This window comes from Coregonus lavaretus, assembly GCF_964263955.1.
Source record: "Coregonus lavaretus genome assembly, contig: HAP1_SCAFFOLD_243, whole genome shotgun sequence".
In the NCBI taxonomy this organism is placed as follows: domain Eukaryota; kingdom Metazoa; phylum Chordata; class Actinopteri; order Salmoniformes; family Salmonidae; genus Coregonus; species Coregonus lavaretus.
In genome coordinates, this window is record NW_028156709.1 from 606,960 (window position 1) to 678,679 (window position 71,720).

The following is a 71,720-nucleotide window of genomic DNA, read 5'->3' on the forward strand; positions in this document are numbered from 1 at the left end:
ATTTTGTACAGATCCTTGCGACATGTGGCCGTGTATTATCATGCTGAAACATGAGGTTATGGTTGCGATGAATGGCATGACAATGGGCCTCAGGATTTCATCACGGTATCTCTGCATTCAAATTGCCATCGATAAAATGTAATTGTGTTCGTTGTCCATAGCTTATGCCTGCCCATACCATAACCCCACCGCCACCATAGGGCACTCTGTTCACAACGTTGACATCAGCAAACCGCTCACTCAACCGAAGCCATCTGCCTCGTACAGTTGAAACCGCGATTCATCCGTGAAGAGCACGTGTCAACATGTTTGAGGTGTTGGCAGCTGCATAGACTATTCTCGTTGAGCAGTGGCGACATACTCTCTCTATCCATCGCAGTTGTAATCTGCTGGGAAACCAAAATGTGACCATTTGCCGACTGAAGTCGGTGACGACGGCGAACTGCAGTCAGGTCAAGACCCTGGTGAGGACGACGAGCATGCATATGAGCTTTAATGAGACGCTTTCTGACAGTTTGTGCAGAAATTATTTGGTTGTGCAAACCCAGAGTTTCATCAGCTCTCCGGATTGCTGGTCTCAGACGATCCCACAGGTGAAGAGGTCTGGTGTGGAGGTCCTGGGCTGGCGTGTTTAGTTACATGTGGTCTGCGATTGTGAGGCTGGTTGGACGTACTGCCAAATTCTCTAAAACGACATTGTGGTAGAGAAATTAACATTAAATTCTCTAGCAACAGCTCTGGTGGACATTCCTGCAGTCAGCATGCCAATTGCACGCTCCCTCAAAACTTGAGATATCTGTGCCATTGTGTTGTGTGACAAAACTGCACATTTTAGAGTGGCCTTTTATTGTCCCCAGCACAAGGTGCACCTGTGTAATGATCATGCTGTTAAATCAGCTTCTTGATATGCCACACCTGTCTTGTGGATGGATTATCTTGGCAAAGGAGAAATGCTCACTAACAGAGATGTAAACAGATTTGTGCACCAAATTTGAGAGAAATATGCTCTTTGTGCGTATGGAAAATTGGTGGGATCTTTTAATTCACCTCATGAAACATGGGACAAACACTTTACATGTTGCATGTTTTTGTTCAGTATATTTTTCTGGTGTTCCTTAAATTCTGTTTGGTGCCTAATTCTTTAGCACTGTGTGTGTGTGAGGGAGGGAGGGAGGGAGATAGAGAAAGATTATGGGTCACGTTTGTTGAGTACAGGATTGGACCAAGGTGCAGCGTGGAATGCATACATATTTATTAACTAAGTAAACACACAACAAAACAACAAAAGCAACGTAACGTGAAGCTCACAATGGCTACACACAAACAAGCCAAACAAGAGTCAAGATCCCACAACATAGGTAGGCAAAATGGCTACCTACAGTGGGGGAAAAAAGTATTTAGTCAGCCACCAATTGTGCAAGTTCTCCCACTTAAAAAGATGAGAGAGGCCTGTAATTTTCATCATAGGTACACGTCAACTATGACAGACAAATTGAGGAGAAAAAAAATCAAGAAAATCACATTGTAGGATTTTTAATGAATTTATTTGCAAATTATGGTGGAAAATAAGTATTTGGTCACCTACAAACAAGCAAGATTTCTGGCTCTCACAGACCTGTAACTTCTTCTTTAAGAGGCTCCTCTGTCCTCCACTCGTTACCTGTATTAATGGCACCTGTTTGAACTTGTTATCAGTATAAAAGACACCTGTCCACAACCTCAAACAGTCACACTCCAAACTCCACTATGGCCAAGACCAAAGAGCTGTCAAAGGACACCAGAAACAAAATTGTAGACCTGCACCAGGCTGGGAAGACTGAATCTGCAATAGGTAAGCAGCTTGGTTTGAAGAAATCAACTGTGGGAGCAATTATTAGGAAATGGAAGACATATAATGATAATCTCCCTCGATCTGGGGCTCCACGCAAGATCTCACCCCGTGGGGTCAAAATGATCACAAGAACGGTGAGCAAAAATCCCAGAACCACACGGGGGGACCTAGTGAATGACCTGCAGAGAGCTGGGACCAAAGTAACAAAGCCTACCATCAGTAACACACTACGCCGCCAGGGACTCAAATCCTGCAGTGCAAGACGTGTCCCCCTGCTTAAGCCAGTACATGTCCAGGCCCGTCTGAAGTTTGCTAGAGTGCATTTGGATGATCCAGAAGAGGATTGGGAGAATGTCATATGGTCAGATGAAACCAAAATAGAACTTTTTGGTAAAAACTCAACTCGTCGTGTTTGGAGGACAAAGAATGCTGAGTTGCATCCAAAGAACACCATACCTTCTGTGAAGCATGGGGGTGGAAACATCATGCTTTGGGCTGTTTTTCTGCAAAGGGACCAGGACGACTGATCCGTGTAAAGGAAAGAATGAATGGGGCCATGTATCGTGAGATTTTGAGTGAAAACCTCCTTCCATCAGCAAGGGCATTGAAGATGAAAGGTGGCTGGGTCTTTCAGCATGACAATGATCCCAAACACACCGCCCGGGCAACGAAGGAGTGGCTTCGTAAGAAGCATTTCAAGGTCCTGGAGTGGCCTAGCCAGTCTCCAGATCTCAACCCCATAGAAAATCTTTGGAGGGAGTTGAAAGTCCGTGTTGCCCAGCGACAGCCCCAAAACATCACTGCTCTAGAGGAGATCTGCATGGAGGAATGGGCCAAAATACCAGCAACAGTGTGTGAAAACCTTGTGAAGACTTACAGAAAACGTTTGACCTGTGTCATTGCCAACAAAGGGTATATAACAAAGTATTGAGAAACTTTTGTTATTGACCAAATACTTATTTTCCACCATAATTTGCAGATAAATTCATTAAAAATCCTACAATGTGATTTTCTGGATTTTTTTCCTCATTTTGTCTGTCATAGTTGACATGTACCTATGATGAAAACTACAGGCCTCTCTCATCTTTTTAAGTGGGAGAACTTGCACAATTGGTGGCTGACTAAATACTTTTTTCCCCCACTGTATGTATTAGGGCACATTCACAGGAATCATTTTCTCTAACTTTAAGTCACATGATTTCATTTAAAAAACAATCTGCAGTGAGGGTGTGTAATGTAAGTCAAGGTGTCCTTGGATGAATGTGATTAAGATGCATAACCGGCATTGTTAAAATAACTGTTTTAATGAAATCTGACCATACCAGTTCACACTCTAAAAGAAGACAATGTTCAAATGTAGTCCATGAAGAGGTATTAGGATTATGTGGACAGCTATTCTGCTGTAAAATTGCGGACTGCTGTAACAACACATTTGGTCAAAATTGAGTTAAGACCGAAATCTGGCTTTATAGTATCAATTTAATCTTGTGACAAAGTGTCCTGGTTCAATTTCTGAAAGGATATTTTCTCCAAACGATTTGAGGGAGTGCACACATTTGATTATTCTGTGTTGAGCGGTTAACAAAGAAACAGGTACAGTGCATTCGGAAAGTATTCATTTGATGTTTTCCACATTTTGGTACGTTACAGCCTTATTCTAAAATGGATTCAATAGTTTTTTCCCCACATCAATCTACACACAATACCCCATAAAGCAATAACATTTTTTTGTGCATTTTTTTGCAAATGTATAAAAATAAACATAAATATTACATTTACATAAGTATTCAGACCTTTACTCAGTACTTTGTTGAAGCACCTTTGGCAGCGATTACAGCCTCGAGTCTTCTTGGGTATGACGCTACAAGCTTGGCACACCTGTATTTGGGGAGTTTTTCCCATTCTTCTCTGCAGATCCTCTCAAGCTCTGTCAGGTTGGATGGGGAGCGTCGCTGCACAACTATGTTCTATCGGGTTCAAGTCCGAGCTCTGGCTGGGCCACTCAAGGATATTCAGAGACTTGTCCCAAAGCCACTCCTGCATTGTCTTGGCTGTGTGCTTAGGGTCGTTGTCCTGTTGGAAGGTGAACCTTTGCCCCAGTCTGAGGTCCTGAGCGCTCTGGAGCAGGTTTTAATCAAGGATCTCTCTGTACTTTGCTCTGTTCATCTTTCCCACGATCCTGACTAGTCTCCCAGTGGAAGCAATGTCAGCACAATAACTGTTTGTCGGGAGCTTCATGAAATGGGTTTCCATGGCCGAGCAGCCGCACAAAAATGCAATTTCTGAATGTGGGGGGACATGTCCCCAGTGAAAGTTGCGCCCCTGGGTAAAGATATGAGGTCCTGACCTGTCTCTCCTTTCTCCTCCTCAGTCTAACTTTACTTTGTTATCACTACCGCCCTCTACTGTCAGTTCCTGGAAAATGAGTGACCCCTCCTCTGACTACCACTATAATGTATGATGACATGTCTGGCTCAGCTCTCTCTATCATGTCTGGTTCAGCTCTCTCTATCATGTATGACTCAGCTCTCTCTATCATGTATGACCCAGCTCTCTCTATCATGTATGACTCAGCTCTCTCTATCATGTATGAACCAGCTCTATCTATTATGTCTGATTGAGTCCTTGTCTGAGTGTGGGTAAAGCTATGATGTCCTGACCTGTCTCTCCATCTCACCTTTCTCCTCCTCAGTCTAACTTTACTTTGGTGTCTCTACTGCCCTCTAGTGTCAGTTCCTGGAAAATGACCAGCGCATTGATACAGCATAATGGGTGAGCTAACTTACATACCCAGGGTCTATGTCCCATTTGGCACCCTATTCCCTACACAGTACACTACTTCTGACCAGAGCCCCATGGGACCATACTGTGGATATTTAATTATACCCATTATTATTAAAACTCACTACTGACCAGGGGCATTTTGTCATCCCTGGGAAGATTTAAATTCCATACTCCGTGCGTTTGCTCTCATCTCCTTCTCAAAATCCATTGGAGGAGAAGGTTAGTGGGGTGGGTCTTCTGGCTTTCTCATCCAATGGGTTTTGGCAAGGAGACAAGGAGAGAGGTATTGAGGAGTATGCAACTGAGATCCCTGTCTTTCCTTCAACTGAGGCTGTCCTCTGGTGGTAAGATGTATGTCAACTGTCCCATCAGATTATGACTCCATGCCACTATACATTTATCTAGTCTTCTTTTCATTTATGAGAACATCGTATAACATTTAACAAACAAACTGCAAGAAAATACAGTACAGTAATAAACAATAAAACCAACAAGAATCTCAAAGCAACTCAAACCAATGTCCTACTACTTCTAAAACAGTTAAAGAACATACATTATAAAACAATCACAATCTGATTAAAGGCCTCATATATATATATATATATATACACACACTGAGTGTACAAAACATTAAGAACACCTTCCTAATATAGTGATACGCCCCCCCTATTTTACCCTCAATTCGTCAGGGCATGGACTCTACAAGGTGTCAAAGTCGTTCCACAGGGATGCTGGCCCATGTTGACTACAATGCTTCAGACAGTTGTGTCAAGTTGGTGGACCATTCTTGATACACACAGGAAACGGTTGAGCGTGAAAAACCCAGCAGCGGTGCTGTTCTTGACACCATCAGTGCGCCTGGCACCTACTACCATACCCTGTTCAAAGGCACTTCAATCTTTTAACATGCCCATTCACCCTCTGAAAGGCACCCATACACAATCCATGTCTCAGTTGTCTCAAGGCTTAAATATTATTCTTTAACCTGTCTCCTCCCCTTCATCTACACTGATTGAAGTGGATTTAACAAGTGACATCAATAAGGCATCATAGCTTTCACCTGGTCAGTCTATGTCATGGAAGGAGTGTTCATAATGTTTTGTAAACTCAGTGTATATACTTCATTTCATTAAAACAAAGACATTTAAAAAAGTACTGACTGTATTTGTCAACACAAGCTGTAGTGATATAAAACCCAAACTACATCGATCTGACAACCTGTAAAAAACATTTCAGCCTGAGCTAAGTACATGAAAGTGAGTAAATATACTTCATTCTAGAACTCCAGAGAAAGTAGAGAGATGTCAATAAGCTGTATTGTCACTTTGCCTAATGTTTGGCCCAGGCATGAGTTCAGAGAGTTTGTCTGATTGATAGAATGCAATCTAGAATGCAATAACCTGAGTTCCGGTCTGTTACTGCTCTCTTGTCAACTACTTTTTTTACATGACAATGAACGACAAGGGAAAGTTCTCAATTGCATACTCCTCGCGTCCTCTCTCCTCGTCTCCTTCTCAAAATCCATTGGAGGAGAAGGTCAGAGGGAAGAGAAGGAGACGAGGAGAGAGGATGCGAGGAGTATACGATTGAGAATGCAACTCTTCCAGTTTACATGTGAGGTTTAGAATGAGAATGTTTTTTGGCGGGAAATGATTATTATGGGTAAAAAATCCATGAACGTCTAAAACTAGATAGAAAGTATGTAGATATTATAATGGACCTATATATTTTAAAATAACTGCCCTTTTTCTGGCCCTTAAATAGATTTTGACAAAACAAATCAGTCCCCAAAAAATATGTTCGGCCCTCAAGCCAAATGGTTTGCCCATCCCTGCTTTAGAACACATTCTAGAGTTTAGAATGGATCTCTGTGACTGTAGAAGACATTCTAGAGTTTAGAATGGATCTCTGTGACTTTAGAAGACATTCTAGAGTTTAGAATGTATTTCTGTGAATGAGGTCCTGTTCCATCTGAGACTTGGCCTTCTTCTTCAGCAGCAGGATGTGTTCAGCAAACTCCCTCACAGCCCCCAGCCCTGCAGCATTGTGGCAGGAGTATTTAGCAGCGTTGATCGCCACCACTGGGGCGTCCCGGGGTACTGCACTCAACCCAGCCAGGTTCAGACAGTCAACATCTGGTGCATCATTACCTGTAGGAGGGAGATATGGAGGGATGAAATGGAGGGGTGAGATTCGTTTTTATTTTCTTTAAAATCTATTTAAGTGTTCATAAGGTGGTTCTGGAAGTATTCTAAGGATGATTAGTATGTTGCAAAAACATATATACTTGAATAGGTTTGGGCTTAGGGGAATCATAGAAATTGAATTACGGAAATCATAGAAATTGAATTAAATTGAAATTGAATCCCACATTCTGGAGGATTTAACTGCTGGCACCTCCCTTCTCACCTTAACCATAAATAGTCAGTGACTGGCAGTGGCATGCAAAATTAACTCAGAACAATCTGTCTCCCCTTACTAATAGAGGAGCTATTTAATCAGGCAGTTTCCCCCTGTCTCCCCTTACTAATAGAGGAGCTATTTAATCAGGCAGTTTCCCCCTGTCTCCCCTTACTAATAAAGGAGCTATTTAATCAGGCAGTTTCCCCCTGTCTCCCCTTACTAATAGAGGAGCTATTTAATCAGGCAGTTTCCCCCTGTCTCCCCTTACTAATAGAGGAGCTATTTAATCAGGCAGTTTCCCCCTGTCTCCCCTTACTAATAGAGGAGCTATTTAATCAGGCAGTTTCCCCCTGTCTCCCCTTACTAATAGAGGAGCTATTTAATCAGACAGTTTCCCCCTGTCTCCCCTTACTAATAGAGGAGCTATTTAATCAGACAGTTTCCCCCTGTCTCCCCTTACTAATAGAGGAGCTATTTAATCAGACAGTTTCCCCCTGTCTCCCCTTACTAATAAAGGAGCTATTTAATCAGACAGTTTCCCCCTGTCTCCCCTTACTAATAGAGGAGCTATTTAATCAGGCAGTTTCCCCCTGTCTCCCCTTACTAATAAAGGAGCTATTTAATCAGACAGTTTCCCCCTGTCTCCCCTTACTAATAGAGGAGCTATTTAATCAGGCAGTTTCCCCCTGTCTCCCCTTACTAATAGAGGAGCTATTTAAATCAGGCAGTTTCCCCCTGTCTCCCCTTACTAATAGAGGAGCTATTTAATCAGACAGTTTTCCCCCTGTCTTCCCTTACTAATAGAGGAGCTATTTAAATCAGACAGTTTTCCCCCTGTCTTCCCTTACTAATAGAGGAGCTATTTAATCAGGCAGTTTCCCCCTGTCTCCCCTTACTAATAGAGGAGCTATTTAATCAGACAGTTTCCCCCTGTCTCCCCTTACTAATAGAGGAGCTATTTAATCAGGCAGTTTCCCCCTGTCTCCCCTTACTAATAGAGGAGCTATTTAATCAGGCAGTTTCCCCCTGTCTCCCCTTACTAATAAAGGAGCTATTTAATCAGACAGTTTTCCCCTGTCTCCCCTTACTAATAGAGGAGCTATTTAATCAGACAGTTTCCCCCTGTCTCCCCTTACTAATAGAGGAGCTATTTAATCAGACAGTTTCCCCCTGTCTCCCCTTACTAATAAAGGAGCTATTTAATCAGACAGTTTCCCCCTGTCTCCCCTTACTAATAGAGGAGCTATTTAATCAGACAGTTTCCCCCTGTCTCCCCTTACTAATAGAGGAGCTATTTAATCAGGCAGTTTCCCCCTGTCTCCCCTTACTAATAGAGGAGCTATTTAAATCAGGCAGTTTCCCCCTGTCTCCCCTTACTAATAGAGGAGCTATTTAATCAGACAGTTTTCCCCCTGTCTTCCCTTACTAATAGAGGAGCTATTTAAATCAGACAGTTTTCCCCCTGTCTTCCCTTACTAATAGAGGAGCTATTTAATCAGGCAGTTTCCCCCTGTCTCCCCTTACTAATAGAGGAGCTATTTAATCAGACAGACAGTTTCCCCCTGTCTCCCCTTACTAATAGAGGAGCTATTTAATCAGACAGTTTCCCCCTGTCTCCCCTTACTAATAGAGGAGCTATTTAATCAGACAGTTTCCCCCTGTCTCCCCTTACTAATAGAGGAGCTATTTAATCAGGCAGTTTCCCCCTGTCTCCCCTTACTAATAAAGGAGCTATTTAATCAGACAGTTTCCCCCTGTCTCCCCTTACTAATAGAGGAGCTATTTAATCAGACAGTTTCCCCCTGTCTCCCCTTACTAATAGAGGAGCTATTTAATCAGGCAGTTTCCCCCTGTCTCCCCTTACTAATAGAGGAGCTATTTAATCAGACAGTTTCCCCCTGTCTCCCCTTACTAATAGAGGAGCTATTTAATCAGACAGTTTCCCCCTGTCTCCCCTTACTAATAGAGGAGCTATTTAATCAGACAGTTTCCCCCTGTCTCCCCTTACTAATAAAGGAGCTATTTAATCAGGCAGTTTCCCCCTGTCTCCCCTTACTAATAGAGGAGCTATTTAATCAGGCAGTTTCCCCCTGTCTCCCCTTACTAATAAAGGAGCTATTTAATCAGGCAGTTTCCCCCTGTCTTCCCTTACTAATAGAGGAGCTATTTAATCAGGCAGTTTCCCCCTGTCTCCCCTTACTAATAAAGGAGCTATTTAAATCAGACAATTTCCCCCTGTCTCCCCTTACTAATAGAAGAGCTATTTAATCAGACAGTTTCCCCCTGTCTCCCCTTACTAATAAAGGAGCTATTTAATCAGACAGTTTCCCCCTGTCTCCCCTTACTAATAGAGGAGCTATTTAATCAGACAGTTTCCCCCTGTCTCCCCTTACTAATAGAGGAGCTATTTAATCAGGCAGTTTCCCCCTGTCTCCCCTTACTAATAGAGGAGCTATTTAATCAGACAGTTTCCCCCTGTCTCCCCTTACTAATAAAGGAGCTATTTAATCAGACAGTTTCCCCCTGTCTCCCCTTACTAATAAAGGAGCTATTTAATCAGACAGTTTCCCCCTGTCTCCCCTTACTAATAGAGGAGCTATTTAATCAGGCAGTTTCCCCCTGTCTCCCCTTACTAATAGAGGAGCTATTTAATCAGACAGTTTCCCCCTGTCTCCCCTTACTAATAAAGGAGCTATTTAATCAGACAGTTTCCCCCTGTCTCCCCTTACTAATAAAGGAGCTATTTAATCAGACAGTTTCCCCCTGTCTCCCCTTACTAATAGAGGAGCTATTTAATCAGACAGTTTCCCCCTGTCTCCCCTTACTAATAGAGGAGCTATTTAATCAGGCAGTTTCCCCCTGTCTCCCCTTACTAATAGAGGAGCTATTTAATCAGGCAGTTTCCCCCTGTCTCCCCTTACTAATAGAGGAGCTATTTAATCAGGCAGTTTCCCCCTGTCTTCCCTTACTAATAGAGGAGCTATTTAATCAGACAGTTTCCCCCTGTCTCCCCTTACTAATAGAGGAGCTATTTAATCAGACAGTTTCCCCCTGTCTCCCCTTACTAATAGAGGAGCTATTTAATCAGACAGACAGTTTCCCCCTGTCTCCCCTTACTAATAGAGGAGCTATTTAATCAGACAGTTTCCCCCTGTCTCCCCTTACTAATAAAGGAGCTATTTAATCAGGCAGTTTCCCCCTGTCTCCCCTTACTAATAAAGGAGCTATTTAATCAGACAGTTTCCCCCTGTCTCCCCTTACTAATAGAGGAGCTATTTAATCAGACAGTTTCCCCCTGTCTCCCCTTACTAATAGAGGAGCTATTTAATCAGGCAGTTTCCCCCTGTCTCCCCTTACTAATAGAGGAGCTATTTAATCAGGCAGTTTCCCCCTGTCTCCCCTTACTAATAGAGGAGCTATTTAATCAGACAGTTTCCCCCTGTCTCCCCTTACTAATAGAGGAGCTATTTAATCAGGCAGTTTCCCCCTGTCTCCCCTTACTAATAGAGGAGCTATTTAATCAGGCAGTTTCCCCCTGTCTCCCCTTACTAATAGAGGAGCTATTTAATCAGGCAGTTTCCCCCTGTCTTCCCTTACTAATAGAGGAGCTATTTAATCAGACAGTTTCCCCCTGTCTCCCCTTACTAATAGAGGAGCTATTTAATCAGACAGTTTCCCCCTGTCTCCCCTTACTAATAGAGGAGCTATTTAATCAGGCAGTTTCCCCCTGTCTCCCCTTACTAATAGAGGAGCTATTTAATCAGGCAGTTTCCCCCTGTCTCCCCTTACTAATAGAGGAGCTATTTAATCAGGCAGTTTCCCCCTGTCTTCCCTTACTAATAGAGGAGCTATTTAATCAGACAGTTTCCCCCTGTCTCCCCTTACTAATAGAGGAGCTATTTAATCAGACAGTTTCCCCCTGTCTCCCCTTACTAATAGAGGAGCTATTTAATCAGACAGACAGTTTTCCCCTGTCTCCCCTTACTAATAAAGGAGCTATTTAATCAGGCAGTTTCCCCCTGTCTTCCCTTACTAATAGAGGAGCTATTTAATCAGACAGTTTCCCCCTGTCTCCCCTTACTAATAGAGGAGCTATTTAATCAGGCAGTTTCCCCCTGTCTCCCCTTACTAATAAAGGAGCTATTTAATCAGGCAGTTTCCCCCTGTCTCCCCTTACTAATAGAGGAGCTATTTAATCAGGCAGTTTCCCCCTGTCTCCCCTTACTAATAAAGGAGCTATTTAATCAGGCAGTTTCCCCCTGTCTCCCCTTACTAATAGAGGAGCTATTTAATCAGACAGTTTCCCCCTGTCTCCCCTTACTAATAGAGGAGCTATTTAATCAGACAGTTTCCCCCTGTCTCCCCTTACTAATAAAGGAGCTATTTAATCAGACAGACAGTTTCCCCCTGTCTCCCCTTACTAATAGAGGAGCTATTTAATCAGACAATTTCCCCCTGTCTCCCCTTACTAATAGAGGAGCTATTTAATCAGGCAGTTTCCCCCTGTCTCCCCTTACTAATAGAGGAGCTATTTAATCAGGCAGTTTCCCCCTGTCTCCCCTTACTAATAGAGGAGCTATTTAATCAGGCAGTTTCCCCCTGTCTCCCCTTACTAATAGAGGAGCTATTTAATCATGCAAGTTATTTCATCAGTGAATAACTTACAATCACTTCCTGGCAAGAAATAACAGAGGGATGAGAGGAGATAGATGGAGGGGTGGTTGGAGAGAGAGATGAAGGGGTGAGAAGAGAGAGAAATGGTGATATCTAGCTTATTCTAACTTTCCATCTCAGAAGGGGTTCAAATAAAGATCTTCATACGTTTTGATTGACATGAATGCACAAGTATTACTCAAAATAGATTCTAAGGTTAAGAACCTTCAGATTCCATTATATTTCAAACTGTGCTATATAAATAAAATGCTTTAGTAATAATAGTAATAGTAGCAGTAATTATTATTATTATTATTATTAGTAATAGTAGTTAGTAATAGTAGTAGTAGTAATAGTAGTAGTAATAGTAGTAGTAGTGTCACGCCCTGGCTCTGGGGACACTTGTATGTTGAGCCAGGGTGTGAGTTTCCTTTGTGTATTCTAGTTGTTGTATTTCTATGTTGGCCAGAGTGGTTCTCAATCAGAGGCAACGAGTGTCAGCTGTTGCTGGTTGTCTCTGATTGGGAACCATATTTAGACAGGCTGTTTTCCCACAGTGGTTGTGGGATCTTGTTCCTGTATAGGTTTGTGTTTTGCACCTTTGGGCGTCACGTTATCGTTTGTTGTTTTTGTTCGTGTTATCATTCAAATTAATAAAATATGTTCACCTTCCACGCTGCGCCTTGGTCCTCTGTACCCGACGATCGTGACAAGTAGTTAGTAGTCAGTAGTAAATTGTTAAATGAAAAGAATAGTGAGTTTACCCATATAGGCGACCTCCTTCCAGTCCAGATCCCTGTCGTCAATCATGGCTTTGACCTCACCTTGGATGTCCTTGCCCAGCTGCCTGACCTCGCAGCCTGTCCTCTGGGACAGCTTGTCAGCCAGGGCCTTGGTCTGGGGGTCCTCACTGGAGGAGATCAAGATCACCTGGAGGAGAGACAAAATACAGTTTTCATACTGAGACGGCCTGGTTACGCATCCACCATAGTTTCTGGAACCGACAGTGGGAGAAGAAAATAGCCTAGCCAGCACAGTACGGTTCGGGTCAATAATGTGAATAAGGATGTCATTTGAGATGTGTCCTTAGAGGGTATGAGGAAACTCAAACAAATAATGTCATATGACAGTTAAAGTCAATAGTAGCCTATGTGTGTGTGTTTAATGGGCGGTGGTTTCAGTGATAAGGTACGGCCTAAATCTAAATATACCAGGAGCAGACGGTGTGAAACATCCTGTTCTGTTAAGAGCTTAGCCAAGCAAACCTAACTGGTTTTACCTAACTTCATGTATCCTTAATACTGCCACAAAGCCAAAACAAGGGAAGCCAGGTAGCCTAGCAGCTAAGAGCGTTGAGCCAGTAACCAAAAGGTCGCTGGTCCGAATCCCCGAGCGGACTAGGTGAAAAATCTGTCAATGTGCCCTTGACCAAGGCACTTAACCCTAATTGCTCCTGTAAATCGCTCTGGCTAAATGACAAATGTAAAATGATTGGATTACTGCTTTTCTTTTGAGATTTTATAGTAGCTTAATGCTGCTTCAAGTTGAACATGTTATGTGAGGTTAACTGTCACTGCCCAGAAAGAATGGTGTGTCAGCTATGACATGACACCCTGAGTTTGATTTTTTATTTGATTTTGGTTATTAAACTGCAGTTGGTGGAGTGGATTTACAGTGCATTCAGACCCCTTCCCTTTTTCCACATTTTGTTACGTTGCAGCCTTATTCTAAAATTGATTAAATTAAACATTTTCCTCATCAATCTACACACAATACCCCATAATGACAAAACAAAAAAAGGTTTTTCAAAATTTTAGCAAATGTATTACAAATAAAAAAGAGACCTTATTTATGTAAGTATTCAGACCCTTTGCTATGAGACTCATTGAGCTCAGGTGCATCCTGTTTCCATTGATCATCCTTGAGATGTTTCTACAACTTGATTGGAGTCCACCTGTGGTCAATTCAATTGATTGGACATGATTTGGAAAGAGACACACCTGTCTATATAAGGTCCCACAGTTGACAGTGCATGTCAAAAACCAAGCCATGAGGTCAAAGGAATTGTCCGTAGAGCTCCCGAGACAGGATTGTGTCGAGGTACAGATCTGGGCAGGGTGCCAAAAAATGTCTGCAGCATTGAAGGTCCCCAGGAACATAGTGGCCTCCATCATTGTTAAATGGAAGAAGTTTGGAACCACCAAGACTCTTCCTAGAGCTGTCCGCCCGGCCAAACTGAGCAATCTGGGTGGAAGGGCCTTGGTCAGGGAGGTGACCAAGAACCAGATGGTTATTCTGACAGAGCTCCGAAGTTCTTCTGTGGAGATGGGAGAACCTTCCAGAAGGACAACCATCTCTGCAGCACTCCACCAATCAGGCCTTTATTGTAGAGTGGCCAGACGGAAGACACTCTTCAGTAAAAGGCACATGACAGCCAACTTGGAGTTTTCCAAAAGGCACCTAAAGGACTCTCAGACCATGAGAAACAAGATTCTCTGGTCTGATGAAACCAAGATTGAACTCTTTGGCCTGAATGCCAAGCGTCACGTCTGGAGGAAACCTGGCACCATCCCTACAGTGAAGCATGGTGGTGGCAGCATCATGCTGTGGGGATGTTTTTCAATGACAGGGAGATTAGTCAGGATGGAGGGAAATATGAACGGAGCAAAGTGCAGAGAGATCCTTGATGAAAACCTGCTCCAGAGCGCTCAGAACTTCAGACTGGGGCGAATGTTCACCTTCCAACAGGACAACGGCCCTAAGCACACAGCCAAGACAATGCAGGAGTGGCTTCGGGACAAGTCTCTGAATGTCCTTGAGTGGCCCAGCCAGAGCCCGGACTTCAACCCAATCTAACATCTCTGGAGAGACCTGAAGATAGCTGTGCAGCGACGCTCCCCATCCAACCTGACAGAGCTTGAGAGGATCTGCAGAGATGAATGGGAGAAACTCCCCAAATACAGGTGTGCCAAGCTTGTAGTGTCATACCCAAGAAGACTCAAGGCTGTAATCGCTGCCAAAGGTGCTTCAACAAAGTACTGAGTACATGGTCTGAATACTTATGTAAATGTAATATTTATGTTTTTATTTTGTATATATCTGCTAAAAATTCTAAAAACCTGTTTTTGCTTTGTCATTATGGGGTACTGAGTGTAGATTGAAGGGAAATCAACTATTTAATCCATTTTAGAATAAGTCTAACCTAACAAAATGTGGAAAAAGTCAAGGGGTCTGAATACAATGTACATGACTAGGCTGCTTAACCAGAATCATAGATGACTAGGCTGCTTAACCAGTGAGCTAGGGACTACCACTTCTGTCTTACCCTTAGAACTGACGATTTTCCAAAATATATTTATTTTGAAGTTGTCGTTTTTTATTGTGTTGATGATTTTCTTGTGCATAGTGTATTTATGTGAATTGTGTCATACTTCAGCATCGGTTGCCATTGATACTTTGTAATGTCGAATTTGTGAAAGAAACCATTGAAATGTTCTGTATTGTACCTCCACCCCCTCTCTCTGCAGCATGCGGATACCCATGGTATCTCTGGTGTTGACTGAGACCATCTCCTCTCCAGAGACAGAGATGAGGACGCGGCCGTCAGTCAGACAGCCTGAGATGTTACACAGCAGCAGACGCACCACCTCAGGCTTGTCCAGGCCAAAGTAACCAAACCTGGAGAGGAACAACACAACACACAGGGAAATACATTTGGAGAATCACTCCTCTGTGTTACAGCATTGTGTTGCTTTACCACTAAATCGAATTTAAAGTGCATTCAAATAGCATTCAAGTAAACATTTTTAGAGAGAGAACTTGAAGCTCTAGGTCAGTGATTTCAGACTACCTCAGTACTCTCTGTTCTGCCACGGGCCAGTCGATATCAACATCAATATCCACACTGTACTCTGGCAGCATCTCATAGTAAGCCCACTTTCCCCCCTGAGAAAGACAACACAAGAGAAAGGGCATTTCTATTAGCATTCAAATCAACACCAGTTGACAACAGAATATCTAGTAGTATCACAGATCAGTCCATCTCTCAGTGTGTATTTTGTTTCTAGACAAGCTCACGTCCTCTGAATGAATAAACTTTATTGATCCCCTGAGGGAAATAGGGTTCACCACGAGCATCAGACAAACACATCAGGGCCTGTGTCTCAGAGTAGGAGTTCTGATCTAGGATCAGGTCCTCCATGTCCATATAGACGTATTCATAATGACTGAAAAGGGAAAACTGATCCTAGACCAACACTCCTATCCTGAAACACTTTGTGAATATGGGCCCTGATGGGGTATAGTGTCAGTTACCTGCAGGCCTTTCTCTATCGTTACTCTGGTATAAATGTAGAAAGATCCGTTCTCACACAGCTCTCCATCCCAGTCCTGTCTCCGGGGCCTGTTAGACGGGTCTAGGTTCAGAGGCTGGGTGGCTACACTACCTGAAGAGGAGAGAGAACACATAATAAATGTTATAGGTCATAACTAGAAACCAGACTACTATAATTCATTATCATTGAGCAATAGCATCTTACAAAAAGATATGATGGGTAGGTATTTTCAAACACAAAATATCTAGGGCACTAGAGTTTTTCCTGGCTCTGGTCTCGTAGTCAGGAAAAACTCCTGACCCTACTTATTAAATGAGGGACAGTTTTTCCTCAGGCACAGTGTAGTGGAAAATGTTATATGTGGACACATTGTGTTCTTTCTCAAGTTTTGCATGTTCTGTAAACTGTCTGACAATGAGAATTGTTGTTTTCTGTTATTAAGTTGCGATGTGCTTGTGGTTCGTTCACAGGGTGCCGGTCAAGCAGAAGAGGAACTAGATACAAGATAATAGCCTCACTCGTTCTCCCACCCTGATACTAATTCCTTGTATCTGTGTCTGCTTAGTCATGCTTAGGAAACTTGTTTGTGCAGCGGTATAAAGGACAACTGTAGGGACTGACCCTTCAGAGCTCCTGACAGACCTGTACATTATACATTAGGTTTGTTGGAACCTCTCCAGTTAACTGATAATACAGTGGCTTGCGAAAGTATTCAACCCCCTTGGCATTTTTCCTATTTTGTTGCCTTACAACCTGGAATTAAAATGGCAAATCCCGAGACATTTAAATGTTTCCCCTTAAACCACTCAAGTGTTGCTTTAGCAGTATGCTTAGGGTCATTGTCCTGCTGGAAGGTGAACCTCCGTCCCAGTCTCAAATCTCTTGAAGACTGAAACAGGTTTCCCTCAAGTATTTCCCTGTATTTAGCGCCATCCATCGTTCCTTCAATTCTGACCAGTTTCCCTGTCCATGCCGATGAAAAACATCCCTACAGCATGATGATGCCACCACCATGCTTCACTGTGGGGATGGTGTTCTCGGGGTGATGAGAGGTGTTGGGTTTGCGCCAGACATAGCATTTTCCTTGATGGCCAAAAAGCTCAATTTTAGTCTCATCTGACCAGAGTACCTTCTTCCATATGTTTGGGGAGTCTCCCACATGCCTTTTGGCGAACACCAAACTTTTTTTCTTTAAGCAATGGCTTTTTTCTGGCCACTATTCCGTAAAAGCCCAGCTCTGTGGAGTGTACGGCTTAAAGTGGTCCTATGGACAGATACTCCAATCTCCACTGTGTTGCTTTGCAGCTCCTTCAGGGTTATCTTTGGTCTCTTTGTTGCCTCTCTGATTAATGCCCTCCTTGCCTGGTCCATGAGTTTTGGTGGGCGGCCCTCTCTTGGCAGGTTTGTTGTGGTGCCATATTCTTTCCATTTTTTAATAATGGATTTAAAATGGTGCTCCGTGGGATGTTCAAAGTTTCGGATAGAACAGGTGTATATATACTGAGATCATGTGACAGATCATGTGACACTTAGATTGCACACAGGTGGACTTTATTTAACTAATTATGTGACTTCTGAAAGTAATTGGTTGCACCAGATCTTATTTAGGGGAACTTTTCAGTTATTTATTTTGTATAATTTATTGAAACAAGTTATTTTTTTCATTTCACTTCACCAATTTCGACTATTTTGTCCATTACATGAAATCCAAATAAAAATCCATTTAAATTACAGGTTGTAATGCAACAAAATAGGAAAAACGCCAAGGGGGATGAATACTTTTGCAAGGCACTGTATGTGTAAGGCCCTAAGCACAACACAAGGCTATCCCGTACCTCCTTTCTTGACCTCCTGCCAGCGGAAGTGGTGTTGTCGGGCCACGGCGAAGACGGACGTGAAGCCCTGATTGGTGATCATCTCCAGGGCCTCCTTCAGGTGGAAGGGGTGCAGGCAGGGAGACGTGGCCTGGATGTGACAGATCACATCCACCTCTGGAGGAGGACAACACAACACAACAGATATTTGAATTATCCATTATTTAAATCAGGTAGTCACATATGATGACATATGAATAAATCTATAAGGTTCTGTTGACATCTGTAGCTATGGAGTAGGTCCCACTTTATTTGGATAGCCCCCTATTCATGGTTCGTCTACAGCCGCTCTCACACTATCAACAAACTATCACCTGAAACTCTGTTTATACTTGACGTGCTTCTATATCTGCATCGCTTGCTCTTTGGGGTTTTAGGCTGGGTTTCTGTATAGCACTTTGTGACATCTGCTAATGTAAAAAGGGCTTTATAAATAAATGTGATTGATTGATATGCATCAATTTACTAAGGGTTGGGATTAGGGTTATGGTATTAGAAATTGAATTAAAAGAAAACAACATGTGAGCATTATCATGTGATCATGTGATCAAGATCAGGGGTGTACAACTCAGGGTCTCCAGATCCACACTCCTGCTGGTTTTGATTCTACCTCCTAGACAATAACTATCACTGATTGGCTGGAGAGTGGTGAGTCAGACCACACAACTGGTTTCCCAGCCAGGTGTTCTCAGGCTCTGATTAAAAGGCAGGAAGGGAAATCGGCAGCAGGCACTGCGGCCCTGGAGGTCGTATGTATCAAGTGTCTCGGAGTTGGAGTGCTGATTTAGGATCAGTTTTGCCTCATAGATCACAATGAATAAGACTACATGGACAGGGGGGACCTGATCCTAGATCAGTATTCCTACTCTGAGATGCTTGATACATACCGCCCCAGATCCTTAGTCTAGCTAGTGGATAAACATGTTCTGCATATATTCCATTAACGGCTGACATCTATAACAAAGCGCTGCCAAACAGTCATTACAAAAGAGGGTGTGGTTCTGTCACAATAAACTATAACCAACGTTGACACTTCCCTGTTGCTATGTCATAGAGTGAATCTCAATTGTATTTCCTTGATTCCTCACGGCTCCCTCCTTGTCTCCTTGTCTCCTTGTCACAGCACAATGGAGCAGAATATCAGATTCCTCCACTCAGATATCCTCCACTAATGCATTTTGAGAAGGAGGCAAGGAGAGAGGACATGAGGAATCAAGGAAATACAATTGAGATTCACCCCTCCTACCTGGGTTTAATCTGGCGAATTCCTGGATGGTGTCGAGAGAGCTGGATGAGTCTTTGGACACCTCTGGGCTCCTGCGGTGAACCTGAGCTCCCCATGCCTTGGCCACCTTCTCAATGTCATCATGGTCAGTTGATACCCACACACTGGGAGAAAGAACAGAAGAAGTTGATTCCTCAGGCTTTGTAACAAGTAGGCTACATCAGTGAAATCAGTCTTGTGTGGCCAAGCCCAAGCCAGGGGGTTCATTCAGAGACAGTACACTAACTTTCAAACATCCTCGCTCTTGACAAACTCTCTCAATAAGAATCTGACATTGGTTTATATATTTACACAACAACAGTTAATAATATATTTAATTTCTTCCCGGTATGGAACGTCCTATGTGTGCACGTGCGTGTACAAAAACAATGTATGGGCCTAACAGGACCAGCTCTGGACGTTCTGCTGCCCAAGGCAAGTAAATAAAACAAATTGCCACCCCCCCCCCTAAACTAGAATAGTGTACTGCAGGGGTTGGCAATCGGTTTGGCCTTGGGACAGTTTTTTTCTCAGCTAATAGTCGGTAGAACAGAACATAATAGCAGACCAATTCATAGGCCTATGCTACAAATTATTTTCTTTTTTTTAACACATCTGGTTGCTAGGCTATATAAATCAGTACAATGTCAATAACATATCCTCATATTTTCAATCTGATTACACTGATAAAATCACCAATGTCTTTTTTTATTTTTTTTATTTTTTATTTGTGCGTTGATTGGGAAAAAACAGCTTGCAATCAAGACAAAATGTCACTCTGAAAAAGTTTCAAAAGAAAGGTGGATAATGAAAATAGAAGTTTCAGGGAAGAATGGACAGAGAAATGGGTATTCTTACCATATTTCTCCAATGTCAAACCAGAGTGTCTTGTTTGCAACGAAGGCGGTTACTGTTTGCAACTAATTAAATATTAGACATCCCTATGAATCTAAGCATGGCACTTTCAAAAGTTACCTTTCCATCCAGACAGAGGCTAGACCGAAGTAGAAAAATGTAAGCTTCAACTGCTGGCTACTCATCTGTTGCTTAACTCAACAACAGAATTGCTTCCCTAAAAGCTGCCTGGGTTTAAACATCTTCTCTTTTCAGAAAGTGAAAAGATCAATTAATAGAGACAGAACAGCAAAGTCCATTTTTGTCTCCTCCAATATTGAAGGCCGCAGCTCAGCTTCAGAATGTCATAGAGACTATTCAATATATCCCCCTATGCATCAGTCATGTCTTTTGAGGTAATTTTAAAACTTGTTTCTAGCATAAGGCATCACGGAGTTAAGCATTGCTATAGAACGCTTTATATTATCTGAATACTTTGTATTTATTTATTACAGATATAAAGCAAACTTTTTCCCCTTTTCTTTACAAAGGGTACGGCATACCCTCACTTATTGTGAGCCCTGGTTTTAACCAAACCCACCAAGCCCTTCCCAGACACAGAGGTATTTAAGGAGTGCATGGTGACAGTATTGGGGGATTTGGCTGTACGGATAAATCTATGGATAGCATAACTGAGTCTGTCAAACAGGTAGGCCTACCTCTTGTTTTTTTTTAAATAGGAAAATAGTCTCCAACAAAGCCCTCTTGTTGTTAGTGAAGTCAAATTAAAATGAAGACAATTGTTGAAATGAATTACTTTCAGCTTCATTTGCTGTCCACCACTGTTTGATCAGCTCCAAAGCTGATGTCTGCCCGCTTGCCTTTTTAGTTGACTTTCTCCTGAACTCTCTCTCCTCATGAATAAGTTAATGATTTAAAAAGTGTCTGTCTCATGACATTGTAATACATTTGGTCTCCAGTGTATGGGCTACACATAGGCTACTACTCTTTCTACTGTAGGCTACATCATTTCTGTTAAATACATTTGATGGAGCGCTGGCAGAGGGCGGCAGCACTGCATCTCTCTAACAGCACTATGGTGAGGCACGCTGGGCATGGAAAGCTAAATATTTATTGCGCCCCTGCCTTTGGCAAAGTGGGCACTACTTATCATGGGGCGGCATCAGCGCTCACCTAAATAACCCTCATGCCACTGGGTGAGAGAAGTTGTAATTATTGTTAGGCAGAATAATGTGAGATGTTATGTGTTGTTGGAGGTGCGTCATGGTCAGTTTAGCTCAGAAAATGTCGCCCTCGTCAAACTGCCTCTATAGGTGGCTGCCTAATCCTGGCTAATGGTGGTGCCGGCCGTGAGGTCTAATCATAGAATTATATTTAGAATCCCTATTATTTTATAGAATCGTTGTGGGCCTAGACATAAAGATGTGTCATTTGACTTTTAAAATGTATTACCATTTATTGTGGCATAAACACAACCAGTCATGATATTTTCATCTGATTGCCCAACAATCATATTCAAAGGGCTCCTCTACAAGGCTACCTACACACGTTCATCCACTCACAACATATTTCCAACCTCCAAACAGTTGTGATGGAAATATTATTGTGTGTATGTGATCATATGTTTAGCACAATGCTGCTTTGTAATAACCTGTCTTGGTTGGGTTCATGTGAGTGACCGATTGACTACACACAGGAGTAAACCCCTATCACTCACAAGCAACTTGGCAGTATACCCAGAACATTGCTCTGGGAACTAGAAGGAGTGATACAATATCTCAGTTTCAAGGTAAGAAGCCTGGTGTGGTATCAGTCAGTCACAATGCAGGAAGCAACCATGCTTATATGACTTGTTTGTGTAGCAGTATAACCGGACTGAAAGGGAACGCCCCTTTTCAGAGTTTCATCAGGCTTGTATTGAGTTTGTGAACCTCTCCAGACTTGAAAATAAAGATTGCTTCACTTACTTTGAGTTTGAGTCCTTAGTGTTGAATTTCTACAACATAGTGGTGAATGGAAAGAGAGACATCTGTTACACAAAGCACCAAAAAGTGTAATGACATTTGGCGATTGTCTGTAGGGTAGAATTAATTGCTCCATTGCTGTCCGCGCTCGTCTTGGTGTCCGCCACTCATCTCTGTCTTGACAAAATGTCAGTGTTCTTCTCGAACCATTTTGGAGCATTTTGGAGTGTAGGCTATAACACCCGTTTTCAGGTCCATTCACTCATTTTTCATGCCTCTTAACGTACGGTAATGATAAATAATGGTGTAATAGCCTACCGTTTTCTTGACATTTTAATTCATTATTGTGATAGGCTCATGTTTTGCCTGTACGGCCTACCCCCCCCACCCCCTATATATTTTACCGGGTCATACTGTCTTACTGTACTTTCTCCCCTGGTTTTGACTAGTAGATGCATCATCATAGGCAGCATTGACTGTCACTAGGATACACAATATTATCAGTGCACCCAAAACAAGAATGTAACATGTATTTGGTGTGGCTAGCTACTATTAACAAAAGCCTCAGAGCAAGTCCATACACACATTGTGATATTGTTGCATGGTGGTATTAAAAAAGAAAAGGAGAGTCACACTCTAGGAGCTCAGATGCAATAATGTAATAACCTAATAACCAACGTTTCGACAGACAAGCTGTCTTCATCAAGGTATAATGACAAACACTGCGGGTCACTAGTTTATATAGTGTCAAAGGACACACGCAGGTGTCTGTAACCATGGGCGGGTGTGGCCTGATAGCAGTGGTTAATTCACAGATAAACAGAACATACAAAAAACATGAATAGATAGCTTACGATCATAGATACAATTTGGCTACATAGGCCCACAAACATTTACAATGAATAGCAAAATCACAAGAATGGCTTCAAATGAAAGTCTACGTTGAGACCGAAGGGAGCAAGGGTCTTGGTCGAGGTCACCCCTTCTCCTAGGGAGGGTGACATGTTCGATGCCGATATAACGTAGGGACGAATTCGAGTGGTTCGCTTCCAATGGTGGTATTAAACATTTAGTATTGTGGATATGTAGTTGTGTAATAATGTTATATGATGTACTGTTTTATCTTTTGTTTTATATGTAATGTAAGTGCTTTAATATGTTTGGACACCAGGAAGAGTAGCTGCTGCCAATGGGAATCCCTAATAAATGCAAATATACTGTAGCTAGATTAGAAACACATTTAATCATAGATTGAACTGAATTACCTGTCAAACTTTTTGGAGTCCACTGCAGCTCTCAGAACCCATCCAATGAGGGGGACACCGGCCAGAACTTTTATATTCTTCAGGGGAATCCCCTTACTACCTCCCCTCGCGAGGATCAGGGCTGCAATGTGTCTCTTCTCACCGTTGTCTTTGATAACTTTTGCTTTTTCATCTCTCACATTTTCGAAGCCCGATAGCGTACGTTTTTTTGCAGCAGCCATTGAAATGGTCAGTAGCCGGCTGGGCAGACAAGACGTGGCGGTAGTCTCAATGTGTAGCTAGTAGCGGTAGCGATGGATAGCAGTAGTCTGAAGTATCTAGCTACTTCTTGCGTTCTAACTCACTGTAACTCGCTACTAGTAGCTAGGTATTTAGCTTACGTAACCTACTACGGCTTACACTGTGTGAAGGAAATCCTACAAATGTTACATTTATACAGTAAAAAAGAGGCGTAGACCTGCTAGCTCTCTGAGGTAATTTCAACTAGGCTTCCTTTTGTTGCCATAGTAACCATTTCAGGTGTACTATTTACTGAAATTACTCTGTCAAGAAAACGATACGCGCGCTTCAATGAGGGGACTCGATTTTCTGACCCGGGTTACCCCGGTGGGAGGAGTTTACCCCGGGTGAAAAGTGATTGCATTAATTTTGGAACCGGGCTGCCTCCCGGGTGTGAGCCAGGTTCAAATGCCGTGTTCATGTGCTAATCGGAACTTTGACATTTCTGACTTGCTAAATGGTTTAACGTGGCACGTGTATAACTACAACCAGTAAGCAAGTCGGAAATGTCAGAGTTTCCTAGTTCCGACTAGCACGTGAACGCGGCAAAACCCCACGGCGAAATCGACTCAAAATAAGAGTGACGTAGCCTAGGCTAGATTAAGCACGTGGAGGAATGAGTAGGATTCTGTGTTTTCACATGCAAAAGTGATTGCGTTTGATTTTTTTTTTTTTAAACGCTTTATCTGCCTTCCCAATGAAAAGTAGTTCGAAAATTCGAACATATATTTTATGGAAAAGAGATGTATGTTTCTGGACGGTGCACCATGCTGCCTTGTTGACATGCTGTTAATCCCAAACCATGCCCTCTCCCCTACCAACTCACTCAGAGGGCCCTAGGTTGTCACGTGTTGCTGACTAAACTCCTAGAGAGTGATTAGGGCCCTCAAACTCAACTCTGGACCTCGAAGCCAGTGCCACTACATTTTTTCATTGCTCCCCTGGGACACCAGGTGTGTGCAATTAATTATCAGGTAGAACAGAAAACCAGCAGGCTCCTGACCTGTGGTCCGTAGCTCAATTAGTAGAGCACGGCGCTTGTAACGCCAGAGTAGTGGGTTCGATCCCCGGGACCACCCATACGTAAAAATGTATGCGCACATATGCGCACATGACTGTAAGTCGCTTTGGATAAAAGCGTCTGCTAAATGGCATATTATTAATATTATTATTATTATTATTATTACCTAGTAGGGTAAGAGTTAAGTACCTCTGGACTAGGGGATCAATAGAGTACCACAGTATGAGTCATAATACCCATAAAACCTAGCGGTCAAACAAGGAAATGGTTCCAATAGTTTTACCCCATTCATTTTTCCCATAGGGATTTTAGAAACACTTCAAATAAACGCTGTGTTTCATGTAGGCTTACACTGGCGTGACGTTTTGATAACTGTGTAAATCTTTCTAGGACAAGGTTACTTTGATCAATATATTCGCCTGTATTTACCCCCATGCTAATTAGCTGCTAATGTGGCTATCATAAAGAACTACAAATGCCATGATGATCTGGACGAGACTGCCAAATCGAGGCAATGGTAAGTATCACTGGATTAACTATCTAATGTTAGCTAAATTTAGCAATAAATAAATTGGCTACATTTCTTTAAATTGACAATTCTGTGAACTGTCTTGTGCAATTTTTAAATTGGCACAATACCTGTTAGCAAAGGTGTCTGCTAGAGATGATGTGCAGGAGCTTGCAGGGATTTGTAGTCTTGCATGATGTCTACTTTTATGCTAATTAGCATTTTTGAATCTGAGCGTAAATAGAGCCGAATATATTGATAAAAGTCACCTTGTCCGAGAGAGATTTACATGGTTATCAAAACATCACGCCAGGGTAAGCCTACACGAAACACAGCCCTTATTTTAAGTGTACCTGATTGACGCACACTGTTTTGCAATGAAGGTCTACAGTAGTCTCAACAGCACCCTCTAGGGTAGCACCACAGTGTAGCCAGAGGACAGTTATTTTGCGTCCTCCTCTGGCTCCATTGACTTCAATACAAAACCTAGTAGGCTGGTGCTCCTCACCCACTTCCATAGACCTACATGGTAATTATGAAGACTTCCAGAGGTCTTCATAACGACAACATTAACCTCATACAACCAATCAAGAAGTCTCATATGCTTTCCTTTTCAGGCTTTCACTCAGTTGGCTGACATGTTGTCCATCCAATCAAAAGATTAGAGAATGAACATAGTACTAGCATGTTTCACTTAGAAGCTTGGTGGCATTGTTGGATAGATTGTGAATAGTGATAGCGCATTTTTTGGATATTCAATTCAAATTCTTTTTTTCAAACTACAGGAGATGGAGGAAGTAGATGATATATTGTTTACTTGGTTTTAAAACATCATTTTTGTGTTGAGTTAGTGCCATTTATTTAAATTTTCCTAGTTAACTTTAGTAGCAAGTAGCTAGCTACCTACCAGAGCGCCGTTTTCTCCGCCAGAATGGCTAGCTAACACTAACGACAATGTAGTGGAATTTTTGTTAAAGAACCCCTTTCAAGCTTCTGGGAAAAAGCCGCATCGATCATGTAATGGGCGAAGGTCGGCATATTCAAACTGCTTAACACAACGAGAAGGTAACAAAAACCGGGGATACTGCATTTTTGGGCAAGTAAGAGTTGGTTTGTCTTGAGCCGGCTCATTGCGGAACGAAGCAAGAGGGATGATGAGAGGGAGAGTTCCGCTGACAATGGCAACTTCAAGGAGTTTGCAGAGGTAATTGCACTTTACGATGCTTTACTTGCTGAGCATATTGACGTTTCTACTGTCTTCTCGGGGATGTCGAAATCAATTCAGAATGATTTGATAGCTTCCATCGCATCATCCATTAAAAGTGAGATTAAAAGAGAGGTTGACAGCGCATTGTTTTACATGGCAAATGGATGAAACCACAGACAAACTGTTGCTCGTAGTTGTTAGTTATCGTCAGGTACAGTGGGGAGAACAAGTATTTGATACACTGCCGATTTTGCAGGTTTTCCTACTGACAAAGCATGTAAAGGTCTGTAATTTTTATCATAGGTACACTTCAACTGTGAGAGACGGAATCTAAAACAAAAATCCAGAAAATCACATTGTATGATTTTTAAGTAATTAATTTGCATTTTATTGCATGACATAAGTATTTGATACATCAGAAAAGCAGAACTTAATATTTGGTACAGAAACCTTTGTTTGCAATTACAGAGATCATACCTTTCCTGTAGGTCTTGACCAGGTTTGCACACACTGCAGCAGGGATTTTGGCCCACTCCTCCATACAGACCTTCTCCAGATCCTTCAGGTTTCGGGGCTGTCGCTGGGCAATACGGACTTTCAGCTCCCTCCAAAGATATTCTATTGGGTTCAGGTCTGGAGACTGGCTAGGCCACTCCAGGACCTTGAGATGCTTCTTACGGAGCCACTCCTTAGTTGCCCTGGCTGTGTGTTTCGGGTCGTTGTCATGCTGGAAGACCCAGCCACGACCCATCTTCAATGCTCTTACTGAGGGAAGGAGGTTGTTGGCCAAGATCTTGCGATACATGGCCCCATCCATCCTCCCCTCAATACGGTGCAGTCGTCCTGTCCCCTTTGCAGAAAAGCATCCCCAAAGAATGATGTTTCCACCTCCATGCTTCACGGTTGGGATGGTATTCTTGGGGTTGTACTCATCCTTCTTCTTCCTCCAAACACGGCGAGTGGAGTTTAGACCAAAAAGCTATATTTTTGTCTCATCAGACCACATGACCTTCTCCCATTCTTCCTCTGGATCATCCAGATGGTCATTGGCAAACATCAGACGGGCCTGGACATGCGCTGGCTTGAGCAGGGGGACCTTGCGTGCGCTGCAGGATTTTAATCCATGACGGCGTAGTGTGTTACTAATGGTTTTCTTTGAGACTGTGGTCCCAACTCTCTTCAGGTCATTGACCAGGTCCTGCCATGTAGTTCTGGGCTGATCCCTCACCTTCCTCATGATCATTGATGCCCCACGAGGTGAGATCTTGCATGGAGCCCCAGACCGAGGCTGATTGACTGTCATCTTGAACTTCTTTCATTTTCTAATAATTGCGCCAACAGTTGTTGCCTTCTCACCAAGCTGCTTGCCTATTGTCCTGTAGCCCATCCCAGCATTGTGCAGGTCTACAATTTTATCCATGATGTCCTTACACAGCTCTCTGGTCTTGGCCATTGTGGAGAGGTTGGAGTCTGTTTGATTGAGTGTGTGGACAGGTGTCTTTTATACAGGTAACGAGTTCAAACAGGTGCAGTTAATACAGGTAATGAGTGGAGAACAGGAGGGCTTCTTAAAGAAAAACTAACAGGTCTGTGAGAGCCGGAATTCTTATTGGTTGGTAGGTGATCAAATACTTATGTCATGCAATAAAATGCAAATTAATTACTTAAAAATCATACAATGTGATTTTCTGGATTTTTGTTTTAGATTCCGTCTCTCACAGTTGAAGTGTACCTATGATAAAAATTACAGACCTCTACATGCTTTGTCAGTAGGAAAACCTGCAAAATCGGCAGTGTATCAAATACTTGTTCTCCCCACTGTATGTGGATGGTCAGGGCTTTATTTAGGAATGTTTATTGGCTTAATTTGATGTCAAATTGGCGAGATGTGCAGTCTGTGTTTGACTTTGTGAATTCTGAGATGTCTGAGTTTAACTTCATGGAGAAACTTGTTTCCCAAACCTATGATGGAGCTGCTGTAATGGAATGTATCTGCTATTTGTATTTACAGCCAAGTCCCCTCCTGTTCCCTGATTTAAGAGGTGATGACCACTCCACTCCCCTACCAGTGTCAACTCTCCTGATATGAACTGAAGCCATGTTTTATGTGCCCTCTCATCCACTGGCGCATTCAATGTTTCCTCTCCAAGCACTGTGAGTAGCCCTGTCAATTTTCTCTCATTACTATATGTAAAGTCAATCACTTACACAATCACATTATTACACAATGTAATTGTAATCTTTGCTTGGTTTAACTCATTTTTAGCTAGCTCTTTTGCCTAACTGTGTTGTAATATTGTTTGTTGTCTTCCCACCCAGTCAAATCCTGTCCTGCCCTCAGTGGAAGAGTTTAGCTGTTCTCCAACTCCATCCATCATAAGCCTGTCCTGCACTGAAGCCTAGCATCTGAAGACCTCAACCCCTGTCCTGCACTGAAGTCAAGCCTCTGAACACTTCATTCATGCCCGATACCCTCATTCAATCACTGCTGTGATCTCCCAACACTGTAAGTAGCCCTCTCGTTCCCATTCTCCATAATATTTTACTATAAATGTCAAATGTTTTAGGGTAAAATAATTTGCCTTTGACGATTTTTGAAACATGCTTTGTCGTCTCCGTGCGGTCAGCGCCTAAACCGTGGGTCCCCAGCCTCCACTGATTTTGAGATACTATCAACTGTAGCCTACTGTAGTCTGATCAACTGTAGCCTACTAATAACAACCACTGCTGCAGGTAGCGTAGATCCTCTCTGGCCAGGGGAAAGGAAGCGGCAACGTACTGTATTTATAGCCTAAAACAGGCCCATATATTTGTTAAGCAAATGTGAACGTGATTACATTTGATTTATATTCAAACTTCGGGTGGCTAGGCAACCTAGACCTTTTCAATCCAAAAATTAATCAATCAACACAATAGTGATTACATACTGTGAGTAACTTTTTATTTACAGATGCAAAGGCATACACGATGCAACCCTGCATAAAGCAAGCTCAGCCCTGTTAGTTCTATTGTCCAATTGCAGTTGTTGTCTCTGTCTATGTGAAGGAAAATCGCCACAAAATGTTCCGAATTCATGTGAACAAGTACAAGGTTGCTGCAGTTTGTTTCGCGCTTCGTTTCCGCTGGCCAGAGGGGAGCAGAGCGCATCGGCTTCCCCAGGCTACCTGCAGCCGTGCTTGTTATCATTAGGCTACAGTTGATCAGACTGAAGCACAGATTAATTGTGAACGAGTCGACATACAGTATGAGGCAGATCAGTCTAAACAACAGTACTTTGTCCCTCTTTTCAATGCTTTTTGTGTCAATATTTTGTATTCAACCAAATCAATAGTTCTGAGGCAAATGCCAGCTCGCCACACGTTTGCTGACAGCCCTGCTGTGCTGATCTCTGCAACATGGATAGATGGAAATCGCCACACAATGCTATAAATGAAGAAACATATCCTATACTGTATGATCACATGTTGTTTTTAGCTGTTACCGGTATTTGGTTTGATGTTGCTACAACTGAGTGAAAGCCTGAAAAGGAAAGCATGTGAGACTTCTTGATGGTTGTACAAGATTGTTGGTCTAAGTTGTAAATGAGAACTTGTTCTCAACTGGCTTACCTGGTTAAATAAAGGTTAAATAAAAAAAATAAAAAAAAAGTTGTCATCCCGGTCTTTCCTTCAACTGAGGTTTGAGGCGCTAGACTGCCATCTGGTGGCAAGAAGATGTATGTGAACCACCCCATAAAATATAACTCCCTGCCACAATGTTACAATCTTGAAGGTGTAAGGCTAAAATCATCTCTAGAATAGTTCAGATTAAAGCAGGGGGTAAGAAATTGTTTCTTATATTTATGAGCATATAGTATTTTACAAACAAATTGCAGGCAAAATACAAAAGTAAACACCCAAACCAACAAGCATCTATAATATGCCATTTAGCAGACGCTTTTGCGTGCATACATGTTTTTGTGTATGGTTGGTCCCGGGGATCGAACCCACTACCTTGGCGTTACAAACGCCGTGCTCTACCAGCTGAGCTACAGAAGACTACATCTCAAAGCAACTCCAAGTCCATGTCCTACTACAGTCCCCCCAAAATTAAGACATAACATTAAAAAGTGGAGAGAAAAACAATCAAAATCTAAAGTAAATTAAAACCCCAAACTACCTTGATCTGACAACCTGTAAAAACTAGCGATGGGCACGGTTATTAAAATATTCTAACAGATGTTAGTATTCCAATACTTGCAAGAGTATTAACACCAATAAATCATAGGCCTATCTTAAAAATGTAAAGGCTTCGTCTTAATTAAATAAAATGATCTATGTGACATTGCTACACACAAGGATATACCATGACATTCTTAATTTAATAAAACAATGTAACAAATTTGAACGTAATTTCAAAACATACACAGGTTTCACTTAGCTTGCTTTTGTTGACGCTACAGTCAGAGGCTCCATGTGTAGCAACGGGAAGTGGGAGTTCTCTAATCAATGCAAATGAGGAGTAGGCCATAACGAGCAACCTTCAGGTAGGCTGTTTAATCTGAATTGGGCTGTTGTAGACATGGCCAGGGAGCGCAGCAAAATGGCCTCAACTAGCCTAGCTAGCAGTAAAGACATGCACTGCCAGATGGGATGATAGATAACCTATGGCATTTACAAGTGTCTAACTAGCGCGAGTCAGTGGCTACTTTTTCTATCTCCCAACTGTGTCGCACACCACCGGTCCCTGCCCCCACAGTTTCTCCCGAGTTGTGCAGGCTGCGCAGCAAACAAGTGTCCACGTTTAAAACTATCCGGATATCCGAGAAAATGTCATGATATTTTTCGAATAGTGAAATTATTTAAAATGTCCATCCCTACTTCAGAATACATTCTAGAGTTTAGAATGGATCTCTGTGACTTTAGAACACATTCTAGAGTTTAGAATGGATCTCTCTGACTTTAGAACACATTCTAGAGTTTAGAATGGATCTCTGTGACTGTAGAACATATTCTAGAGTTTAGAATGGATCTCTGTGACTGTAGAACACATTCTAGAGTTTAGAATGGATCTCTGTGACTTTAGAAGACATTCTAGAGTTTAGAATGGATCTCTGTGACTGTAGAACACATTCTAGAGTTTAGAATGGATCTCTGTGACTGTAGAAGACATTCTAGAGTTTAGAATGTACTTCTGTGTATGCGGTCCTGTTCCATCTGAGACTTGGCCTTCTTCTTCAGCAGCATGATGTGTTCAGCAAACTCCCTCACAGCCCCCAGCCCTGCAGCATTGTGGCAGGAGTATTTAGCAGCGTTGATCGCCACCACTGGGGCGTCCCGGGGTACTGCACTCAGCCCAGCCAGGTTCAGACAGTCAACATCTGGTGCATCATTACCTGTAGGAGGGAGAGATGGAGGGAGAGATGGATGGTTGAGATAAGTACATTTTCCTATTAAAAAGTATCCATTAGGTGGTTCTGGAAGTATTTTTAGGATGATTAATTAGTATGTTGCAAAAACATAACATAAAAAAACATGCACAAATATGACATGATTTAAGAGAATCATAAAAAAAACTATTTTCTTTTAAGAAATTGATTAAATTGAAATTCGATCCCAAATTCTCCAGGATTTGACTGCTGGCACCTCCCTTCTCACCTTAACCATAAATATTCAGTGACTGGCAGTGGCATGCAAAATTAATGAACAATTCCAGTAGTTTTCTGCAGTGGTAGCCTAGCATACAAGCAGAGGGAAAATAGAGACACTCTTTACAAATGAGCACTAAACCAAACCTGTCTCCCCTTACTAATAGAGGAGCTATTTAAATCAGACAGTTTCCCCCTGTCTCCCCTTACTAATAGAGGAGCTATTTAATCAGACAGTTTCCCCCTGTCTCCCCTTACTAATAGAGGAGCTATTTAATCAGACAGTTTTCCCCTGTCTCCCCTTACTAATAGAGGAGCTATTTAATCAGACAGTTTTCCCCTGTCTCCCCTTACTAATAGAGGAGCTATTTAATCAGACAGTTTCCCCCTGTCTCCCCTTACTAATAGAGGAGCTATTTAATCAGACAGTTTCCCCCTGTCTCCCCTTACTAATAGAGGAGCTATTTAATCAGACAGTTTTCCCCTGTCTCCCCTTACTAATAGAGGAGCTATTTAATCATGCAAGTTATTTAATCAGTGAAGAACTTACAATCACTTCCTGGCATGAGAGAACAGAGGGATGAGAGGAGAGAGATGGAGGGGTGATTGGATAGAGAGATGAAGGGGTGAGAAGAGAGAGAAATGGAGGGGTGAAACAGTGAATGAGGAGATACTGTTCCATAACAGGGCATTGAGCTCTCCCTCGCCCTCCATTTGGCAAATATGACCATAACTCTATCCTCCTGATTCCTGCTTACAGGCAAAAACTAAAGCAGGAAGCACCAGTGACTCTGTCAATAAAGAAGTGGTCAGATGATGCAGATGCTAAGCTACAGGACTGTTTTGCTAGCACAGACTGGAATATGTTCCGGGATTCTTCCGATGGCATTGAGGAGTACACCACATCAGTCACTGGCTTCATCAATAAGTGCATCGATGACGTCGTCCCCACAGTGACCGTACGTACATACCCCAACCAGAAGCCATGGATTACAGGCAACATCCGCACTTAGCTAAAGGGTAGAGCTGCTGCTTTCAAGGAGCGGGGCTCTAACCTGGACGCTTATTAGAAATCCCGCTATGCCCTCCGACGAACCATCAAACAGGCAAAGCGTCAATACAGGACTAAGATTGAGTCGTACTACACCGGCTCCGACGCTCGTCGGATGTGTCAGGGCTTGCAAACTATTACAGACTACAAAGGGAAGCACAGCCGCGAGCTGCCCATTGACACAAGCCTACCAGACGATCTAAATTAAATCTATGCTCACTTCGAGGCAAGCAACACTGAAGCATGCATGAGAGCATCAGCTGTTCCGGATGACTGTGCGATCACGACCTTTAAACAGGTCAACATTCACAAGGCCCCTATTTTACGCTGCTGATACTCTCTGTTTATTATCTACGCATAGTCACTTTAACTCTACCTACATGTACATATTACCTCAATTATCTCGACTAACCGGTGCCCCCGCACATTGACTCTGTACCGGTACCCCCTGTATATAGCCTCGCTACTGTTATTTTACTGCTGCTCTTTAATTATTTTTAACTTATCTATTTTTTACTTAACACTTATTTTTCTTAAAACTGCATTGTTGGTTAAGGGCTTGTAAGTAAGCATTTCACGATTTGATTTGAGTGTTTTACCATGCCAATTACAATCAAGTTCAATCTGCAGGTTCAACTGGTTCAAACTTCACTGTTGACATTTACTGTCTGAGTTTCATTGATACGTGGTTATCAAACACCCCTGCTACGGTCACATTCCTGAGAGATATCTAGCCTATTCTACCTTTCCATCTCAGAAGGGCTCCAAATAAAGATCTTCATACGTTTTGATTGATATGAACACACAAGTATTACTCAAAATAGAAGGTTAAGAACCTTGAGATTCCATTATATTTAAAACTGTGCTATATAACTAAAATGCATTAGTAGTAGTATTCGTAATAGTAACAGTAGTAGTAAATTGTTAAATGAAAAGAATAGTGAGTTTACCCATATAGGCGACCTCCTTCCAGTCCAGATCCCTGTCGTCCATCATGGCTTTGACCTCACCTTGGATGTCCTTGCCCAGCTGCCTGACCTCGCAGCCTGTCCTCTGGGACAGCTTGTCAGCCAGGGCCTTGGTCTGGGGGTCCTCACTGGAGGAGATCAAGATCACCTGGAGGAGAGACAATATACAGTTTTAATTCTGAGACGGCCTGGTTACGCATCCACCATAGTTTCTGGAACCGACAGTGGGAGAAGAAAATAGCCTAGCCAGCACAGTACGGTTCGGGTCAATAATGTGAATAAGGATGTCATTTGAGATGTGTCCTTAGAGGGTATGAGGAAACTCAAACAAATAATGTCATATGACAGTTAAAGTAAATAGTAGCCTATGTGTGTGTGTTTAATGGGCGGTGGTTTCAGTGATAAGGTATGGGCTAAATCTAGATATACCAGGAGCAGACGGTGTGAAACATCCTGTTCTGTTAAGAGCTTAGCGAAGCAAACCTAACTGGTTTTACCTAACTTCATGTATCCTTAATACTGCCACAAAGCCAAAACAAGGGAAGCCAGGTAGCCTAGCAGCTAAGAGCGTTGAGCCAGTAACCAAAAGGTCGCTGGTCCGAATCCCCGAGCGGACTAGGTGAAAAATCTGTCAATGTGCCCTTGACCAAGGCACTTAACCCTAATTGCTCCTGTAAATCGCTCTGGCTAAATGACAAATGTAAAATGATTGGATTAATGCTTTTCTTTTGAGATTTTATAGTAGCTTAATGCTGCTTCAAGTTGAACATGTTATGTGAGGTTAACTGTCACTGCCCAGAAAGAATGGTGTGTCAGCTATGACATGACACCCTGAGTTTGATTTTTTATTTGATTTTGGTTATTAAACTGCAGTTGGTGGAGTGGATTTACAGTGCATTCGGAAAGTATTCAGAGCCCTTCCCTTTTTCCACATTTTGTTACGTTACAGCCTTATTCTAAAATTTATTAAATTAAACATTTTCCTCATCAATCTACACACAATACCCCATAATAACAAAGCGAAAAAAGGGTTCTCTAAATTTTAGCAAATGTATTACAAATAAAAAAAGACGTAAGTATTACTTATTTACGTAAGTATTCAGACCCTTTGCTATGAGACTCAAATTGAGCTCAGGTGCATTCTGTTTCCATTGATCATCCTTGAGATGTTTCTACAACTTGATTGGAGTCCACCTGTGGTCAATTCAATTGATTGGACATGATTTAGAAAGACACACACCTGTCTATATAAGGTCCCACAGTTGACAGTGCATGTCAGAGCAAAAACCAAGCCATGAGGTCAAAGGAATTGTCGGTAGAGCTCCCGAGACAGGATTGTGTCGAGGTACAGATCTGGGCAGGGTGCCAAAAAATGTCTGCAGCATTGAAGGTCCCCAGGAACATAGTGGCCTCCATCATTGTTAAATGGAAGAAGTTTGGAACCACCAAGACTCTTCCTAGAGCTGTCCGCCAAACTGAGCAATCTGGGTAGAAGGGCCTTGGTCAGGGAGGTGACCAAGAACCAGATGGTTACTCTGACAGAGCTCCGAAGTTCTTCTGTGGAGATGGGAGAACCTTCCAGAAGGGCAACCATCTCTGCAGCACTCCACCAATCAGGCATTTATGGTAGAGTGGCCAGACAGAATACACTCTTCAGTAAAAGGCACAGGACAGCCCACTTGGAGTTTTCCAAAAGGCACCTAAAGGACTCTTAGACCATGAGAAACAAGATTCTCTGGTCTGATAAAACCAAGATTGAACTCGTCATGTCTGGAGGAAACCTGGCACCATCCCTACGGTGAAGCATGGTGGTGGCAGCATCATGCTGTGGGGATGTTTTTCAGCGACAGGAAGATTATTCAGGATGGAGGGAAAGATGAACGGAGTGAAGTACAGAGAGATCCTTGATGAAAACCTGCTCCAGAGCACTCAGGACCTCAGACTGGGGTGAAGGTTCACCTTCCAACAGGACAACGGCCCTAAGCACACAGCCAAGACAATGCAGGAGTGGCTTCGGGACAAGTCTCTGAATGTCCTTGAGTGGCCCAGCCAGAGCCCGGACTTGAACCCAATCGAACATCTCTGGAGAGACCTGAAAATAGCTGTGCAGTGACGCTCCCCATCCAACCTGACAGAGCTTGAGAGGATCTGCAGACATGAATGGGAGAAACTCCCCAAATACAGGTGTGCCAAGCTTGTAGCGTCATACCCAAGAAGACTCAAGGCTGTAATCGCTGCCAAAGGTGCTTCAACAAAGTACAGGGTCTGAATACTTATGTAAATGTGATATATTTATTTTGTATACATCTGCTAAAAATTCTAAAAACCTGTTTTTGCTTTGTCATTATGGGGTACTGAGTGTAGATTTAGGGGAAATCAATTATTTAATCCATTTTAGAATACGTCTAACCTAACCATGTGGAAAAAGTCAAGGGGTCTGAATACTTTCTGAATGCAATGTACATGACTAGGCTGCTCAACCAGAATCATAGATGACTAGGCTGCTTAACCAGAATCATAGATGACTAGGCTGCTTAACCAGTGAGCTAGGGACTACCACTTCTGTCTTACCCTTAGAACTGACGATTTTCCTAAATATATTTATTTTGAAGTTGTCGTTTTTTATTGTGTTGATGATTTTCTTGTGCATAGTGTATTTATGTGAATTGTGTCATACTTCAGCATCGGTTGCCATTGATACTTTGTAATGTCGAATTTGTGAAATAAACCATTGAAATGTTCTGTATTGTACCTCCACCCCCTCTCTCTGCAGCATGCGGATACCCATGGTATCTCTGGTGTTGACTGAGACCATCTCCTCTCCAGAGACAGAGATGAGGACGCGGCCGTCAGTCAGACAGCCTGAGATGTTACACAGCAGCAGGCGCACCACCTCAGGCTTGTCCAGGCCAAAGTAACCAAACCTGGAGAGGAACAACACAACACACAGGGAAATACATTTGGAGAATCACTCCTCTGTGTTACAGCATTGTGTTGCTTTACCACTAAATCGAATTTAAAGTGCATTCAAATAGCATTCAAGTAAACATTTTCAGAGAGAGAACTTGAAGCTCTAGGTCAGTGATTTCAGACTACCTCAGTACTCTCTGTTCTGCCACGGGCCAGTCGATATCAACATCAATATCCACACTGTACTCTGGCAGCATCTCATAGTAAGCCCACTTTCCCCCCTGAGAAAGACAACACAAGAGAAAGGGCATTTCTATTAGCATTCAAATCAACACCAGTTGACAACAGAATATCTAGTAGTATCACAGATCAGTCCATCTCTCAGTGTGTATTTTGTTTCTAGACAAGCGCACGTCCACTGAATGAATAAACTTTATTGATCCCAGTAAGGAAATAAGCTTAGTCACCACCAACAGCAGAGATAAACATCTGGGCACGTATCTAGGATCAGGTCCTCCCTGTCCATATAATCTTATTCATTGTGATCGTGTTAGAAGTGGATATTTGTTAATAATATCATAGTCACTACGGCATACAGAGTGATATTGTTGGGGAATGTTACTAATAAACGAATGAAGAGGAATTTCTCTCACACACACACACTACAGGCTCTCCTAGGCTGAACATGCAATAATGAATTGAGGAACTATTGACTGTGACCAACTAATAACCAGGCTGATGAAGCCTTAAGAACCAATCCTTGTTTAAACTTTAATAACAGCATAATACTGAAGTTCAGATGGTCTCCTCACTATTCTTTCAAAACTGATCCTAGACCAGCACTACTTCCTGAGTCGCTTTGTGAATATGGGCCATGATGGGGCATGGTGACAGTTACTTGCAGTACGCCTTTCTCGATAAGGGCTCTGGTGGAGAAATAGAAAGATCCGTTCTCACACAGCTCTCCATCCCAGTCCTGTCTCCGGAGCCTGTTGGATGGATCCAGGTTGAGAGGCTGGGTGGCTACACTACCTGAAGAGGAGAGAGAACACATAATATGAGTTAATAGGTTATAACTAGAAACCAGACTACTTCCTGGTCAGGAGAAAAACTCACTTGTTTAATCACCCCCCCATCTCTCTATTGTGATAGACAGTCACGTGGTCAGGAAAAAAATCCTGACCCTACTTTTAAAGTAGCCCTGGGGTGTTTTTTCCCCACACAGATTAAACCTAATCCTGAACTAAAAATAATTTTCAATGTTACTCCATTGACCTTGCTTCTTAATCCAGCACTATGGTTAATCTGTATCCGGGAAACCGTGCCTAAGTGTAAGGCCCTAAACATAACATAAGGCTATCCTGTACCTCCTTTCTTGACCTCCTGCCAGCGGAAGTGGTGTCGTCGGACCACGGAGAAGACGGACTGGCAGCCCTGGTTGGTGATCATCTCCAGGGCCTCCTTCAGGTGGAAGGGGTGCAGGCAGGGAGACGTGGCCTGGATGTGACAGATCACATTCACCTCTGGAGGAGGACAACACACAGCAGACTATGAGATACCATTTGAGATCAGATGAGTATGTGAAACGGTAATAATCTTGTATATGCTGCCACTGTTGTCAACTGTAGCTATGGAGTGGGTCCCACTTTATTGGGATAATCCCAAATGTTGCCTCATAGATCACAATGAACAAGACTACATGGACAGGGGGGACCTGATCCTAGATCAGTATTCCTACTCTGAGATGCTTGATACATACCGCCCCAGAGCCTTAGTCTAGCTAGTGGATAAACATGTTCTGCATATATTCCATTAACGGCTGACATCTATAACAAAGCGATGCAAAACGGTCATTACAAACGATTGTGAAATGTCAAAGAGGGTGTGGTTCTGTCACAATAAATGATAACCAACGTTGACACTTCCCTGTTGCTATGTCATAAAGTGAATCTCAATTGTATTTCCTTGATTCCTCACGCCTCCGTCCTTGTCACAGCACATTGGAGCAGAAGATCTGAGGTTCCTCCACTCAGATATCCTCCACTAATGCATTTTGAGAAGGAGGCAAGGAGAGAGGACATGAGGAATCAAGGAAATACAATTGAGATTCACCCCCTACCTGGGTTTAATCTGGCGAATTCCTGGATTGTGTCCAGAGAGCTGGATGAGTCTTTGGACACCTCTGGGCTCCTGCGGTGAACCTGAGCTCCCCATGCCTTGGCCACCTTCTCAATGTCATCATGGTCAGTTGATACCCACACACTGGGAGAAAGAACAGAAGAAGTTGATTCCTCAGGCTTTGTAACAAGTAGGCTACATCAGTCCAATCCAGTCTTGTGTGGCCAAGCCCAAGCCAGGGGGTTCATTCAGAGACAGTACACTAACTTTCAAATAACAATATTATCCATCCACCCAAAACAAGAATGTCAACATGCTTTCCCACATTTAAAAATATTACAGTTTACTATAGAATACTACAATACTTACTATAGAATTCTGTAATAAACTATAGTATACTGTAGAATAATATACTACACACTGTAGTATCCCTTGATCATGTGTAGTACTTAGTAGAGAATGTTGTAGTGTACTGTAGAATACTATAGTAAATACTACAGTAGTATCTGCAAAAAAACACTGTAGCAAATGCTACAGTAATGTCCGCAAAAACACCACCCTTTTTAACTACTGTATAGTAAATACTACAGTAATTTGCATATACCCTGCCCATTCACCTCCCCCATATCCCAATTTGTACTACCCATAAGTGAGAAATCTACATGCCAAGTATAGACCATCTATTGTGTTCCCTACAGTTAGAAAAGAGCAGAAGCACTGACCTATCTGTTCCACTCTACAGGTTATGGAAAATGAGCTCTTTTAGTATTTCTCTAGTAGGTTTCCTCAAGGAGAAAGCCCTCACTTCTATGTCAAAGATATTAAAACAAAAACACAGTAAATACTACAGTATACTACAGTCCGCAAAAACACTACAGTAAATACTACAGTATACTACATTCCGCAATCACACTACATTAATTGCTATAGTATATACTACAGTATGTATACTATAGTTAACTGTAAATAATACAGTATACTACAGTGAATACTACAGTAAAGTCCGCAAAAACAATACAGTGAATACTATAGTGTTTATATCATAGTATACTAGTATTTTTTCATGTGGGTTGTATATAGCTAGCCTACCAAGCTTCTATCAAAGCAACTCCATATACTCTAGTTAGATTGAAAGACATTTGACTATTAGATTGAACTGAATTACCTGTCAAACTGTTTGGAGTCCACTGCAGCTCTCAGAACCCATCCAATGAGGGGGACACCGGCTAGCATTTTGATATTCTTCAGGGGAATCCCCTTACTACCTCCCGTCGCGAGGATCAGGGCTGCAATGTGTCTCTTCTCACCGCTGTCTTTGATAATCTTTGCTTTTCTGTCAATCACATCTTCGATGCCCGATAGCGTACGTTTTCTTGCAGCGGCCATTGTAAAGGGTCACTCAGTATCCGGGTGGGAGGATAAGAAGACGTGGCGGTATCACTGTTACAGCTAGCTAACTAGTAACGTTAGCGGTAGCTATGGAAGGCAGTCGGCTGATGTATCTAGCTAGCTACTTTTTGTGTTGTAACTCACTGTAGCTAGCTAGGTATTTAGGTTACAATATCTACTACTGACTACACTGTGTGAAGGACGGCCTATTAATCCTACAAATATTACATTTACACACAGAAAAAGTGGCCTATTATGATATTTCATTGGGGCTACGAAATCAGCAAGAACGTCAACATAGAATTGTACCGTAATGATTGAGGTTAATGCGAAAACAACTACGATGGCTATCAATATTATCGATAGGACGATATCTGAGGTGCAAAATGGTAGAAGCATGTCCAATGTCTATCTTCTCAATCACAGAACTCCAGGTTTCAATATTGCAAAAAATAATGCAAATATACTCATCATAGACAGCAATTTGGGCGGCAGGTAGCTTAGTGGTTAAGAGCGTTGTGCCAGTAACCGAAAGGTCGCTGGTTCTAATCCCAGAGCCGACTAGGTGAAAAATCTGTCGATGTGCCCTTGAGCAAGGCACTTAACCCTAATTGCTCCTGTAAGTCGCTCTGGATAAGAGCGTCTGCTAAATGACAAAACATTTTTTTTTTTTTTTATAAATAATTGCGCTAGCCAACCAAACAGCAGTACTTACGGTAAAGTATTTTACTATTTCTAGCCGGCTCTGATGATGGAAAATAACAGGGTACAACAAAGATTTGTATAGCTAACATAGAACAAGCAAGGTTATATCATGTATTAGCATATTTCCGCTAGGGAACGCCTTCTAAACAACACCATTTTTTGCAACTTTGGCAAATGGTAAAGTCTACAAAACGCAGTACACTCTGTTTGTTACTGATTCTAGTTTTGGAAACAGAAAACTGTATGGCGATCAAATGTTTCATCTAGTGATATTACGCCTGATACCGGAGCTCTGAGGCATGCATCGAAATCAAGTTTACTTCGAATCAGTGTGCCGATATGGCTTTATCAGAAGCACGTGATCAATTACGCCCGAAGCTTTGTTTTGTCGAACCCGATTGGTTTGGTATTGATTTCGGTAGAATAGGAAAGGGCTTATTTTGACCAGCAGGTGCCACTAGTGTACACCGTGTTGATCAACGCCTCGTGTAATAAACCTATTTTCGACACAATTGTCTGGAAATGCTCAATGCTTCAGGAATCTTCGTTTCCCCATCGCTAGCTTCATCGATTAGTAAATGTGCAAAATTTCGCCCAAAATCCATCTCGCTCCATCTTCTCCCACTGCCGGGCACTGAGCTTCCTCTCCACCATATTTGGTAGTGAGTGTAAACGCCAAATGGATGCTTCACATTTATACATCCGGTGAAATATCTGGCTTATTATTCTACAGTGGAGTAAAGTACTTAAGTCAAAATACTTTAAAGTACTACTTAAATAGTTTTGGGGGGTATTTGTACTTTACTATTTATATTTTTTGACAACTTTTACTTGTACTTCACTACATTCCTTATAAAGAAAATATAGTACTTTTTACTCCATACATTTTCCTTGACACCCAAAAGTACTCATTACATTTTGAATGCTTAGCAGGACAGAAAAAAATGTCCAATTCACGCGCTTATCAAGAGAACATCCCTGGTCATCCCTACTGCCTCTGATCTGGTGGACTCACTAAACACACATGCTTCATTTGTAAATTATGTTTGAGCGTTGGAGTGTGTCCCTCCCTGGCTTTCAGTACCTTTTCCACCACTGTTATTCTATCTGTGGTACAAATGCTTTTATTTTTCCTGCTTTTACTCAGTAGTAGCAACATCAAACCAACTACCGGTAAACAGCGACAAAAAACAAACCAATGGGAAAACAGTTTGAACTAGTTCCAAAGTCAGAGACATGGTTCGATAATTGACAAACTGTCTACAAACTCGCACACCCACTACATAAAAATCACTCTGATTGGGATATATGTAGCATAACTGGGAAGCTCGTGTTGTCATTGAAGTGCAGAGATATGGTAAATCTCATTAAGGTATGTGCATTACAAATATACAGTCAATAACACATCTGCAAATGCTGGCATATTCAATAAGCTCCTGATATGACCGTTCCAGCAAGATATTTCCTACCTTACTATTTTTAACAAAGAAATCAGTCTCCTTAGAGACCGTCAAAAATTGCCAATGCCGACTATATTTCAAGTCGTCACGGCGGGGTATTGGGTAAAGTTTTCAACTAGCAATAATCGCGCCTCGGATAAACCTCATCGGCTACGATACTGCCACTGCGCAAAGCTGATTAACCACTTAAAAAAGGCAAGGTAGCCACCACGGAGGATACAATTTACGGAGACGGTTCACAATAACGTCGCGGTACAATGTGGTGCTAATTTGTGTGCAATCGTAATATATTATGACCAAAATGTGTGCAAAACGTTTCGATAACCCAAGGTGTGCATAGTTTGTATTTAAAAAATAATAATGTCGCATACCGCAATGCATGATGGGATATGAAACATACCATTGTCATGGGTTCGTGTTATAAAAGATCCTTGGAACGTCCCTACCCCATTGAAGTTGACGTTTAAACGGGTTAAGGTTAGGGTTAGAGTTTAGGGTAGGGACGTCCCAAGGATTTCAGATAGCACTGACCAATTGTCATGTAAAAGTACGATTGCATTGAACTGATCTAGATACCATGGGGGCCAACAAGGATCTGCAGGCAGTACGTCGCCGGGGTGGATCCTAACAAGATGTGGAAGTGTGGTCCTCTGTAGCTCAGCTGGTAGAGCACGGTGATTGTAACGCCAAGTTAGTGGGTTCGATCCCCGGGACCACCCATACACAAAAATGTATGCATGCATGACTGTAAGTCGCTTTAGATAAAAGCGTCTGCTAAATGGCATATTATTATTATTGTTTAGAACAGTCGTAGAAAATTGTGTCTGTAGTCAGTGGTGTAAACTACTTTAAGTAAAAATACTTTAAAGTACTACTTAAGTATTTGTTTTTTTGGGTATCTGTACTTTACTTTATGATTCATATTTGTGACTACTTTTACTTTACTACATTCCTTAAGAAAATATTGCACTTTTTACTCCATACATTTTCCTTGACACCCAAAAGTACTCATTACATTTTGAAGGCTTAGCAGGTCAGGAAAATTGTCCAATTCACGCACTATCAACAGAACATCCCTGGTCATACCTACTGCCTCTGATCTGGCAGACTCACTAAAACACAAAAAACTTTGTTTGTAATTGATCAAATCAAATCTAATTTTATTGGCCACATGCGCCGAATACAACAGGTGCAGACATTACAGTGAAATGCTTACTTACAGCCCTTAACCAACAGTGCATTTATTTTTAATAAAAAAGTAGAATAAAACAACAAAAAAGTGTTGAGAAAAAAAGAGCAGAAGTAAAATAAAATAACAATAGGGAGGCTATATATACAGGGGGGTACCGGTGCAGAGTCAATGTGCGGGGGCACCGGCTAGTTGAGGTAGTTGAAGTAATATGTACATGTGGGTAGAGTTAAAGTGACTATGCATAAATAATTGACAGAGTAGCAGCAGCATAAAAAGATGGAGTGGGGGGGCAGTGCAAATAGTCTGGGTAGCCATGATTAGCTATTCAGGAGTCTTATGGCTTGGGGGTAGAAGCTGTTGAGAAGTCTTTTGGACCTAGACTTGGCACTCCTGTACCGCTTGCCGTGCGGTAGCAGAGAGAACAGTCTATGACTAGGGTGGCTGGAGTCTTTGACAATTTTGAGGGCCTTCCTCTGACACCGCCTGGTATAGAGGTATGGATGGCAGGAAGCTTGGCCCCAGTGAAGTACTGGGCCGTACGCACTACCCTCTGTAGTGCCTTGCGGTCGGAGGCCAAGCAGTTGCCATACCAGGCGGTGATGCAACCAGTCAGGATGCTCTCGATGGTGCAGCTGTAGAATTTTTTGAGGATCTGAGGACCCATGCCAAATCTTTTCAGTCTCCTGAGGGGGAATAGGCTTTGTCGTGCCCTCTTCACGACTGTCTTGGTGTGTTTGGACCATGATAGTTCGTTGGTGATGTGGACACCAAGGAACTTGAAGCTCTCAACCTGTTCCACTACAGCCCCGTCGATGAGAATGGGGGCGTGCTCAGTCCTCTTTTTTTCCTGTAGTCCACAATCATCTCCTTTGTCTTGGTCACGTTGAGGGAGAGGTTGTTATCCTGGCACCACACGGCCAGGTCTCTGACCTCCTCCCTATAGGCTGTCTCATCGTTGTCGGTGATCAGGCCTACCACTGTTGTGTCGTCGGCAAACTTAATGATGGTGTCGGAGTCGTGCCTGGCCATGCAGTCATGGGTGAACAGGGAGTACAGGAGGGGACTGAGCACGCACCCCTGAGGGGCCCCTGTGTTGAGGATCAGTGTGGCAGATGTGTTGTTACCTACCCTTACCACCTGGGGGCGGCCCATCAGGAAGTCCAGGATCCAGTTGCAGAGGGAGGTGTTTAGTCCCAGGATCCTTAGCTTAGTGATGAGCTTTGAGGGCACTATGGTGTTGAATGCTGAGCTGTAGTCAATGAATAGCATTCTCACGTAGGTGTTCCTCTTGTCCAGGTGGGAAAGGGCAGTGTGGAGTGCAATAGAGATTGCATCATCTGTGGATCTGTTGGGGCGGTATACAAATTGGAGTGGGTCTAGGGTTTCTGGGATAATGGTGTTGATGTGAGCCATGACCAGCCTTTCAAAGCACTTCATGGCTACAGACGTCAGTGCTACGGGTCAGTAGTCATTTAGGCAGGTTATCTTAGAGTCCTTGGGCACGGGGACAATGATGGTCTGCTTGAAACATGTTGGTATTACAGACTCAGTCAGGGACATGTTGAAAATGTCAGTGAAGACACTTGCCAGTTGGTCAGCACATGCTCGGAGTACACGTCCTGGTAATCCATCTGGCCCTGCGGCCTTGTGAATGTTGACCTGCTTAAAAGTCTTACTCACATCGGCTACGGAGAGCGTGATCACATAGTCATCAGGAACAGCTGGTGCTCTCATGCATGCTTCAGTGTTGCTTGCCTCGAAGCGAGCATAGAAGTGGTTTAGCTCGTCTGGAAGTCTTGTGTCACTGGGCAGCTCGCGGCTGTGCTTCCCTTTGTAGTCTGTAATAGTTTTCAAGCCCTGCCACATCCGACGAGCGTCAGAGCCGGTGTAGTACGATTCAATCTTAGTCCTGTATTGACTCTTTGCCTGTTTGATGGTTCGTCGGAGGGCATAGCGGGATTTCTTATAAGCGTCCGGGTTAGAGTCCCGCTCCTTGAAAGCGGCAGCTCTACCCTTTAGCTCAGTGCGGATGTTTCCTGTAATCCATGGCTTCTGGTTGGGGTATGTACGTACGGTCACTGTGGGGACGACATCATCGATGCACTTATTGATGAAGCCAGTGACTGATGTGGTGTACTCCTCAATGCTATCTGAAGAATCCCGGGAACATGTTCCAGTCTGTGCTAGCAAAACAGTCCTGTAGCTTAGCATCTGCGTCATCTGACCACTTTTTTATTAACCGAACTTGATGTCTGAATGTTGGTGTGTGCCTCTGGCTCTGTAAATAAAAAACAAGAAAATGGTGCAGCCTGGTTTGCTTAATATAAGGAATTTGAAAATATTTATACTTTTACTTTTGATACTTAAGTATATTTTAGTAATTACATTTACTTTTGATACTTAAGTATATTTTAAACCAAATACTTTTAGACTTTTACTCAAGTAGAATTTTACTGGGTGACTTTCACTTTTACTTGAGTCATTTTCTATTAAGGTATCTTTACTTTTACTCAAGTATGACAATTGCGTACTTTTTCCACCACTGTCTGTAGTTATTTGATATCATTATGATTGTAGGAGAGTTAAAATGGTTATTCCATCCAACTTCAAATTATTAGAATAGTACACAACGCAGAACAGAACATCCAGGTTAAGGGTCAGTGGCCCAAGCCCGCGAACAGGAATGTTACAAGTTCAGACAAAAGGGTGAGTCAGTCGCTATGATCGCCAGGAACTTTAGTTTTGGTTTATATTTTCATTTGTTGCGCTACTAATTTAGTACTGCCGGTTGATGTTAAGAAGGCAGCTACAGTAGCTGGATGATATTTACATCTTCGGTTTTTATTTAATTAAATGTATTTTATTCCATCTGTGTGCTTACGTTACCTACTAACACCCTGGTACAAGTCCGTAGCTCCCGTTCTCCTCAGTCCGAGAAAACACTGAGAGAGAAAGAACAACTTGTCAGATGGTGCATTCCTGTCCTGTCTTTTAATAATATTATTGCAGATCTACATAAAAGCCCAAAAAGATAGCGTGGTGTCGCTATTCATTTTTGGTTCTGTTAGAAATTGCGTAATTCAAATCTGGTATTGGAATAAGAATCAAGAGATCTACAATCCAAGCTAAATTTATTATATGCAAAATGTATGTATGATAAGTATGAAGGTTCGTATATACGGGTCCGCTGAGATACCACGCAGGGCACTCAGAGAACTAAACCATTGTTTACAGGTACTTTCTCAAATACTCTGACAGAGAGTTCCCACCTCTTCTGTTGGCCAATCAGAGTAAAGGACTGAGTGTGGTTTAGACTTTACTCAGCCAATCCGTTGGCGCACGGGTTAGTCCCACCCCTTGGCGCTCCACCGTTCCAGGCATAAGTTGCTATCATAATAACCTGTAGAGTCAGCACCCAAAAGACTGTACGTTCCTACATCCAAGGACGGTTCACAGACAACGGTTCACAGACAACAAAGAGGCAGTGTTCGTATCTGTAAGAAATACAAGTCTTATCTGTCCTTCCCCTAACGTTCCACACATGAATCACAGCCTGTTATGTGAAACAATTTATATCAGTATAGTACAAACCTATGCTCCTCATTAATGCATTCCTTCTAAGCTATTAATCACATACAGATCCAATTATGAGAAAAATAGAACCCAACAGTTCTTCTGTGGTACTAGGCTAACTTCAAACTTAAATTGGCAAACGAACCTAGCTAGCTAGCTATTTAGCAGCATAGGTAAGAAAACATGTTAGTTAATAGGGATAAATGCATTAAAGCTGCAATATGTAACTTTTTGGGTGACCCAACCAAATTCACATAGAAATGTGAGTTATATAAATGTCATTCTCATTGAACGCAAGTCTAAGAAGCGGTAGATCTGTTCTGCGTGCGCTATTTCTATGCTTCCCGTGCTTATGTTTCGTTTTTGCGCCTTTTACTTTGTTTTGTACACCAGCTTCAAACAGCTGAAAATACAATATTTTTGGTTATGGAAAATATATTTCACAGCGGTTTAGATGGTACAATGATTCTCTACACTATACTTGCTTATTTTGTCACAAACTGAAATTAGGGGAACTATCAGAATTTTGCCAACCAAGAAATGGCAGAGCGATTTCCATTCTGAACAAAAATATGAAGGCAACATGTAAAGTGTTGGCCCCATGTTTCATGTGCTAAAATAAAAGATCCCAGAAATGTTCCATACTCACAAAAAGCTTATTTCTCTCAAATTTTGTGCACAAATTTGATTACATCCCTGTTAGTGAGCATTTCTCCTTTGCCAAGATAATCCATCCACCTGACAGGTGTGGCATATCAAGAAGCTGATTAAACAGCATGATCATTACACAGGTACACCTTGTGCTGGGGACAATAAAAGGCCACTCTAAAATGTGCAGTTTTGTCACACAACACAATGCCACAGATGGCTCAAGTTTTGAGGGAGCACGCAATTGGCATGCTGACTGCAGGAATGTCCACCAGATCTGTTGCCATAGAATGTAATATTAATTTCTCTACCATAAGCTGCCTCCAACGTTGTTTTAGAGAGTTTGGCAGTACATCCAACCGGCCTCACAACCCCAGACCACTTGTAACCACGCCAGCCCAGGACCTCCACATCAGGCTTCTTCACCTGCAGGATCGTCTGAGACCAGCCAACTAGACAGCTGATGAAACTGTGAGTTTGCACAACCGAATAATTTCTGCACAAACGGTCAGAAACCTTCTCAGGGAAGCTCATTGCGTCATAGTCGTCCTTGACCAGGGTCTTGACCTAACTGCAGTTCGGTGTTGTAACTGACTTAATTGGGTAAATGCTCACCTTCGATAGTCACTAGCACGCTGGAGAAGGGTGCTCTTCACGGATGAATCCCGGTTTCAACTGTACCGGGCAGATGGCATTTTATCTATGGCAATTTGAATGCACAGAGATACCATTGCGTGAAATCCATAGATTAGTGCCTAATGCATTTATTTCAATTGACTGTTTTCCTTATAATTACTGTAACTCAGTAAAATCTTTGAAATTGTTGCATTTATATTTTTGTTCAGTGTACATAGTGCATCTTTAAAGTAATTCCGATTAACACATTACACATTATTCTTGCAACCCTTAGGTGTAGCCTATATTGCCTTAGGGCTTGCCTGGAAACCAGAAATGAGCGTTTGAATCAGGGAAGTTTCCTCTGCTCATTTCTGGGCGACCTAGAATTCAATGTTGGATTTCCAAGAAACTGTAGAGCAGGCCAAAGATTTTCGCCACGCTTCAGCCAACTTCATTTTGGCGCATGCTCTTCAATTGCGCAAAATTCCAATCTCTGCAAAGTCAAGTGTTGTTGTAGAATCTCCACCTGAGACAGTAGAGAAAGCGAGATATCCCACTTCTTATTTATTTCTGGTCCACCATCTTTGTTACCACCCACAACAAGCGCAGAGTACCGTACCTCAGAGTTTCTAAACCTGTCTTTGCAACAAGTTTGAACTTCGTTGCACATGCTCGACCGATTGGGTTTCCACTCATTACCACAGCCACAAAGTCAAAATTGGCTATATCGTAAAAATTCCTGAAAACAAAAATGAGCACTTTGGTCTTATATTAAGGTTAGGCATAAGGTTAGCTATAAAATCAGAATTTAATAAGATAAATTGTAGAAATAGGCGGGGTTTATAACTTTGTGGCTGTGGTAACAAATGACGACCGCTCGATTGATAATGTGATGACGCAATCAAAAATATCTACATGTATCTTTTTTTCTAACCTGTGAACCAAATTATTCTTTGATCAACTTGTGCACAGAATAAATGTATATAGGTTTCCCACAATTTGATTTGTAAGTGCTATTGAATCATCACAGTGAAAATACACATTTGTCCAATAATTTAGATGCAATTTGAGGGGAAAATGTGCCAATCGAACCCAAAACAATCAGTAATATTTTCATACAGTACTGGAGCAAATGCTTTATTAAAGGGGTTGATAAGAATGAGGCACAAGGTTGGTGTGTAATACATTTTGTATCTGGTATCAAAACATTTTCTTCTACTATTAGGCAAGAGTTGGTCATTATCAGCTGTAATAATATGTTATTTGGTCACGGTAACATTAAAGAGCAAATTAAATAATCAATTGGCTTTAGTGATGAGTACAGAATTCATTACAACACAATATAATGAGAAATTACATGTGTAAAAGTATTTACATCATAGAGTACAACTTGTGGATGATTATTACAGCTTATACCCCCCTTTTTAAGACAAAGGCACTTGAAAAGAACCAGACTGAAAATGAGACACTAGTCAGTAACTAAAACAGGTTAAATCCATCATCACAACAATAATAACAGGGAATTGTGTGTGTCAGGTATAGCATTGACTACTGTATATGTGGCAGAGTGTGGGGAACAGGGCCAGAGTCAGCTCTAACTGAGCCAGAGGATAAACATGGGAGGTCCCACCCAGGAAGAGCAGGACAGCCAATGGGAGCCAGGCCTCGTGTCATGTGACGGCCATGTTCTGGCTCGCTGCCTCGGGGGTGAGGAACTGCACTTTGGGCACGGTGAGGGCCGAGTTGTTCCTCCGCATGGTGCCGGAGCTCCCGCCGCTGTTCCTCATGGCGTTGTTCCGCCTCATGGAGTTCTTCTTCCTCAGTGAGTTCTGGTGGCTCAGCTCGCTCTTCTGTAGCGTCTGGATGAGTATGGAGGGCTTCTCGTCCAGCTCGCGGGCAGAACACCTCGGCGTCGCCACCTTGACCGTGTTCCCGAACTTGGAGTAGTCCACCGAGTACACCCCGTCCTCCTCGGTCACGATGGGCACAAAGCGGTGACCCCACTGGATCTCCTCGCTGACATAGGAGGTCCGGGCCTGGGTGGTGATGCCCGTGGTCTCCACCACGCCCTCCAAGATCACAATCACCTCCAGGTCGCTGCACTGCAGCTCCATGGCCGACAGGTCGTACAGCGGACTCTCCTTATCGATCGTATGGCAGATAATGAGCGGCGCCAAGAGGAAGATGGAGTTGCTCGCCGCGGCGCTCTCCGTCTGCACGTCGATCTGGTGGATTGGGATGACCTCGCCTTCGGGGGTGGTGGTCTTGCGGACCACCTGGAGGCGGACGGCGGCGCCAATGATCATTGACTTGCGGAGGTCGCCCACGCGGGTCATGAAGCAGAGGCGGTTGTTGCGCACGGCGATGACGGCGTTGCGGCTGAAAATAAGATATGACAAGATATTAGATAAACTTTATTGTCCATTTTCTTTACCGATCACATTTTCTTTACAGATCTGTAACTATTTTCCAGTATCTAGGATACCGATGCCAGCAACCCTCTGGTAGCCAGTTCACTACCCATGCACTAGGGCTGCACGATACTAGGGCTGTATGATATGGATATACTAGGGCTGCGTGATATGGATATACTAGGGCTGCATGATATGGATATACTAGGGCTGCGTGATATGGATATACTAGGGCTGCATGATATGGATATACTAGGGCTGCGTGATATGGATATACTAGGGCTGCGTGATATGGATATACTAGGGCTTCGTGATATGGATATACCCAGGGCTGCGTGATATGGATATACTAGGGCTGCGTGATATGGATATACTAGGGCTGCATGATATGGATATACTAGGGCTGCATGATATGGATATACTAGGGCTGCACGATACTAGGGCTGTACGATATGGATATACTAGGGCTGCACGATATAGATATACTAGGGCTGCATGATATGGATATACTAGGGCTGCGTGATATGGATATACTAGGGCTGCGTGATATGGATATACTAGGGCTGCGTGATATGGTTATACTAGGGCTGCGTGATATGGATATACTAGGGCTGCGTGATATGGATATACTAGGGCTGTGTGATATGGATATACTAGGGCTGCGTGATATGGATATACTAGGGCTGCGTGATATGGATATACTAGGGCTGCGTGATATGGATATACTAGAGCTGCGTGATATGGATATACTAGGGCTGCGTGATATGGATATACCCAGGGCTGCGTGATATGGATATACTAGGGCTGCGTGATATGGATATACCCAGGGCTGCGTGATATGGATATACCCAGGGCTGCGTGATATGGATATACTAGGGCTGCGTGATATGGATATACTAGGGCTGCATGATATGGATATACTAGGGCTGCATGATATGGATATACTAGGGCTGCACGATACTAGGGCTGTACGATATGGATATACTAGGGCTGCATGATATGGATATACTAGGGCTGCATGATATGGATATACTAGGGCTGCATGATATGGATATACTAGGGCTGCACGATATGGATATACTAGGGCTGCACGATATGGATATACTAGGGCTGCACGATATGGATATACTAGGGCTGCACGATATGGATATACTAGGGCTGCATGATATGGATATACTAGGGCTGCATGATATGGATATACTAGGGCTGTATGATGTAAGCAAACAATCTAACAATCTAATCTAGCATGCAACCTTATAGAGAATCTAACAGCGAGGAGGAGGAACTGCGCTGCTTGATTGACAAGGGGTGGGGCTAAGTGTGTGTGGGAAACAGCCACAAGAGGATAGGGAGAGAGACTACAAACAAAGTAAACTATAAAAACGGCCGTCACACACGGCTTAGTGGCGTCTCATATATTGCATGAAATACGGATCTCTTGCGATATGGATATTGCGTTTTCGATGTGAATTCGATTAATTGTGCAGCCCTACCCTGCACCAGATTTAGGATTCGAACTGGCAACCCTTCGGATGCTGGCCCGCCTCTCTCTATCCTCTACCTCTCCAGGGTGACGTTTTCCCAAGGTACAGATCTAGGATCAGCTTCTGCTCCCCCAATCCTAATCTTAACCATTAGACATTTTTTAAATGTATTAAATATTATTATATTTGAGTTACGATTTTTTGCCTAAAATTACTCATTCCATGATATACAAACAATCTCCAATAGATGGCGCTGTAGCCTGGCAGCGCGCCCTGTATTTGGGCCTACAGTCAGATTCAGAATGTGCTCAGTCATCATAGCCAATTAATTGCTTGACGACTTTTGACGTGAAAAATTAGTGCTGTGAAAATGAGAAAAGTGGACTCTGAATGTTGTGTGTTTTAAAGAAGAATGGACAGCAAAATACTTTTTTACTAATATTAAACATAAGGTGGTATGTCTGATATGCCAAGAAAGTGTCGCCGTTTTTAAGGAATATATTCTCAATTATCATTTTTCAAGCAAGCATGCGAACTACGCTAGCAATCTGTCCTCTCAGGAAAAGGCAAGGAAGGCCTCAAAACTTGCCACAAACTTAAAAGCCCAACAAAATATGTTTCCTAAACGGTGCTCTACTCAAGACTCCGTAACTAAGGCAAGCTACGTGGTGGCACATAAAATCGCAAAGCATAGCAAGCCTTTTGCTGAAGGGGAGTTTGTGAAAGAGTGCTGGTATACTTTGTCCTAAGAGTACAAGCCAATTTGAGAAAATTAGCTTATCACGCAGAACCATCACCAGGCGCGTGGAAGTGATAGATGAGGAGCTAATCTCAGAGTTGAATAAAAAAGCAGATGGCTTCGTTCTTTTTTATATAGCACTGGATGAGAGTACTGACATCAGAGACACCGCTCAACTTTTAATTTTTGTAAGAGGAATAAATGAGAACTTTGGAACTTCTAGCGATGGAATCAATGATGGGAACAACCAGGTTGCTCTGATTTATATGACAGGGTGTCTGCCTCCTTGGAAAGAATGAATCTACCGTGGAGCACACTGACAAACGTCATAACAGATGGATCACCAAATCTAACCAGTAAAAACATTGGCCTACTAAAAAGATTACAAGACAAAGTAAAAGAAGAAAGCCCTAACTCGGAGGAATTTATATTTCTTCACTGTATTATTCATCAGGAAGCACTGTGTAAAAGTGTGTTAAAGCTGGAAAATGTTGTCAAAGTGGTTGTAAACCTTGTCAACTTTATACGGGCAAGGGGGCTTAACCATCGTCAGTTCATTCAACTGCTCAATGACACAGAGGCAGATCACCAGGACTTGTTGTACCCTTCAAATGTGCGCTGGCTAAGCCTGGGAAAAGTATTTTGCCGTGTGTGGGAACTGAGAGGGGAGATAGGTATGTTCCTTGATATGGTTGGTAAAGCTGACGACTTCTCTGAGTTGAAAGACACAGACTGGCTGGGCGACTTTGCTTTCGGTGTGGACATATTGGGGCATCTGAACGATCTAAATGTGAAACTACAGGGAAATTGTATTTTTGTGCATGAACTGTATTCCAAAGTGAAAGCATTTAAGGCCAAACTTATGTTGTTCTCCAGACAAATGAGCAGCCGGTCTCTCGCTCATTTTCCGACACTGGCCGCACTGAACGCGCCCACATCGCAGTGCCGCACTGAGACATACAGTAGCACTTTGATCGACCTGCATGCTGAGTTCCCGCCGCTTTTCAGACTTCACCAAGATTGAGACTGAGCTGGAGCTTGTATCATGCCCCCTGTCTTTCGACAGTGAGAAAGCACCACCAGACACACAATTGGAGCTCATCGACATCCAATGTGACAGTGCTTTGAAGGAGAAGTACAAAACAGCAACAATAGACCAGTTCTATGGCTCACTGAATGAAACAAAGTTTCCAAACATTAAAAAGCACGCCCAAAGGATGCTTGTTTTATTCGGGTCCACATACAGTATGTCACAAAAGTGAGTACACCCCTCACATTTTTGTAAATATTTGAGTATATCTTTTCATGTGACAACACTGAAGAAATGACACTTTGCTACAATGTAAAGTAGTGAGTGTACAGCTTGTATAACAGTGTAAATTTGCTGTCCCCTCAAAATAATTCAACACACAGCCATTAATGTCTAAACCGCTGGCAACAAAAGGGAGTACACCCCTAAGTGAAAATGTCCAAATTGGGCCCAATTAGCCATTTTCCCTCCCCGGTGTCATGTGACTCGTTAGTCACATGACACCGGTCTCAGGTGTGAATGGGGAGCAGGTGTGTTAAATTTGGTGTCATCGCTCTCACACTCCCTCATACTGGTCACTGGAAGTTCAACATGGCACCTCATGGCAAAGATCTCTCTGAGGATCTGAAAAAAAGAATTGTTGCTCTACATAAAGATTGCCTGGGCTATAAGAAGATTGCCAAGACCTTGAAACTGAGCTGCAGCACGGTGGCCAAGGCCATACAGCGGTTTAACAGAACAGGTTCCACTCAGAACAGGCCTCGCCATGGTCGACCAAAGAAGTTGAGTGCACGTGCTCAGCGTCATATCCAGAGGTTGTCTTTGGGAAATTGACATATGAGTGCTGCCAGCATTGCTGCAGAGGTTGAAGGGGTGGGGGGTCAGCCTGTCAGTGCTCAGACCATACGGCGCACACTGCATCAAATTGGTCTGCATGGCTGTCGTCCCAGAAGGAAGCCTCTTCTAAAGATGATGCACAAGAAAGCCCGCAAACAGTTTGCTGAAGACAAGCAGACTAAGGACATGGATTACTGGAACCATGTCCTGTGGTCTGATGAGACCAAGATAAACGTATTTGCTTCAGATGGTGTCAAGCGTGTGTGGCGGCAACCAGGGGAGGAATACAAAGACAAGTGTGTCTTGCCTACAGTCAAGCATGGTGGTGGGAGTGTCATGGTCTGGGGCTGCATGAGTGCTGCCGGCACTGGGGAGCTACAGTTCATTGAGGGAACCATGAATGCCAAACATGTACTGTGACATACTGAAGCAGAGCATGATCCCCTCCCTTCGGAGACTGGGCCGCAGGGCAGTATTCCAACAGGATAACGACCCCAAACACACCTCCAAGACGACCACTGCCTTGCTAAAGAAGCTGAGGGTAAAGGTGATGGAGTGGCCAAGCATGTCTCCAGACCTAAACCCTATTGAGCATCTGTGGGGTATCCTCAAACGGAAGGTGGAGGAGTGCAAGGTCTCTAACATCCACCAGCTCCGTGATGTCATCATGGAGGAGTGGAAGAGGACTCCAGTGGCAACCTGTGAAGCTCTGGTGAACTCCATGCCCAAGAGGGTTAAGGCAGTGCTGGAAAATGATGGTGGCCACACAAAATATTGACACTTTGGGCCCAATTTGGACATTTTCACTTAGGGGTGTACTCATTTTTGTTGGCAGCGGGTTAGACATGAATGGCTGTGTGTTGAGTTATTTTGAGGGGACAGCAAATGTACACTGTTATACAAGCTGTACACTCATTTCTTCAGTGTTGTCACATGAAAAGATATACTCAAATATTTACAAAAATGTGAGGGGTGTAATCACTTTTGTGAGATACTGTGTGAACAAACTGTCAGGTTTTGGCCATGACTGTTCGGGTTTTGGTCACTAGATGTCCCCATTGCACCTTTTTTGTACCTTTTGTTTTTTCTGGATCTAATTATTGTTTGCACCTGTAGGTCATTCCCTTGTTAGTATTTAAACCCTGTGTGTTCCTCAGTTCCTTGCTCAGTGTTTGTAAGTTAGCACCCAGCCCCAGCCCAAGCCTTGTGTTATATTGATATTTCTCTGGTGGGATTTTTCCAGAGGTTCTCTGGTTTAGTTATTGTGTTCTGTTTGAGTAGTCTTTTGAGGTTTGTTTTTTCCCTGCTGTTTTTTACCACTTTGTGGAGTTTCTTTGTTTTTTGGAGGTTTTCCTCTTTGTGCCTCTTGGCTTTATTTTTGGACATTGTGGATTAAGTTTCTTTGCCTGAAGATTTTGTTCTTTATTAAACCACCATCTCTAGTACTGCTGTGTCTGCCTCATCTTCTGGGTTCTGACAATTATTAGTGACTGTTTCTCGCATCGGGTCGTGACAGAAACACTGAGCCATTATTATGAACCCAGAGGCAGCCAGTACCCAGGATTTTTTTTCCATGCTGTCCCACCATGAGGGGACTGTCCAACGCCACGAAGCTGCTCTGGGTCAGCAAGAGGCCTTAATGGCTAGACATTCTCAACTTCTGTCAGAGATGCTGACTTCCATAAAGCAGATTTCGGATCGACTTTCCTCGGCAACCGCTTCTGCTCCAGTTCATCCGATTCAAGGGCCCCTGGCAGTTAATCCCCTGGCGGAACCTCGTCTGCCGCCTCCCCAACGGTTCTCAGGGGACCCAAGTGTTTGTAAGGGGTTTTTCACCCAATGTTCTCTCTCCTTTGAGCTGCAACCATCGTCGTTTCCCACCGACCGGTCCAAGATAGCATATATCATCACCCTGCTGTCGGAAAAGGCTCTAGCCTGGGCTACTGCTGTGTGGGATGCCCAAAGTCCCTGCTGTGCCAGCTACTCTACCTTTGCTGAAGAATTCAAGCGAGTGTTTCAAGGTCCTACCAACGGCCCTGACTCAGCCAAACAGCTCCTGACTCTCCGCCAAGGTCGGCGCAGCGTGACGGACTATGCCATCCAGTTCCGCACTGTGGCAGCAGCAAGTGGCTGGAACGACGAGGCGCTCACAGTGTGTTTTTTGAAGGGTCTTTCTGACACCATCCAAGATGAACTGGCCACTCGGGAACCACCGGACAACCTCGAGTCCCTTATCAAGTTGGCTTCACGCATAGACCAGCGTCTGAGAGAGAGAGAACAAAACCATAGACCGCTCACCCTAGTTCCTATCGGTTCCAACTCCGAGTCTCCACCTTTATCCTCGCTGGCTCCACCAGAACCCATGCAGGTTGGACGCATCTCCCAGGCTGAGAGAGACCGCCGGATGAGGGAGCGATGCTGTCTATATTGCGGCAAACCGGGTCATTTCCGCTCCACGTGTCCCGGGCTCCAGGGAAACGCACTCTCCCGTGCAGGCCTGGGAGGACTGTAACGGGAAACATAACCTCCTCCCATCCATCCAACTCCCGCCTGCTCATTCCTGTTACCCTTTCCTGGGACGACCACAAGGTTTCTCTTCAAGCCTTGGTAGACTCTGGAGCCGCAGGTAACTTCATGGATGGGATCTGGGCGAAGGAGAATGGCGTTCCTTCTGAACCTCTAAGTGACCCCATAAGGGTTACTACGTTGGATAGAAGTCCTTTGGGATCTGGACTTGTCACTCGTGCCACTACCCCCTTACGACTTTCAGTTTCCCAACACAAGGAAGTGATGAACTTTCATCTGATCGCCTGTTCCGAGTTTCCTCTCGTCCTTGGCTATCCCTGGCTTCACAGCCATAACCCTCACATCGACTGGTCTGTGGGCACTATCAAGCAGTGGGGTCCCACGTGCCAAGCCACTTGTATCTTCCCGAGTTCCCAGAGTTCTCCTTCCGAGTCTCTAGAATCCATCGACTTGTCCCGAGTTCCCGAGTGTTACCATGACCTCAAACTGGTATTTAGCAAACAGAGGGCCACCAAACTACCACCCCATAGACCTTACGATTGCACCATCGACCTGTTGCCGGGGACCTGCCCTCCCAGGGGTCGGATCTTTTCCCTTTCTCCTCCCGAACGAGCTGCTATGGATACCTACATCAAGGACGCTCTGACAGCAGGCCTCATGCGTCCATCTACCTCGCCGGCGGGAGCAGGGTTTTTCTTTGTGGCCAAGAAAGACGGCGGATTACGACCTTGCATCGACTACCGGGGACTCAATGCCATAACCGTCCGTAACCGCTACCCGCTACCTCTTATGGCCACAGCCTTTGAGCTGCTCCAGGAAGCAGTTGTCTTCACCAAGCTTGACCTGCGGAACGCATACCATCTTGTGCGGATCAAACCCGGGGACGAGTGGAAGACCGCTTTCAACACGCCTACTGGTCACTACGAATACTCGGTGATGCCCTTCGGCCTGACCAACGCTCCGGCTGTGTTCCAAGCGCTCATAAACGATGTGCTTAGGGATATGCTTAACATCTTCGTGTTTGTGTACTTGGATGACATCCTCATCTTTTCGAGCTCCCTTCAAGAACACACTAAGCATGTCAGACAAGTGCTCAAACGCCTCCTAGACAGCCATTTGTACGTTAAGCCGGAGAAGTGTGAATTCCATTCCTCTCGAGTACAATTCCTGGGATTTATAGTGGAACCCGGACGAGTCCAGATGGACCCCAAGAAGGTAGAGGCGGTAGCGGATTGGCCCACCCCCAAGTCCGTTAAGGAAGTTCAACGTTTCCTGGGCTTCACCAACTTTTACCGCAAGTTCATCAAGAACTTCAGCTCGGTGGCAGCCCCTCTCTCGGCGGTAACCAAGGGTGGCAACACAAGGTTTCTGTGGGGAAGAGAAGCTGAGATGGCCTTCCAAGGACTCAAGCAGCGCATCCTCTCTGCTCCCATCCTGACACTACCAACGGCGGAGGAACCTTTTGTGGTGGAGGTAGACGCATCAGAGGTTGGGGTTGGAGCTGTCCTGTCTCAGAGGGGTGAAGACAAGAAGCTTCATCCTTGCGCCTTCTTCTCTCACCGGCTTACCCCGGCCGAGAGGAATTACGATGTGGGGGACCGTGAACTCCTAGCGGTTAAGATGGCATTGAAGGAATGGAGACACTGGCTCGAGGGGGCTTCTCAACCGTTTCAAGTGCTTACGGACCACAAGAATCTGGAGTATATCCAGCAGGCGAAGCGGTTGAACGCCAGACAAGCTCGATGGTCTCTTTTCTTCAGCCGATTTCAGTTTATCCTCACCTATAGACCCGGGTCGAAGAATCTCAAACCGGACGCCTTGTCACGAATCTACTCTCCTGCCATTCGAGAAGATACTGACATGACTGTCCTTCCGGCCGCTAAGATCGTGGCTCCGATCTCGTGGCAAGTGGAGGATACCGTGAAACAAGCTCAAGCCATCGAACCGGGCCCTGGTGGAGGTCCTGCTAATCGGTTGTTTGTTCCCAAGGCAGCAAGGTCCCAAGTCCTTCGGTGGGGGCACTCCTCTCGCCTCACCTGTCACCCGGGCGTAGGCCGCACCTTGGAGTTCATCCAGCGTAAGTTCTGGTGGCCCACCATGAAGGAAGACGTTGCCACTTTCATCAAGGCCTGTTCCGTGTGCTGCCAGGGCAAATCTTCTCACCTTCGCCCTCAAGGACTCCTTCACCCTCTATCTATTCCCCACCGACCCTGGTCCCATATCTCATTGGACTTTATCACTGGCCTTCCTCCGTCCCATGGTAATACTACGATCCTAGTCATCATCGACAGGTTTTCTAAGGCGGCCAGGTTTGTTCCTTTGACCAAATTACCTTCTGCCAAGGAAACAGCTGAGTTGGTGATTAACCATGTGTTCCGAGTCTTTGGGATCCCGCAAGATATGGTTTCCGACAGAGGTCCCCAGTTCGCCTCAAGGTTTTGGAAGGCCTTCTGCCAACTCATAGGGGCCACGGCCAGTTTATCTTCCGGGTACCATCCGGAGTCCAATGGCCAAACTGAGAGGATGAATCAGGAGCTGGAAACCACCCTCAGATGCATGGTTTCCAACAACCCGTCCACTTGGTCATCCTTCATTGTTTGGGCCGAGTATGCGCACAACACCTTGTGCTCCTCCTCCACTGGTATGTCCCCGCATGAGTGTCAGTTTGGCTATGCGCCTCCATTGTTCCCGGACCAGGAGGCAGAAGTCAGAGTACCTTCAGCCTCGAGGTTCATCAGACGCTGTCGGCTTACGTGGAAGAAGGCACGTCTTAATCTTCTGCGTTCCTCTCAGCAGTACCAACGACAAGCCAACAGAGGTCGCCGTCCCGGTCCTACCCTGTACCCCGGCCAGAGAGTATGGCTCTCAACTAAGAACCTACCGCTACGGGTGGAGTCTCGCAAGCTGTCCCAGAGGTTCATCGGTCCCTTTAAGATTGCCAGGAGAGTCAATCCCGTTACTTTTCGCCTGCACTTACCCAGATCCCTTAAGATCAATCCAACATTTCACATTTCTTTATTAAAACCTGTTGTTTTTTCTCCCCTTATTCCGGCAGGCAGACCTCCCCCTCCGCCCCGTGTCATCGGTGGCCAGTCGGCTTATACCGTCCACCGGATACTGGATTCCCGCCGGGTGCAGCGGTCCTGGCAGTATCTGGTGGACTGGGAAGGCTACGGTCCCGAGGAGCGCTCCTGGGTTCCTGCCAAGGACATACTGGACCCTGACCTCATTCGTCAGTTCAGGGCCCTCCACCCTGAGAAGGCTGGTAGGAACGTCAGGAGCCGTTCCTAGGAGGGGGATTCTGTCAGGTTTTGGCCATGACTGTTCGGGTTTTGGTCACTAGATGTCCCCATTGCACCTTTTTTGTACCTTTTGTTTTTTCTGGATCTAATTATTGTTTGCACCTGTAGGTCATTCCCTTGTTAGTATTTAAACCCTGTGTGTTCCTCAGTTCCTTGCTCAGTGTTTGTAAGTTAGCACCCAGCCCCAGCCCAAGCCTTGTGTTATATTGATATTTCTCTGGTGGGATTTTTCCAGAGGTTCTCTGGTTTAGTTATTGTGTTCTGTTTGAGTAGTCTTTTGAGGTTTGTTTTTTCCCTGCTGTTTTTTACCACTTTGTGGAGTTTCTTTGTTTTTTGGAGGTTTTCCTCTTTGTGCCTCTTGGCTTTATTTTTGGACATTGTGGATTAAGTTTCTTTGCCTGAAGATTTTGTTCTTTATTAAACCACCATCTCTAGTACTGCTGTGTCTGCCTCATCTTCTGGGTTCTGACAATTATTAGTGACTGTTTCTCGCATCGGGTCGTGACACAAACGTTCTCAGTCATGAATTACAACAAATCCCGCCACAGGTCAAATTTAACAAATGACCACTTGTCAGCTGTTCTGAGAATCTCTACATCAAAGATGACACCAGACTTTGATGCCCTTGCCAAGAGAGGTTACCGGACCCATTGTTCACATTAAGACTCGAATAACCGTGACTGGGGTAGGCAAGGATTATGCTTTTTCATGGTGATGGTTATGCAGTGAGAATTATCCAGCAATGCACTTGGATACAGGTAATAACTACTCAGTCAGATTTGGGCTGAAGTGATTGGATAACTGTAAATATGGCTCACAATGGAGATGAGAATTGTTCCTTAATATGCTTTCAAAAACAGACCATTGCAAATGAAACGGATGCTCTTACCATATGTTTCACTCAAATTTTATAATCTTTTTTTAAAAACATTTTGCATGTCTCCAGTCATTTAATATATATCTATTTTTAAGTTTGCATACTGTGATTGTAAGTTTTATTGTACTTTACAAGGGTAGAGATGCAGGATCTGTGTCTGTCTTTGACTGTGTCTGTGATGTCATAAATTATATCAATTTTGTGAAAAATTTGTAAAACATTTGTGAAAAACGTGTTCACAAAAAACAAGGGTAGAGATGGTACAAGGGTAGAATTGTTCTGCAAGCATATGTACACCTACAGTACACTAGTAGTTGCGTGTCAATGTGAAAATGAATAAAGGCTTCACATGTTTTGTCACGCATATAGTATGTGGCCCTTCACTTGGTTTCAAAAACTCAATGTGGCCCTTGAGCCAAAAGGTTTGCCCACCCCTGATCTAGGGGCAACTTCACCCTACACTGTTGCTGGCCCGCCTCTCCAACCTAATCTAACCTCTAGGCTACCATCCCACCTGAAGATGAGCGTCTCGGCGCGGCGGTGCGACTGGGCTGTCTTCATGAAGATGCACCCTAGCATGATGGCGTTGATGATGAGGCCAGCGATGTTCTGGAAGATGAGGACGGCGATGGCCGTGGGGCACTGCTCTGTGATCATACGGTGGCCAAAACCGATGGTCACTTGGACCTCGATGGAGAACAGGAAGGCTGAGGTGAATGACCTGCAGAGCAGAGAGAGCAGGTCAAAGGTCAGGGGTCAGGGGTCAGAGGAAATGAGAGTTAAAGAGGAGGGAGACGTTGGACATAAACATTGGTCAAGGGTCAGATGTTTGTTGTAGACACCTGATCCTACATCTGTAATAGCGGTGTAGAGACCTGATCCTACATCTGTGGTGAAGGTAGAGAGGTCACAGGGGTCAGAGGAGCAGGAAGCTACTGGACAGGCTGTGTGGTTTCATATGGCTTCCTGTCCTCATCTGCTTCCCCCTACAACCACTGATCTCAGAGGACTAAATAATGACAGCAATATGTTGGAGACTTTAACTGGGCAATCAGCAGTTGAAACAATAACAAAGCGTGCTCCACTCCCCTGCTTCGGTAAAAAGCTGAGGGATGGGGCCGGAGAAATGTAACCACTCTCAAATTCATAGACGGAGATATGGATGCAAGGACTGATCATCCATGATATCAAAATGATAGTTTTAACCATGTCTCAGTGGCCTTGTGGTTAGAATGTCCACCCTGAGATTGGAAGGATTGGAGTTCGATACCAAATACTGTAAAAATGGGACCTGATGCGTCTCTGCTTGGCACTCAGCATTAAGGAGATTGGGGTTAAGGCCCAGTGATAGACTAGCGTCCTGTACTTGTACATCAAGCTGCCTCACGCTTCCTGCTCGCACACGCCAATGCTCGTGCAAGGCTACTTACTTTACTTCCATGTTTTGAGGCTTTATAGTGTTTGTTTACATTGACTTTGTTTACAAACATTGGAATAAAACAAGCTTATATTTGCATTCAGCTGGGGTATGACAGTTGAACAATAAATTATACTTAAATTCTTTAAGAATCAATTGGTACATATCATTAATTTATAAATCCAATGATAAATGTAGCAACTGCAGATTTGCCCTTTTAAAGGGATACTTCAGGATTTTGGCAATGAAGCCCTTTATCTACTTCCCCAGTCAGATGAACTCGTGGACAGCCTTTTTATGTCTTGCATGCAGTTTGAAGGAAGTTACTAACTATCATTAACGCAATTGCTACCTAGCGTTAGCGCAATGCCTGGAAGTCTATGGTAACTGCTTGCATGCTAGTAGATACCGTAGACTTCCAGTCATTGCTGGTAACTGCTAGTATGCTAGTAGATACCACAGACTTCCAGTCATTGCGCTAATGCTAGTTAGCATTGGCTCCCGAAACGACCTCCAACTTCCTTCATACTGGATGCAGAGACATAAAAATGGTTTCCATGAGTTCATCTGATAAAGGGCTTCATTGCCAAAAAAGTATCCCTTTAAGTTCCTTATCAGTTGAAGAAAATTCTTTTTTTCTATGGCAAGGAGCTCTATCATATAACTGTAACAGTGTTATAATAAAAAATAGCAAAGTTATTCTAAAACTGAGTATATGTAATAATTGCACTAAAAGTCCCCAATAAATCCATATAATTTATTCCCGCCCTTAAAATACACAAGTTACCACACACAATACAGACATTCAGAAATATATAGAAGTTAAATCCCCAAACATCAACAGTTCAAAATATGTATAGAGCCTATACTATACTACTCACTTGACGTTGGTGACGCACTGCTCAATGCCAGACGTGCGGTTGGGTTCAAGGTCTCCATGGGCAAAGGCCACAAGCCACCAGCACATGGCGAAGAGGAGCCAACTGCACAGAAAAGTCATGGTAAAGATGACCAGGGTGAAGCGCCATTTCAGGTCCACCAGAGTGGTGAAGACGTCTTGCAGGAATCTTCCCTGTTCTCGGATGTTCTTGTGCGCCAAGTTGCAGGATCCGCTCTTGGCGATGAAGCGGGCTTTGTTCACCCGGTCCCTGAACACTGGTTTGCGGGGGATCCTAGAAGCAAGCCCCGGTAGGGAGAACTCCTCCGGGATGATGCTTTTTCTCGCCAACATCCTTACTGCATTTGCAATAGAGGAACAAAGTTTCAGTAAACCGAAGTGGTTTTTTAGTCGTGCGTAATTATCCTGTCAGCTTGCGTAAAACATGATTCAGAGTTGGATAAATTCTTACCCGGGTAATTTGGTAACGTTTTTCATCGATTTGATTTCAATTAACTTCTATCACATAAAAGTTTGTAGCTGTTTGGTCAGCTCTATCGCCACTTCCAAAAAGTTGTACTGACGGGTGAGAGCTTCCAGGCAGTCACCGACCAAGGGCGCATCCCAAATTCTATTGACGTAGCTGCTCCACTCTATGGGCGGGATGCAATGCACTGCTGGCTTTGTTCAACAAAGAGGAAACCACAGTAATTACTTCTAAATTATGTTTTTGTTTTGTTTTATTGATTTAAAAACAAAACAATATATTTGTACCCGTTGGAAATTATGTTTAGTTCATCGATACCGGTATTTGAGGTAATGGTTAAACCATCCCATTACTGGGTACAAAAGCAAAATATAATTGATGTTTTATTTTTATACAAGGCAAGTGTAATAGAAAAATAACTTGTTTTCCAACAGTAAGCTAATTATTGCTGTGTTATTACATTATCATGTGGTCCTCTGTAGCTCAATTGGTAGAGCATGGCGCTTGTAACGCCAGGGTAGTGATCCCCGGGACCACCGATACGTAAAAATGTATGCACACATGACTGTAAGTCGCTTTGGATAAAAGCGTCTGCTAAATGGCATATATTAATTATTAGGATAGGGCCACTTCCCATTGATGACCAAGAGATGGCGCCATTTAGCAACTGATGTCCTCTGCGAGGAGGTCTGGTGTGTTGTGTGTGAGAGACAGAGTGAGTGTAGGTGAGCGTTTTAAACTCAAAAAGCACTTTCACTCAAAGCACATTTTTATTATCAGTTCAAGTGTAAAAAGGTAGGCACACAGTGTAATGATCAACTAGTTCTATACTTAAAACATAAAATAAAATGAAAAAAGACTACACGTAGTCTCGAAATGATATTGATAATATTTCAACATATATTTCTGTGCACATTCCCAAGATTGAAAATATAAACAGTAAAAGCAGAGATGATATCATCTCTTGTGATATGGATCAAGGATATCTGCAGTCTGAATGACTATAGATCTATAAGTAGAGTGTACAAAACATTGAGAACACCTGCTCTTTCCATGACATAGACTGACCAGGTGAATCCATGTGAAAGCTATGATCGCTTATTGATTTCACTTGTTAAATCCACTTCAATCAGTGTAGATGAAGGGGAGGAGACAGGTTAAATAAGGATTTTTAAGCCTTGAGACAATTGAGACATGGATTGTGTATGTGTGCCATTCAGAGGGTGAATATTTAAGTGCCTTTGAACGGGATATGGTAGTAGGTGCCAGGCGCACCGGTTTGAGTGTGTCAAGAACTGCAACGCAGCTGGGTTTTTCTATCTAGAACCTAAAAGGGTTTTTCAGCTGTCCCCATAGAACAGGGTTCCCCAACTGGTGGCCCGCAGGCCGAATCTGGTCCACGGGTGGTTTTATTTGGCCCCCCAAGCTTTCTGAGCAACCCCCCCCCCCCCCCCCCCACACACACACACACACACAAAAAGGAAATCAGCTCCAAGTGATTTTAATTTAAAAAATCTGTTCCCAAGTATTCTCACACATACTGTAATAGAGACACGTGATCATATACAACTGTAAGCAAGGTTTAAAATCATTATGTTTTAGTTAAACATTATATCTGTTTGGGCTTCTTGCGGTCAATTTGCAGTCTACAAATTATTTGTAATTATGTTCCGGCCCCCCGACCATCCGTTCAAGACAAAATCGGCCAACGAACAACCCTTCGAATAACCATTTTTGGTTCCAGCTAGAACCTATTTGGTTCCAGGTAGAACACTTTTGGGATCCATGTAGAACCCTTTCCACAGAGGGTTCTACATGGAACCCAAAAGGGTTCTACCTTGAACCAAAAAGGGTTATCCTATGGGAACAGCCGAAGAACCCTTCTGGAACCCTTTTTTCTAAGAGTGTAGGATTAACAGACAGTCATAGCCGTACACACACACCACACCACAGCCTTGCCTTCAGATTCATCAGAGGGAAAATAGCCTACCACTCATCTCCAATGTCATTCTCCTAGACAATATATCAGTGCTCTATATCTATAGTCATTCTCCTCTCATGAGATCATCTTTCTAGAGAGTGGTGAGAGTTGTGTCTCTGCGCTTTCTGACAGACTGACTGAAACCAAAGTGCTGCTTTGCCCATAAAAAGACAACGCTGGTGAAGGATAGCAGTCACACTATAGGGGCCATGTTGTTGACCTTTGGCCTTTTACATACATGGACCCACCCGCCACTGCAGAAGCTACATTAAACATACTTGGCTTCTACTCACTTATAATGTATGCATTGGAGAGTTTGGAGGTTGAGGGGATTCCTAGCCTGGAATCCAAGCTAAATGAAACAATGGTGAAGTAAAACAATGGTTCAGTCTGGTTCAACCAGGCTAGAAGACGCTTACCCATTCATAGATTATAGAGAGGGCGTCTTTCCAGAAACGAGACAGAGGTGTTAAATGAATGGTTCTTCTCACTTGGTTGAGAGGTGAGTTGAAAACATGAAAACAGCCGACACGTGTGTACGGAAAGTAGGGCAGGAATTGTGGGTCATGAGTTTGGGATTGAATAAGAATGAAGAATGAATAAAAAATGAATTTCTTGAGATGAGAAACCGTTTTCCACTGACAAACAAAACAGCACAGCAGTATGGTGGGAAATACTGAAATTCTTCAAAGTCACATTACAAGAATCAGTTTGGCATTCAGGCTATAATACAATACAAAGAAGTCAATATAACATTCTCATTGTTCGATATGCAAAATAACTATACACATCCAGGTACTACAGTGGGACAGTGGCACGGCTCCCCAGAAACCAGGTTTAATACTGAAAATATAAACCACTTTCCTTACCAATAACACCAGCCAGAACCATGTATGGTAGAAACGCTGGCCTGAGCTACGCTAACGCTGGCTTATGGTAGGGAGAAGAAAGCGGAATCTTCCCTTATCATTTAGGGCTGGATCTTAACTTAAGATCAACGTGCATAACTCCCAAGTTTTCACATACATCTTGACATGAATGCATGGTTTACAGTACACAAGGTTTGTACAAGTTGAAGTTAGGCATGCACATCTCACGTTAGGATTCAGTCCTTTAGAGCACACCCATTGGGTGAAAGCTGTGCTTTTCAAAGAGGAGTCAGTGACCACTAAATGTCCACAGTCCCATGGTTCAGTCAGCATAGCATCTCATCAGACAGACAGAGGGTCGCCGGGCTAAAAATGTTCCAGCGATATATTCCCTACAGTGTTGGTACCATACTAGTAGTACTATAGTATACCTGCTTATTGCTTACCTATGAGTAATGGTGTAAAATATATACATATACATACATGATCTAGTAATAAGTGTAACAAAATATATCATTTAAACATAAAACATTTAAGTAAAGCTTTGTAAAATTGTAATCATATTTAATGACCGATTTGTGATCCTTACAGGACCAAGTTAATAGGTCAATCATTCGATCAATCAATCAACCAATAAATAACGAATACATTACCAATAATCAACACAAGAAGGCCATCAGTGGTGCTTTGGGAAGCAGTGTTTCCCCTACCATTACCAAGTTGGGGTGGTCCACCGGCCCGGCTCCGTTTCCCCTACAGTAACCTACAGTATTAGCTTCAGTCAATAATGATAATAATATCTGGACCTCTGCACCCCACCTAAGCATTGTGGGAAACACTGAGGAGGCTGATTAATTGATTAATGAATTGATTGATTGATAGACTGATTGATGTTGTGCAGCTGACAGTGTGTGAGTCTACATGTCAGCCCTGACGAAGGAAGCGAACATGCCGTCCTCGTGCTCCAGAAGGCTCTCTGGTTTGTCCATCTCCAAGATGTTCCCTCGCTTCATCACGATCACCAGGTCAGCTTCCAGGATAGTGTGTACACGATGCTGCATGAAGAACACACACACACACACACACACACACACACACACACACACACACACACACACACACATTACATTGATTGTTTAACTACACAAAAAAGAGTAAGGGATGCAATGCAGCTTTGACTTGCAATGTAGCCAGACAGACAGAGATAAACTGTGCTGAGAAAATCTAACAGATACCTGAATAAAAACATGTATTTTCATTTAGTCTTATTTCACAACCCCAAGAGTCAACCTCCAAGAGCCAACTGCTAATTAGATTAGATGTAGTATCCCTCCTTAACCCCCAGACAGATTAGATGTAGTACCCCTCTCTTTAACCTCCAGACAGATTAGATGTAGTATCCCTCCTTAACCCCCAGACAGATTAGATGTAGTACCCCTCTCTTTAACCTCCAGACAGATTAGATGTAGTATCCCTCCTTAACCCCCAGACAGATTAGATGTAGTAACCCTCTCTTTAACCCCCAGACAGATTAGATGTAGTATCTCTCTTTAACCCCCAGACAGATTAGATGTAGTATCTCTCTTTAACCCCCAGACAGATTAGATGTAGTATCTCTTTAACCCCCAGACAGATTAGATGTAGTATTCCTCTTTAACCCCCAGACAGATTAGATGTAGTACCCTCCTCTTTAACCCCCAAACATATTAGATGTAGTACCCCTCCTTAACCCCCAGACAGATTAGATGTAGTATCTCTCTTTAACCCCCAGACAGATTAGATGCAGTACCCCTCTCTTTAACCCCCAGACAGATTAGATGTAGTATCCCTCTTTAACCCCCAGACAGATTAGATGTAGTATCCCTCCTTAACCCCCAGACAGATTAGATGTAGTATCTCTCTTTAACCCCCAGACAGATTAGATGTAGTATCTCTCTTTAACCCCCAGACAGATTAGATGTAGTATCCCTCTTTAACCCCCAGACAGATTAGATGTAGTATCCCTATCCTTAACCCCCAGACAGATTAGATGTAGTATCCCTCTCCTTAACCCCCAGACAGATTAGATATAGTACCCCTCTCCTTAACCCCCAGACAGATTAGATGTAGCATCCCTCCTTAACCCCCAGACAGATTAGATGTAGTATCCCTCCTTACCCCCAGACAGATTAGATGTAGTATCCCTCTTTAACCCCCAGACAGATTAGATGTAGTATCCCTCTTTAACCCCCAGACAGATTAGATGTAGTATCCCTCTTTAACCCCCAGACAGATTAGATGTAGTATCCCTCCTTAACCCCCAGACAGATTAGATGTAGTACCCCTCTCCTTAACCCCCAGACAGATTAGATGTAGTAACCCTCTCTTTAACCCCCAGACAGATTAGATGTAGTATCTCTCTTTAACCCCCAGACAGATTAGATGTAGTATCTTTCTTTAACCCCCAGACAGATTAGATGTAGTATCTCTTTAACCCCCAGACAGATTAGATGTAGTATTCCTCTTTAACCCCCAGACAGATTAGATGTAGTACCCTTCTCTTTAACCCCCAAACAGATTAGATGTAGTACCCCTCCTTAACCCCCAGACAGATTAGATGTAGTATCTCTCTTTAACCCCCAGACAGATTAGATGTAGTACCCCTCTCTTTAACCCCCAGACAGATTAGATGTAGTATCCCTCTTTAACCCCCAGACAGATTAGATGTAGTATCCCTCCTTAACCCCCAGACAGATTAGATGTAGTATCTCTCTTTAACCCCCAGACAGATTAGATGTAGTATCTCTCTTTAACCCCCAGACAGATTAGATGTAGTATCCCTCTTTAACCCCCAGACAGATTAGATGTAGTATCCCTATCCTTAACCCCCAGACAGATTAGATGTAGTATCCCTCCTTAACCCCCAGACAGATTAGATGTAGTACCTCTCTCCTTAACCCCCAGACAGATTAGATATAGTACCCCTCTCCTTAACCCCCAGACAGATTAGATGTAGTATCCGTCCTCAACCCCCAGACAGATTAGATGTAGTATCCCTCTTTAACCCCCAGACAGATTAGATGTAGTATCCCTCTTTAACCCCCAGACAGATTAGATGTAGTATCCCTCCTTAACCCCCAGACAGATTAGATGTAGTAACCCTCTCCTTAACCCCCAGACAGATTAGATGTAGTATCCCTCCTTAACCCCCAGACAGATTAGATGTAGTATCCCTCCTTACACCCAGACAGATTAGATGTAGTATCCCTCCTTAACCCCCAGACAAATTAGATGTAGTACCCCTCTATTTAACCCCCAGACAAATTAGATGTAGTACCCCTCTATTTAACCCCCAGACAAATTAGATGTAGTACCCCTCTATTTAACCCCCAGACAGATTAGATGTAGTACCCCTCTATTTAACCCCCAGACAGATTAGATGTAGTACCCCTCTCTTTAACCCCCTGACAGTGGTCTCAGACAGCATGCAGTACCAACCCGGGAGGCTGTAGAGGCCTGAGAGGCAGGGTGGGACAGGGCCTACTTGTGAGTCCTCACTAAGACACTGAAGAGGCTGTCCTGCTGTGCTAGCAGGTTGGCTGCAGAGTCAAACTCCACTAGCTGCCCCGTGGAGAACACCAGCACCTGTTCAGCCTCCAAGATGGAGGACACCAGGTGCTGGGCGGCAGAACGGTGAGAAGGATAGACGGGGAGACAGAAGGAGAGGAGCAAGAACAGACAGACAGGTAAAACAAGGAGAAGAAGACAGGTGAAGGAAGGACAGCAGACAAGCTGTTTGAGTCTAGAGAGGTTCATTCAGAGTTGAGATCTGCAGCACACTTAACATCAATTTTCATCAGTCTCCCACTGACATCAATAAATGATTTATGGTAATGTTCGAGTTCCGCCTTATCCCAACTCTGAATCGGTCCGTAAATGCATTTGGAGGCATGAGAAGCATTTGGAGGCATGAGAAGCATTTGGAGGCATGAGAAGCATTTGGAGGCATGAGAAGTATTTGGAGGCATGAGTAGCAGAGGTACAGTATGATGACACAGGAGACATTGGAAAGATAGGATAAGGAAGAGGAGCTCATCTAAAAGCGAGGAGAAATCAGCTAGTCCTAGTCTCTATCCTTTCTCCAATGATTGATCCATAGAGAGAGAGAGCAGACCAAGAGGAGTCTCCACATCTATACACAGAATAACTCTTCCACATCTGACCTTTCAAGCTAATGACCTAATGACCTACAGGCTGTAACAGACTTACTGCAATAGTGACGACTGTTCGGTCGGCGAAGGCTGTCATCACCACCTTCTGTAAGACATTCTCCTGTAGGGGTGAGAAATGAGAAGTAGGTCAGCTCTTTAGGCTGTGTCCCAAATGGCACCCTATTCCTTGCAT

At 43.4% G+C, this 71,720-nt stretch overlaps 4 protein-coding genes across 5 annotated transcripts in view; all 4 read right to left on the bottom strand.

Annotated features, from left to right (window-relative positions):
• Positions 1-5,014: 5,014 nt before the first annotated feature.
• LOC311126049 (N-acylneuraminate cytidylyltransferase-like) lies at positions 5,015-23,633 on the bottom strand. 2 transcript variants are annotated; one of them, XR_014612939.1, is made up of 9 exons: positions 23,228-23,633; positions 19,126-19,268; positions 17,841-17,996; positions 15,986-16,116; positions 15,522-15,616; positions 15,178-15,349; positions 12,436-12,601; positions 6,215-6,765; positions 5,016-6,114 (listed from the first exon to the last, which is right to left on the bottom strand). XR_014612939.1 is itself a non-coding variant. In XM_084200076.1 (8 exons), exons 1-8 carry the CDS (start codon positions 23,446-23,448, stop codon positions 6,551-6,553), a joined length of 1,299 nt encoding a protein of 432 aa, XP_084056202.1. In that variant the 5' UTR covers positions 23,449-23,633; the 3' UTR covers positions 5,015-6,550. The 2 variants fall into 2 exon arrangements, 1 of the variants encoding a protein (XP_084056202.1); XM_084200076.1 differs by having other exon boundaries at positions 5,015-6,765.
• A 5,525-nt stretch (positions 23,634-29,158) lies between these two features.
• LOC311126051 (N-acylneuraminate cytidylyltransferase-like) lies at positions 29,159-40,616 on the bottom strand. The gene is made up of 8 exons (XM_084200077.1): positions 40,081-40,616; positions 38,917-39,059; positions 38,165-38,320; positions 37,696-37,829; positions 36,984-37,078; positions 36,640-36,811; positions 33,870-34,035; positions 29,159-31,616 (listed from the first exon to the last, which is right to left on the bottom strand). Exons 1-8 carry the CDS (start codon positions 40,299-40,301, stop codon positions 31,402-31,404), a joined length of 1,302 nt encoding a protein of 433 aa, XP_084056203.1. The 5' UTR covers positions 40,302-40,616; the 3' UTR covers positions 29,159-31,401.
• Positions 40,617-49,621: 9,005 nt separating this feature from the next.
• LOC311126052 (ATP-sensitive inward rectifier potassium channel 8-like) lies at positions 49,622-64,394 on the bottom strand. The gene is made up of 3 exons (XM_084200078.1): positions 64,005-64,394; positions 62,221-62,427; positions 49,622-50,879 (listed from the first exon to the last, which is right to left on the bottom strand). The coding sequence occupies exons 1-3, from the start codon at positions 64,352-64,354 to the stop codon at positions 50,171-50,173; spliced, it is 1,266 nt and encodes a 421-aa protein (XP_084056204.1). The 5' UTR covers positions 64,355-64,394; the 3' UTR covers positions 49,622-50,170.
• Positions 64,395-65,972: 1,578 nt separating this feature from the next.
• Positions 65,973-71,720, bottom strand: part of LOC311126048 (ATP-binding cassette sub-family C member 8-like) — a 10,507-nt gene continuing 4,759 nt past the window's right edge. Inside the window, exons 3-4 of the mRNA XM_084200075.1 lie at positions 71,586-71,648; positions 65,973-68,392 (exon numbers count right to left, since the gene is read on the bottom strand). Of these exons, the coding sequence (XP_084056201.1) occupies positions 68,255-68,392; positions 71,586-71,648 (201 nt within the window). The 3' untranslated portion in view covers positions 65,973-68,254. The remainder of the gene's footprint in view (positions 68,393-71,585; positions 71,649-71,720) is intronic.

Coding starts and splice junctions, on each gene's coding strand:
- LOC311126049 (XM_084200076.1), bottom strand. CDS start 23,448: ATGGCTGCTGCAAAAAAACGTACGCTATCGGGCTTCGAAAATGTGAGA. Junction 15,617..15,985: donor CGATAGAGAAAGGCCTGCAG/GTAACTGACACT, acceptor TGTCTTTCTCAG/GGGGGAAAGTGGGCTTACTA. Junction 6,766..12,435: donor GAAGGAGGTCGCCTATATGG/GTAAACTCACTA, acceptor TCCCTCCTACAG/GTAATGATGCACCAGATGTT.
- LOC311126052 (XM_084200078.1), bottom strand. CDS start 64,354: ATGTTGGCGAGAAAAAGCATCATCCCGGAGGAGTTCTCCCTACCGGGG. Junction 62,428..64,004: donor CAGTGCGTCACCAACGTCAA/GTGAGTAGTATA, acceptor TCTGCTCTGCAG/GTCATTCACCTCAGCCTTCC. Junction 50,880..62,220: donor GCCGAGACGCTCATCTTCAG/GTGGGATGGTAG, acceptor TCTTATTTTCAG/CCGCAACGCCGTCATCGCCG.
- LOC311126051 (XM_084200077.1), bottom strand. CDS start 40,301: ATGGCCGCTGCAAGAAAACGTACGCTATCGGGCATCGAAGATGTGATT. Junction 38,321..38,916: donor ATTCGCCAGATTAAACCCAG/GTAGGGGGTGAA, acceptor GTCCTCCTCCAG/AGGTGAATGTGATCTGTCAC. Junction 34,036..36,639: donor TGCAGAGAGAGGGGGTGGAG/GTACAATACAGA, acceptor TCTCTCCTCCAG/GTGATCTTGATCTCCTCCAG.